At 41.9% G+C, this 72,089-nt stretch overlaps 1 protein-coding gene across 1 annotated transcript; it reads left to right on the top strand.

Moving 5' to 3' along the window:
* The first annotated feature begins 38,950 nt into the window (after positions 1 to 38,950).
* On the top strand, positions 38,951 to 41,380 carry ADRA2C (adrenoceptor alpha 2C). Its single transcript, XM_075188741.1, has one exon. It carries the CDS (start codon positions 39,648 to 39,650, stop codon positions 41,040 to 41,042), a length of 1,395 nt encoding a protein of 464 aa, XP_075044842.1. The 5' UTR covers positions 38,951 to 39,647; the 3' UTR covers positions 41,043 to 41,380.
* The last annotated feature ends 30,709 nt before the right edge of the window (positions 41,381 to 72,089 follow it).

Below are 72,089 nucleotides of genomic sequence, written 5' to 3' on the forward strand. Positions count from 1 at the left end.
TAAGAAGCTGACTAAAAGACATAAAGTTATTGCATGGATGGCTATCCAGGGGTGTTTGCCTCTTAGGATGTTCATCCACTCCCGGAACTTGTGCAGATATGTTCACTGCCCCTTCTGCATAACCAGAAGGGAAAGCGCACAGCACATTTTTGGGGACTGGTCCACTGCGCGGGCACTTTTGGATGCCTTGGAACACGAATTTAAGGGCAGTGTGCCCAGGACTTGCATTTCAGACCATTCAGTATTTTATGGATTATTTCCTGGGACCCACACCATTGGGGCAATCCAGGAGGCCTGGTGCTTTAAGAACTACTTTAAGGATGCTATTTTGCTTGCAAGAAATTGCCTCATTTTGAAGAGGGAGAAGATGACCGTCCAGGACTGTCGCAGTCTCATCCACAGCCTGCTAGGAGACTATAACACCATTAACAGTCCTGAGGAAGTGGAAGATGATTGATTGGTGTCTCCCTCTTCTATATAAATCAATGTTGATGATGATGATGATTGGTGTCTCTCTCTTCTCCTTCTCCCCCCATGAGCCTGTCTTTTCAATAGAGCTTTGGATTTGTGTCACCCGCTCCCCTCCCCTTCCAACCCACTCCCCCATCACTGTTTGAAGTTTTGCTGAAATGTCTTGCCTTAATTTATGCACCCTCCCTATATTTGTGTCTGTCCTCAATAAAGCTTTGGGCTCGTGATCCCCTCCCTACCCCTCTTACCTACCTTCCCCTCACAACCATTGCTAATTTGAAACTGTTGTGTTGTTTAAGTGATGCATTGCTAGTGCAGTACTTGATGTATAGTGTAGGATGTCTTATCTTGTACCTTACGTGATGTATTGTGCTAAAAAGTATGAATGATTATGTTTCACAGTGTATTGTGCTTTCAGCTTCGCTGCGACACAGTACACTTGGATGCAATGTATCGTGTGTTTTCTGTACCTTTATACAAAGTAAAGAAACTTTTTCAATAAATAAAAAAAATTGCTTGATCAGTCCCTCAGCTTATTTGCATTTGCCACGTCAGGCAGTGGTTCACCGGGGTCAACCCCTGAACTTCAAATCCATTACTGGAAGCATCTAAATGCCATTTTGTGTGTAAAACTACAATCAATATTTCACGCCCCAGGGACAGGCCACATTGGGGTTACATAAGCAGAATATCAAAATATACAATGTGACACAAAAATTAAAGGCAGTTCCAATGTTTTCTTACTCTTGTGATTATGAGAAAAATGAAAACACTGTAATGAATGGATTGTTTTAAAATTGATAGTAGACAGAACTTTGAAGCTTTGCTCTTAATTTTGCCAACATGTTCATTCCCATTTGGGTCTTCAGTCATGCAGATGGCCGCACAAAGCGTCTTTGCAAAATCAGCGTAGGCACATGACTGTGTATGTTCATGGTGGTCAATTAGGGGATTTGTGTAAAAAAATATGGCTGCGTGCCTGGTATTTTTGCAGTTTCTTAAATTATATTTTCTGTACACCACAAGGCAGAGGAGAAAAACAAAATGTAATGACATGGCAACTGTTCACCAAAACATAAATTATCAAAAAGGACATAGAATACAAAATATAAAAAACACAGCATCATATTGTTCTACTGCCAATAAATGAACTCATTTGCAAGGCAGCTGTGAGCAAGATGGCTTCTATTGGTTTATTGTTTTTTATTACCTTGTAGTTTCAAACTATTTTACTTTGTTTATTTACTAGTTATGCATTTTTTTTGTTTTAACAAATTGTTTAACGCTTTTAGTGTTTACGCCTGCCACATAGAACTCAAACAACCTTGTGGAGTCAGGAAGTCTGTTGACTGTTTGTCAACTATATTTAAGTGTAAGGAATATTACTCTTGTATCCTGTCTGGATTCAGTGAAACAACCTGGATGGCTAACATTATCTGAGCTAGGAACAAACTCATAGCTAGGATGCTCCAACTCATCTCTCAATTCAACACTTTCTAGCTCACAGGGGAAAAATGTCTCACTATTTAATTCTTAGCTCACTAGGGGAGCTAGACTGAGCTAGTCGCTTGTCATAAGTTGTAGACCTATTTATCACAATCGGGCTTATAAAGAAATTGTACTTTCTCACTTGCTCTTATTTCTATTTAGGCTTTAGAAAACTCTTCTCCGCTGTCCCCTAGAGATGAATGGGTTTGTTCACCCTGGGAGCGCCTCTACATGGTCTGGAATAAGGTCAGCAGCTGGAAAGGAGTTGACAAGCTGGAAAAGTTGGGAATTCTGTTTGATGTGTTTGTGCACTGTCAGGCAGAGGCCAGAGCCCAGCATTTGGTGAAATTGCCTAAGTGGAAGAAGGCACTTGAGTGGACAGCCCATAAAATGTTACAAGTGGGCCAAGAGATTTGAGTGCTTAATCCAGAGGTTTCAATTCAGCAGGGAAAGGAGGCTGAAAAAACTGGGAAATAGCAGGGGCCAATACCACGGGGCCCTGGGAAAACTATTCCTACACCTTTCCCTATACAGAATTAAGAGAGGAGTTTGAGCCTGTGAGGGCACTGGCATAGCAAGAATCACCAGCCCCTTAACCTTTGGAGCATCCTAATTCAGCTTTCAATCTGGCGACCCAGGACCCCATAACAGAGGCCTCCACTGGACCATCCACTCTGGTTTGCTGCGGGAAGGACAAGTCTGAGTCAGTGAGAATTCACGCTAGGGGGAACACCCCCTTCGTCTGCACCACACTCTGTCATAAAGAAGGCAGCATGCAGCAATTTAGTTTAAACAGCACCAATTCCATCTCCACCACTACCTAGGTTGGCAACACAGGCGCTTAGTTTTTCCCCAGCTCACCCCTGACTCCTTCCTCCCCCCATGTTTTGAGTCTAGTCTGTGTCTCTTGCCCCCCTTCCTCTGTTTGTCTGTCTCTATCATCACCTATTTCTGTTCCCCCTTTGTGCTTCTTTCTCCAGTGTTCTATGTGTACCTCTGGCTCCCCATCTTCTCTCTGGCCCCATTGTGTTTGTGTGTCCAAAATATATTTTTTTTATTTAAAAAAGTATATTAAATATATTTAAAAATTATTCGAAAATTCCATCCATTAAAAAAATGTTTACATAATACTAATCGAACACAAAAACCATTGTAACAAACAGTGAAAGCGCCTCTCAAAAATCCTGTGTTATCCCCTGTGCCCCTACTATACAACAGGAATACGCTTGTTTTTGGTTTTTTAAAGGATAATGGTGGCTTCATTTATTCAATTACGGCCATTTTTCAAATTGTCATGATCCCTATGTGATATTAACCTGTGTTGTCACTCATATGATTTAAGGGGCAAATATCTTGATTATTATTATTCATTTCCTAATTGACTTCCAAAAAAGATGTAAAAATATAATACTAAGGGCTAGATTAACTAAGCTGCGGGTTTGAAAAAGTGGGGATGTTGCCTATAGCAACCAATCAGATTCTAGCTGTCAGTTTGTAGAAGGTACTAAATAAATGAAAGCTAGAATCTGTTTGGTTGCTATAGGCAACATCCCCACTTTTTCAAACCCACAGCTTAGTAAATCTAGCCCTAAGGGACATTCTTCCAGGTACTTAAGAACATTTAGTTAAGGTGCTTCCTTACATTCTCACAAATATCAGAAACTTTGCGCCCCCATCAGGCATTATTAAAGTGCTATATTGAATGTATTACAGTGTGAAAGCCGGAATGTCAAACTAATTTCAACCCTGCTGATTCTTAATCCATCTGGTTTCCTTTGACGCTGAATTTGAAAATATAATGAAATATTTTTTTTTATTATGAGTTTCAATCAATGATATTCTAATTTGCACTCATGTGGATTTTATTCTTTTTTCCACGTCCCTGTAATTCGGTTTTACTGGGAGCATTAATGTTCCCCTCTAGTTCTCTCACATAATGATTCAGCGGGAGGTCTAATGAACGTTAAAACAGAATTTTAAAATACAGAGGAAATCAATGGTGTAAATCCGTAGCTCCTGAAAAACTGTTTTACAGCCTCTTCCAGGACATATTACATCAGCTTTATTTTAGGTAGAACAAAATCTTGGCAGCATATTTGTGAAGATTCGAACTTAATAATGTATTAGTAATAAAATTAATAATAAATAACAACATAATTGAATAGAGCAGACTGTAACACTTCTGTAAGTTAGTTTGTAATGGTCTGACGGTTTAATTGATAACAACAGCGCAATACGGTGTTTGACGATTTGGAAACAATGCTGTATTTTGCAGTATTGATTCTTCCACTCACAGAGGTCCTTAGTTATTAAGGAAAGTAAGGCAAAAAAAGGAGCAAATGTTCTCCGGGAAAAACCATGTTGCAATGCAAGGGGTGCAAATTAGTTTATTATTTTGCACATAAGTTAAGTATTGGCTGTTTTTTCATCTAGCACACAAATACTTGATAGCTTTATTTTTATACTGAAATTTAAAGTTGATCTAGATAATGCCCTGCCCCAACTATAAATCTGTCCCCACATTTTAAATCTACCTCCCCTTCCAATGCAACATGGTTTTGCCCAGGTGCAAAGTTACTTCTTTTTTATGCTTTGCTCCCCTTAATGACTCTGACCCATCGAGTGTAATTGACTGGACTTTGCGGGGTCCATTTAACAATAACCACAATAAATAACCACCTGGGGTCTATTTAACAAGCGGTGAAGTGCCAGCATAAACGCCAGCAAAATGCTCTTTTACTGCTAATTAACAAAGGGTTAACAACGGATAAATCAGAGATTTCTCTGGCCTTAACCACATAACCGGAGCTTATTGTTGTTCCCATAGACCTCTATGGGGTCAGCAGCATTAGTCAATTTATAAGTTGCAAAAAGCTTTGCTTTTCACAGCTAAGTAACGTAATCTCAGGACGGCATTACTTATCTTGTGCAATGGAATCCACCTTAGGCCTCTCTCCGGCTTCGCTGGATCTCACTCCGGTGAAAATGCTTTGCACATAGGTCTTCCTCCGTTTTCTGACAGCGTACGGCTGGCGGTGAATAGAAAAAAGACTTTGTGGAGGAGGAGAGTCTCCCAGAGCAGCCCCGGCATGGTAAATTACAGCAGTGTTTCAATATATACATGCACATGTATGTTACTATAATGGTTTAATCAGAACTCAATCTTGTCCAGGAAAGTCATACAAGAAATTAATTTATCACCTTCATTGTTTTAATGGGACTTATTCAAGCAATGGGAGAATATAAATTTTAATGATCAAGATTAAAAAAGTACAAACTGCAGACTTAGGGGGGGAATTAGAGATGAATGTAAAAGATGACAATGTGCTTCTGCATACTTAAGTTTCCTTATCTGTATTTTGAGTTACATGCATCTTAATATAAATGTAACCTAAACATGTAGCGTATTGATGCATGCAAATATATGGCAATGATCGTCATCAACCACAATAGACTGCACCCATCTTGTGTTAGTTCAAAACTGGTGATGGACAAGAAACCCCAAATGCAACTCAAAGGGACGTAGGTACTTTGCATCTGCACCCCCTCACTGTACCTGACTTGCATGTGAACGCCGCTGTTCTGCCTATCCAAGCTCAAGTGTCAGATACGAGCAGCTCAAAATAAGGTTTACACAGGCACAGTGCAACTAATTTTACATGAATCACAAAATTATGTTGTGCAAAGTATCCCGTGTCTGAGGTCAGAAGTTTGCCTATTCATGAATTAGTAATTCTAAACTTGGATCTAGACTTCAGGCTCATACTTCCAGTATTATATGTACTGTATGTGTTAGTATGAACGGATCATTATATTAATTCAAACCAAAGATCAGAAGCACACTATAAATACTACGATCATGCTAAGCACCATAGGAAATACATTTACAATAAATTCTTGAATATTGCTATATATATTATCATGTTTGAAATTACATATTTTAATCAAACAGTGGAATGAATCATGGTGAACAGAGATAAGTTCTTGTCTGCAGCGGATTAGCCAAAGGCCTCATGTCATCGGGCTTATTCATTATTTACTAGGAAGGTGCCATGCTGGTCCTATAGGAGGCTTTGATGTGATGACAGGACCTGCCCCCAGGAACAGCCACAGTATTGTTTATGGGTTTAGATAAACGTGATTCATTCTTCCCTCCGCTCTTTAGCTCTTTATGTATGCAGCCTCCCTCTTATCTCACTATCCTCACCCCTCTATGTATGCAGCCTCCCTCTTATCTCACTATCCTCTCCCCTCTATGTATGCAGCCTCCCTCTTATCTCACTATCCTCTCCCCTCTATGTATGCAGCCTCCTTCTTCTCTCCCCTAATATCTGTTTATGCAGCCTCCCTCTTCTCTCCCCTCATCTCTATGTATGCAGCCTTCCTCTTCTCTCCCCTCATCTCTATGTATGCAGCCTCCCTCTTCTCTCCCCTCATCTCTATGTATGCAGCATCCTTCTTCTCTCCCCTCATCTCTATGTATGCAGCCTCCTTCTTCTCTCCCCTCATCTCTATGTATGCAGCCTCCCTCTTCTCTCCCCTCATCTCTATGTATGCAGCATCCTTCTTCTCTCCCCTCATCTCTATGTATGCAGCCTCCCTCTTCTCTCCCCTCATCTCTATGTATGCAGCATCCTTCTTCTCTCCCCTCATCTCTATGTATGCAGCCTCCTTCTTCTCTCCCCTCATCTTTATGTATGCAGCCTCCTTCTTCTCTCCCCTCATCTCTATGTAGGCAGCTTCGCTCTTCTCTCCCCTCATCTCTATGTATGCAGCCTCCCTCTTTTCTCCCCTCATTTCTCCCCTCATCTCTATGTATGCAGCCTCCCTCTTCTCTATGTATGCAGCCTCCCTCTTCTCTCCCCTCATCTCTATGTATGCAGCCTCCCTCTTCTCTCCCCTCATCTCTTTGTATGCAGCCTCCTTCTTCTCTCCCCTCATCTCTATCTATGCAGCCTCCCTCTTCTCTCCCCTCATCTCTATGTATGCAGCCTCCTTCTTCTCTCCCCTCATCTCTATGTATGCAGCCTCCTTCTTCTCTCCCCTCATCTTTATGTATGCAGCCTCCTTCTTCTCTCCCCTCATCTCTATGTAGGCAGCTTCGCTCTTCTCTCCCCTCATCTCTATGTATGCAGCCTCCCTCTTTTCTCCCCTCATTTCTCCCCTCATCTCTATGTATGCAGCCTCCCTCTTCTCTATGTATGCAGCCTCCTTCTTCTCTCCCCTCATCTCTATGTATGCAGCCTCCTTCTTCTCTCCCCTCATCTCTATGTATGCAGCCTCCTTCTTCTCTCCCCTCATCTCTATGTATGCAGCCTCCTTCTTCTCTCCCCTCATCTCTATGTATGCAGCCTCCTTCTTCTCTCCTCTCAACTCTATGTATGCAGCCTCCTTCTTCTCTCCCCTTATCTCTATGTATGCAGCCTCCTTCTTCTCTCCCCTCCTCTCTATGTATGCAACCTCCTTCTTCTCTCCCCTCCTCACTATGTATGCAGCCTCCTTCTTCTCTCCCCTCATCTCTATGTATGCAGCCTCCTTCTCTCCCCTCATCTCTTTGTATGTAGCCTCCCTCTTCTCTCCCCTTATCTCTATGTATGCAGCCTCCTTCTTCTCTCCCCTCATCTCTATGTATGCAGCCTCCTTCTTCTCTCCCCTCATCTTTATGTATGCAGCCTCCTTCTTCTCTCCCCTCATCTCTATGTAGGCAGCTTCGCTCTTCTCTCCCCTCATCTCTATGTATGCAGCCTCCCTCTTTTCTCCCCTCATTTCTCCCCTCATCTCTATGTATGCAGCCTCCCTCTTCTCTATGTATGCAGCCTCCCTCTTCTCTCCCCTCATCTCTATGTATGCAGCCTCCCTCTTCTCTCCCCTCATCTCTTTGTATGCAGCCTCCCTCTTCTCTCCCCTCATCTCTATGTATGCAGCCTCCCTCTTCTCTCCCCTCATCTCTATGTATGCACCATCCTTCTTCTCTCCCCTCATCTCTATGTATGCACCATCCTTCTTCTCTCCCCTCATCTCTTTGTATGCAGCCTCCCTCTTCTCTCCCCTCATCTCTATGTATGCAGCCTCCCTCTTCTCTCCCCTCATCTCAATGTATGCAGCCTCCCTCTTCCCTAGTCTCTCCCCTCATCTCTATATATGCAGCCTCCCTCTTCCCTAGTCTTTCCCCTCATCTCTATGTATGCAGCCTCCTTCTTCTCTCCCCTCATCTCTATGTATGCAGCCTCCTTCTTCTCTCCCCTCATCTTTATGTATGCAGCCTCCTTCTTCTCTCCCCTCATCTCTATGTAGGCAGCTTCGCTCTTCTCTCCCCTCATCTCTATGTATGCAGCCTCCCTCTTTTCTCCCCTCATTTCTCCCCTCATCTCTATGTATGCAGCCTCCCTCTTCTCTATGTATGCAGCCTACCTCTTCTCTCCCCTCATCTCTATGTATGCAGCCTCCCTCTTCTCTCCCCTCATCTCTTTGTATGCAGCCTCCCTCTTCTCTCCCCTCATCTCTATGTATGCAGCCTCCCTCTTCTCTCCCCTCATCTCTATGTATGCACCATCCTTCTTCTCTCCCCTCATCTCTATGTATGCACCATCCTTCTTCTCTCCCCTCATCTCTTTGTATGCAGCCTCCCTCTTCTCTCCCCTCATCTCTATGTATGCAGCCTCCCTCTTCTCTCCCCTCATCTCAATGTATGCAGCCTCCCTCTTCCCTAGTCTCTCCCCTCATCTCTATGTATGCAGCCTCCCTTTTCTCTTCCCTCATCTCTATGTATGCACCATCCTTCTTCTCTCCCCTCATCTCTATGTATGCAGCCTCCCTCTTCTCTCCCCTCATCTCTATGTATGCAGCCTCCCTCTTCTCTCCCCTCATCTCTTTGTATGCAGCCTCCCTCTTCTCTCCCCTCATATCTATGTATGCAGCCTCCCTCTTCTCTCCCCTCATCTCTATGTATGCAGCCTCCTTCTTCTCTCCCTCATCTCTATGTATGCAGCCTCGCTCTTCTCTCCCCTCATCTCTATGTATGCAGCCTCGCTCTTCTCTCCCCTCATCTCTATGTATGCAGCCTCCTTCTTCTCTCCCCTCATCTCTATGTATGCAGCCTCCTTTTTCTCTCCCCTCATCTCTATGTATGCAGCCTCCTTATTCTCTCCCCTCATCTCTATGTATGCAGCCTCCTTCTTCTCTCCCATCATCTCTAAGTATGCAGCCTCCTTCCTCTCTCCCCTCAACTCTATGTATGCAGCCTCCTTCTTCTCTCCCCTTATCTCTATGTATGCAGCCTCCTTCTTCTCTCCCCTCCTCTCTATGTATGCAGCCTCCCTCTTCTCTCCCCTCATCTCTATGTATGCAGCCTCCTTCTTCTCTCCCCTCATCTCTATGTATGTAGCCTCCCTCTTCTCTCCCCTCATCTCTATGTATGCAGCCTCCCTCTTATCTCACTATCCTCTCCCCTCTTTGTATGCAGCCTCCTTCTTCTCTCCCCTCATATCTGTGAATGCAGCCTCCCTCTTCTCCCACTATTCTCTCTCCTCATCTCTATGTATGCAGCCTCCCTCTTCTCTCCCCTCATCTCTATGTATGCAGCCTCCCTCTTCTCTCCCCTCATCTCTATGTATGCACCATCCTTCTTCTCTCCCCTCATCTCTATGTATGCAGCCTCCCTCTTCTCTCCCCTCATCTCTATGTATGCAGCCTCCCTCTTCTCTCCCCTCATCTCTTTGTATGCAGCCTTCCTCTTCTCTCCCCTCATCTCTATGTATGCAGCCTCCCTCTTCTCTCCCCTCATCTCTATGTATGCAGCCTCCTTCTTCTCTCCCTTATCTCTATGTATGCAGCCTCGCTCTTCTCTCCCCTCATCTCTATGTATGCAGCCTCGCTCTTCTCTCCCCTCATCTCTATGTATGCAGCCTCCCTCTTCTCTCCCCTCATCTCTATGTATGCAGCCTCCTTCTTCTCTCCCCTCATCTCTATGTATGCAGCCTCCTTCTTCTCTCCCCTCATCTCTATGTATGCAGCCTCCTTCTTCTCTCCCCTCATCTCTATGTATGCAGCCTCCTTCTTCTCTCCCCTCATCTCTATGTATGCAGCCTCCTTCTTCTCTCCTCTCAACTCTATGTATGCAGCCTCCTTCTTCTCTCCCCTTATCTCTATGTATGCAGCCTCCTTCTTCTCTCCCCTCCTCTCTATGTATGCAACCTCCTTCTTCTCTCCCCTCCTCACTATGTATGCAGCCTCCTTCTTCTCTCCCCTCATCTCTATGTATGCAGCCTCCTTCTCTCCCCTCATCTCTTTGTATGTAGCCTCCCTCTTCTCTCCCCTTATCTCTATGTATGCAGCCTCCTTCTTCTCTCCCCTCATCTCTATGTATGCAGCCTCCTTCTTCTCTCCCCTCATCTTTATGTATGCAGCCTCCTTCTTCTCTCCCCTCATCTCTATGTAGGCAGCTTCGCTCTTCTCTCCCCTCATCTCTATGTATGCAGCCTCCCTCTTTTCTCCCCTCATTTCTCCCCTCATCTCTATGTATGCAGCCTCCCTCTTCTCTATGTATGCAGCCTCCCTCTTCTCTCCCCTCATCTCTATGTATGCAGCCTCCCTCTTCTCTCCCCTCATCTCTTTGTATGCAGCCTCCCTCTTCTCTCCCCTCATCTCTATGTATGCAGCCTCCCTCTTCTCTCCCCTCATCTCTATGTATGCACCATCCTTCTTCTCTCCCCTCATCTCTATGTATGCACCATCCTTCTTCTCTCCCCTCATCTCTTTGTATGCAGCCTCCCTCTTCTCTCCCCTCATCTCTATGTATGCAGCCTCCCTCTTCTCTCCCCTCATCTCAATGTATGCAGCCTCCCTCTTCCCTAGTCTCTCCCCTCATCTCTATATATGCAGCCTCCCTCTTCCCTAGTCTTTCCCCTCATCTCTATGTATGCAGCCTCCCTTTTCTCTTCCCTCATCTCTATGTATGCACCATCCTTCTTCTCTCCCCTCATCTCTATGTATGCAGCATCCCTCTTCTCTCCCCTCATCTCTATGTATGCAGCCTCCCTCTTCTCTCCCCTCATCTCTTTGTATGCAGCCTCCCTCTTCTCTCCCCTCATCTCTATGTATGCAGCCTCCCTCTTCTCTCCCCTCATCTCTATGTATGCAGCCTCCTTCTTCTCTCCCTCATCTCTATGTATGCAGCCTCGCTCTTCTCTCCCCTCATCTCTATGTATGCAGCCTCGCTCTTCTCTCCCCTCATCTCTATGTATGCAGCCTCCTTCTTCTCTCCCCTCATCTCTATGTATGCAGCCTCCTTTTTCTCTCCCCTCATCTCTATGTATGCAGCCTCCTTATTCTCTCCCCTCATCTCTATGTATGCAGCCTCCTTCTTCTCTCCCCTCATCTCTATGTATGCAGCCTCCTTCCTCTCTCCCCTCAACTCTATGTATGCAGCCTCCTTCTTCTCTCCCCTTATCTCTATGTTTGCAGCCTCCTTCTTCTCTCCCCTCCTCTCTATGTATGCAGCCTCCCTCTTCTCTCCCCTCATCTCTATGTATGCAGCCTCCTTCTTCTCTCCCCTCATCTCTATGTATGTAGCCTCCCTCTTCTCTCCCCTTATCTCTATGTATGCAGCCTCCTTCTTCTCTCCCCTCATCTCTATGTATGCAGCCTCCCTCTTATCTCACTATCCTCTCCCCTCTTTGTATGCAGCCTCCTTCTTCTCTCCCCTCATATCTGTGAATGCAGCCTCCCTCTTCTCTCACTATTCTCTCTCCTCATCTCTATGTATGCAGCCTCCCTCTTCTCTCCCCTCATCTCTATGTATGCAGCCTCCCTCTTCTCTCCCCTCATCTCTATGTATGCACCATCCTTCTTCTCTCACCTCATCTCTATGTATGCAGCCTCCCTCTTCTCTCCCCTCATCTCTATGTATGCAGCCTCCCTCTTCTCTCCCCTCATCTCTTTGTATGCAGCCTTCCTCTTCTCTCCCCTCATCTCTATGTATGCAGCCTCCCTCTTCTCTCCCCTCATCTCTATGTATGCACCATCCTTCTTCTCTCCCCTCATCTCTATGTATGCAGCCTCCCTCTTCTCTCCCCTCATCTCTATGTATGCAGCCTCCCTCTTCTCTCCCCTCATCTCTTTATATGCAGCCTTCCTCTTCTCTCCCCTCATCTCTATGTATGCAGCATCCTTCTTCTCTCCCCTCATCTCTATGTATGCAGCCTCCTTCTTCTCTCCCCTCATCTCTATGTATGCAGCCTCCTTCTTCTCTCCCCTCATCTCTATGTATGCAGCCTCCTTCTTCTCTCCCCTCATCTCTATGTATGCAGCCTCCTTCTTCTCTCCCCTCATCTCTATGTATGCAGTCTCCTTCTTCTCTCCCCTCAACTCTATGTATGCAGCCTCCTTCTTCTCTCCCCTTATCTCTATGTATGCAGCCTCCTTCTTCTCTCCCCTCCTCTCTATGTATGCAGCCTCCTTCTTCTCTCCCCTCCTCACTATGTATGCAGCCTCCTTCTTCTCTCCCCTCATCTCTATGTATGCAGCCTCCTTCTCTCCCCTCATCTCTTTGTATGTAGCCTCCCTCTTCTCTCCCCTTATCTCTATGTATGCAGCCTCCTTCTTCTCTCCCCTCATCTCTATGTATGCAGCCTCCCTCTTATCTCACTATCCTCTCCCCTCTTTGTATGCAGCCTCCTTCTTCTCTCCCCTCATATCTGTGAATGCAGCCTCCCTCTTCTCTCACTATTCTCTCTCCTCATCTCTATGTATGCAGCCTCCCTCTTCTCTCCCCTCATCTCTATGTATGCAGCCTCCCTCTTCTCTCCCCTCATCTCTATGTATGCAGCCTCCTTCTTCTCTCCCCTCATCTCTATTTATGCAGCCTCCCTCTTCTCTCCCCTCATCTCTTTGTATGCAGCCTCATTCTTCTCTCCCCTCATCTCTATTTATGCAGCCTCCCTCTTCTCTCACTATTCTCTCCCCTCATCTCCATGTATGCAGCCTCCTTCTTCTCTCCCCTCATCTCTATTTATGCAGCCTCCCTCTTCTCTCCCCTCATCTCTATGTATGCAGCCTCCTTTTTCTCTCCCCTCATCTCTATTTTTGCAGCTTCCCTCTTCTCTCCCCTGATCTATATGTATGCAGCCTCCTTCTTCTCTCCCCTCATATCTGTGAATACAGCCTCCCTCTTATCTCACTATTCTCTCCCCTCTGTGTATGCAGCCTTCCTCTTCTCTCACTATTCCCTCCCCTCTGTGTATGCAGCCTTCCTCATCTCTCATTATTCTTTCCCCTCACCTCTATGTATGTAGCCTTCCTTTTCTCTCATTATTCTCTCCCCTCATCTCTATGTATGAAGCCTCCCTCTTCTCTCACTATTCCCTCCCCTCTGTGTATGCAGCCTTCCACATCTCTCACTATTCTCTCCCCTCACCTCTATGTAAGTAGCCTTCCTCTTCTCTCATTATTCTCTCCCCTCACCTCCATGTATGTAGCCTTCCTTTTCTCTCATTATTCTCTCCCCTCATCTCTATGTATGCAGCCTCCCTCTTCTCTCACTATTCCCTCCCCTCTGTGTATGCAGCCTTCCACATCTCTCACTATTCTCTCCCCTCACCTCTATGTATGTAGCCTTCCTTTTCTCTCATTATTCTCTCCCCTCATCTCTATGTATGAAGCCTCCCTCTTCTCTCACTATTCCCTCCCCTCTGTGTATGCAGCCTTCCACATCTCTCACTATTCTCTCCCCTCACCTCTATGTAAGTAGCCTTCCTCTTCTCTCATTATTCTCTCCCCTCACCTCTATGTATGTAGCCTTCCTTTTCTCTCATTATTCTCTCCCCTCATCTCTATGTATGCAGCCTCCCTCTTCTCTCACTATTCCCTCCCCTCTGTGTATGCAGCCTTCCACATCTCTCACTATTCTCTCCCCTCACCTCTATGTAAGTAGCCTCCCTCTTCTCTCACTATTCTCTCCCCTCGGTGTATGCAGCCTCCCTCTTCTCTCACTATTCTCTCCCCTCGGTGTATGCAGCCTTCCTCTTCTCTCACTATTCTCTTTTCTCTATGTATGCTCATTCCTCGTCTCTAGGTATGCAGCCAGTGGCGCACGCAGGGGGGGTTTCTGGGTCTCCAGGAACCCCTCTTCTTCGCTAACTAAGTGCCCCACATAGCGGCACTATACTATACAGCAGCCACGCCGCTGTCAAAGAAGCGTCCGCGGCGGTGCTGGCTGTGTTGTATACAGCACCGCCGCGGACAATTCTTTGACAGCGCCGCAGCTGCTGTATAGTACAGTGCTGCCGAAACTGAGCTGCTGTGCCCATAATTTATGACCATTTTGCTTTCAAGCTATCCTCTTCCATGAATGGTAACATAGGAGGTGTTGACGACAGCTGGTCGCGATGACGTGTTTCCAGCTAATGACTCATGATGCAGTCTTATTACAGAATTATATCTCCTGAATTACATAGCCCAATGTTTGGATTATGGGCAACTTTTAGCAACGCTTCTTATGCTTTCAGCTACCACACTACGGTGACTGTAGAAAGGAGTGCATGTGAAAACCTCTCCCATTGGTAATGGAAATCTAGAACTTTGTCAAATACTCTAATTGTCAAATTGGTGAATTTTTCTTTACGCATGGATAGTATTGAATTATCCATTGAATGATGGACAATCAAAGCAGTAAATATATTTTGCTTTGGGTTCTACTGTTAGGATTGTCAATACATGGGTTGTCATTTTAATAAAGCTTGATATCCTTGAAATTGAATAATAAAATAAAAAAAAACATTTTAGAAAACCTATATATTGTGATCATTGCATTGCAGCCTGTTCATGCCCTGGAGTTTGAGATCCACCCCAACAGGACTGAAAATCTGAAGTTCAGTGAAGAGCTCAGGAGCCAGCCAAGTAGGGGAATTGTGGTGGGTCCTGGAGGAGGCAGGCTCGAGAAGATACAGACAAGGGGCCTGATTCATTAAGGATCTTAAATGAAGAGGTATCTTATTTCAGTCTCCTGGACAATACCATGTTTCAATGCAAGGGGTGCAAACTAGTTTTCTATTTTGCACATAAGTTAAATACTGACTGTTTTTTCATGTAGCACGCAAATAACAACTTTAAATTTCAGCGTACAAATAAGCCATCAAGTATGTGTGTGCTACATGAAAAAACAGTCAGTGTTTAACTTAAGTGCAAAACAGAAAACTAGTTTGCACCCCTTGCATTGTAACATGGTTTTGTCCAGGAGACTGAAATAAGATACCTCTTCTTTTAACATCCATAATGAATCAGGCCCCCACACCTGAGACAAGTTGGAAGCAGGCAGGTCGTCTGTTGGATTGTGACAGACAGGAGCTCCTGACAGTCCTGGAATACAGAGAAGTAAGACTGTTATAGTGGCTAGTTGCAGAAAACATGCTGAGCCGTTATAGCAACTGGCTGATTAGAAACTTCAACAGTGCAATGTCTGTGAACTTTGTATTAGAGCAAGAAGTGGCTTAGCTTCCCATTTGATAGAGAATGGCCAGGAAGTGAGGTAGTGCACTGAAAGGGTTCTGATGTGACTTCATATTGCATAAAGCAAATAACGTAGAGCCAGAGCGTACTTATACCCATATTCAATCAGAGAATAAAACCACAACTGGAACTGAAGGTTAATGCAAATAGACCAGTTTAAACTAGCAAAGCCTACGGATTTCGGTTCCTCAACAAAGGGTGGAGACCCGTCATAATCGGGTAAGAACGCAATGTGTTCAAGGCTTGTTCATCATTCTGTGTTGTGAAACCAAATATCCGTTTTGTGTAATCCAAGGAGCGCTGGTTAGAACCTAGGGACATTGTGCGATGTAATGTGATTTATATTGCATAGCGTATGCATAAATTTCCTGTATTTTTGCCATGTGTTTAATGAGTTGTTTAGATAGATAGTCCTGTTTTATTTATAGTGTAATCAATTGTTAAAGCCTCTGAAAAGTTATTACAATCATTTGGGAAAGTATATTTCTGTGCAGAAAGCAAAGGTGTATATGTATTAGAGATGGTCACTGACCCCCGTGTTTTGGTTTTGGATTCGGTTTTGGATCTGGATTACCGTCGTGTTTTGGTTTTGGTTTTGCAAAACCGCCATTGCGTGTTTTGGTTTTGGTTTTGGTTTTGTTTGGTTTTGTTTTGCAATTTGGTATAAAAATTACATTTATTGGTGCTAAAATAACATAATTTAGGTATTATTTTGTAGCTACATTATTATTAACCTCAGTAACACTAATTTCCAGTCATTTTTTATTCAATTTTGAACACCTCCTATGTCACAATATGATTTTCATACACTTGAAAAGAAAAATTGCTGCAGTTCTTCCCAGTGATAACAAAAAGGCCATTGTCATGCCTGGGCATAAGACCAAAAATCCACCTCTTAAGTGTGGAATTATTTTTACACGAATCCTGGCAAGAGTTGTCTATCCATTTGTAGCATTTTGAAAGCCACACTCAGTAGAGGTAGGGACCTTAACCATCTGGGATCCTCATCCATGTTTCGTCATTTTTCAGCGAGTTCTTGGAAAACTGTTGGGAAAATCAGAAACTTCGGTTAAAAAAAAATTAACAACGAGCATTCCAGCATAATCTACCTCCCTTCTCTCATCTACATCCCAGCACCTGCAATCTTCCCCCCCAACAATTGGCAGTTAAACAATCCTCTGCAAGAGGAAGCAAGAATGAAACCTGTCACCCAGTCGCAAAGCGGATCACAGACGCCCTGGGTACTATGCTAGTGTTAGATCTGTGTCCAATGTCCACTATTAATACAGTTGGTTTAAGACATTTAATTGAGGTGTTATGTCCCTGTTAGCAAATGTCATCACAATACCATTTTACTAGAAAAGCTTATTCCCTCCTGTATCGGAAAGTTCCTAAAAATGTCATTATTGGGTGACAAAATGGTATTCTACCCACTGTACACTTAACCACAGATATGTGTACAAGCGTAACTGGGCAAACAAAAGATTATATGACTGTGAAAGCCCACTGGGTTGGTCTTTCGCCTTCCCCAGCATGGACAGCAGCAGCATATACATCACATTTTTGAGAAGTAGGCTACTCTGTGTATCAGCAGCTTCACTAAGAGGCATACAGCTGACAAACTGTTCCAAAAACTAAGGGATGTCATTGAAAGATGGCTAATCTTGCTTGGAGTCTCCTGAGGATATGTAATTTCTGATTACGACCCCAATATTGGTCCAGCATTACAGCGGGGTTGAATTCCATCACATTTCCTGTTGTGCACACACTATCAACTTGGTGTTACAGAACTTTTGAAAAATGACATGCAGGAGATGCTGTTTGTGTCCATAAACATTTAGGGTCAATTTCTGGTTTCTGCAACAGCATGTAGGAGAATGCAGCAGCTGCAAGAAGACTAGCATTTGAGGGGAATATACTTTAGTCCAGCGAAGTAGTTACCTGTGAAGAAAGTGCAGACACGGTTAGCTTGAGTCAAGTGATTGCCTTAATAATAGATTTTGAAAAGGTGCTACACAAAATTATAGTGTGCAATAAAACAAAGTAAATGTGCTAACTATATTTTAATTGTAGATTAAATACTTTATTTTCTTTGCAAGGATCCCAGACTTATCAACATCTTGTTGGGATTTCTTCTCCTTCAGTTTCTCTGGCAACTGCTTGTTGTAAAAGAAATTGCTTTCCCAAGACACCCAGTGGTGATGCAGATGAGTCCGCTCAACATTTTGATATTTACTGTGCTGTAAAAGAATTGCCCAAAAATTGTGACAGCTCTGCCCTAAAATCAACTAGTCATTCCCTTTGGAAGGCCATTATCAGCAATTACATCATACTACACAAACTTCTATGATATTGGGATGAATTAGTATTGTTGGAGGAAGATTATCCCTAAACCCTGCCACCTCTCCAGTTTCGCAGTGAGCTATGGTACAATAAAATGTAACTGCAGATTTAGACCAAGACTGTCAGCCCTATTATTTCTATTTCAGCAATTACAATTAGCAATGGAGCAATGGAGCTCTTCTCTTTGGGTGTTACCTATATAACGCAGCACAATTTGCCTGCAAATTCTACAGACAAGCCTGCTTGTCTTCCTCTCCATCAATGACTCTTAGCAATTGAGCACTCGTCTTTGGGTGTATATTACACCCAAACATTATTAGTGAAAATTATGAAAAATACAGTTTAATCCCTGATAGGCCCTCCACCATCCTTTGCATGACAGATATGACTTTTGACAGCCAGAAATATTAATGCACAATTAGGGAGGACACCCCAAAAGCACTGAGGAGTGCTAAAAATTATTTAGTAGATACTGCTGACAGATATGACTTTTGACAGCCAGAAATATTAATGCACAATTAGGGAGGACACCCCAAAAGCACTGAGAAGTGCTAAAAATTATTTAGTAGATACTGCTGACAGATATGACTTTTGACAGCCAGAAATATTAATGCACAATTAGGGAGGACACCCCAAAAGCACTGAGGAGTGCTAAAAATTATTTAGTAGATACTGCTGACAGATAGGACTTTTGACAGCCAGAAATATTAATGCACAATTAGGGAGAACACCCCAAAAGCACTGAGGAGTGCTAAAAATTATTTAGTAGATACTGCTGACAGATATGACTTTTGACAGACAGAAATATTAATGCACAATTAGGGAGGACACCCCAAAAGCACTGAGGAGTGCTAAAAATTATTTGGTCGATACTGCTGACAGATATGACTTTTGACAGCCAGAAATATTTATGCACAATTATGGGGGACACCCCAAAAGCGCTGGGGAGTGCCAAATATTAAGAAAAAATAATAAACCTCTATCCTCCTCTCTGCACTAGCGATTTTGGTTAGAGCAATTGCAAGAACAATATTGTATTCTCTGTCCCTGCTCTAATCAGCCTATGACTACACCCTGCTCTCTCCCTCTGTCAAATGGCGATGGATTGCTCTGGAAGCGTGTATTTATAAAGTTGAAGTATCGCGAGAACCGAGCCCCGAAATCCGACGACGTCACTATGACGTTCGGCCTCGATTTGGATTCGGAACGGGCGGGAGAGTACCGAGCTGCTCAGCTCGGTACTCAGATACCCAAAGTTCGGGTGGGTTCGGTTCTCGGAGTACCGGACCCGCCCATCTCTAATATGTATGTGAATTGTGTGATTGTGAGGATAAATTTGAGGAACCAGGTTACTTATGAAACAAACAGGATATAAAGATAACCTGAGGGATAGAATATAAAGAGACTTTTGTGGCGTTGTGTTTGAAAAAAGAACAGGATATAAAGAGACGAAGGAGTATACGTGGTATACTGTGAAACGAAAACGAGGGTTTTTCGTGGCAATTCCAATGGTAATTGTAAAGTTTATTGATAGGTAGTATCTGTACGCAGTGCGATTGGCCCGCACATATTGTAAATGCAACTGTGATTGTGACTTGGGAGTTGTCGGAAGAAATATGCTGGCAAAGCTGGTATTAGTAAGTACTTAGTGCTTCCAGTGGTATAGTACTTAGTAGGAACCTCTCTGAAAAGGCGGGATATTGTTTAATGCTGTAAAGTGTTAATATTTTCATCTGTTCAGTAGGCAGTAGGAAGGGCCTGTGTTAGAGGTCCTTGCTGACAATCGCATGTGTTGTTTAGTGGTACACAGTGGAGAAGAAGAGAGTGGACACAGGTTGTGTAATTCGTCCACGGCCAATAAAAAAATCTTGTTGCGAAGCGTTAGAATGTTCGGTTCCTACATGGGTGCTAAGCAAACGCTAGAGATGGTCGATGAGGTACTGGTTCAGGACGGGCCAATAGGTTTGGCAAGGGACATTATGCGTGTGAAATATGGTGCGTACGTGACGGAGTACTGTAATAAATGGGTCAATATGACCAATGTGTGTGTGAAACTTTTTCCCAAGGCTGGTATTTTCGATTCAGAGGTATTAAATACTGTTAGAGATAAAATATGTATGATTACATCACTAAAAAAACGAATTAAGAACAATGACTGTTTAAAACTGTGGTAACATGAAGGGAACATGTGGCAGGGTAGCGCGTGCATACCGGAAGGAAGCATTGCAAAGTGAGGAGAAGCGAGCACCAGCGCAAGCGCACCCCCACCGCCATATGCAGTTGGGGGGAAAAGTACAGCCGATTCCAAAAATGATATAAATGGAACAAGTAATTTATATCCCAGTATTAAGTAATTTCAAAGTTAATGTTTCTGAAGAAGATGATGAACCCACTGTTATTTCAGCCATTGCCCATGCTATTAACATGCTAGAAGTACAGCGCAGACAAGGGAAGGGAGCGGTCCCAGCAGCAGGGGCAGAAGCTGAAATTGGTGAGAATAGTGGATAAATCAATAGACAGGGGAACATTCATTGTACTGAAACAGCAAATTCCAGCAATTAGTCCAGAGTGCAGTGATTTGGTAGGTTTACATCCAAGTTTGCCTTTACAAACCATCGCCCCTTTAAATTTTAGCTGCGAAGACGCGGATCTCCCGCGAGATGAAAAAACCAGGGTATGATACATTTACCCCCTGAGCTGCATTCAATTCCCAGATCCTAGGAAAGAGTTGACCAAATGTAAGAAATGTGTTAAAGAGCTAGGTAATGCACATGAGCCAACTAATAAAGATTGGCGAGTGGTGTTCCTCCCAATATTGATATACAAAAGTTTATTAAGGATTGTATATTGGAGGAGGATAAGTCCTTAACAGATGATGGTAATCAGGAAAATATTAAACATACAATCTCACAGTTGGCCATATACTTTCCAGTGGTAGTGAACGGAAGCAAAAATTTTACTATCAAACAAAAAGATAGTGAGAATGTGAGATTATATTGCCACAGCTCTGATAGCAATGACCCAGTACACAGGTGTATCAGACATAAAGGATAATGTGCATCACAGGGAGGTGGCTATTACAGTATTAATGGATGGTCTCAAGGAAAATCTGAAGACCAGAGTACAAACCTCTTTACCCAATTGGAGGGGAATCACAGTAGATGCACTTAGAGAGTGTGCTGTGGAGCATGACAAAAACTTAGGTAAGAGGAAAGAGGCACAAAGTGATAGACTAATGACAGTAAGTATCCAGGCACTGGAAGGAATATATACACAATCACAGACTCATAACACATATTAGAAAGAAAGAAAGAGACATACGTCAGTGAAGAGTTTTCACTGCCATAAAGAGGGACACATAATAAAGTACTGTAGAGAGAGAAGATCGGGGGCACCTAGGAGGGAATCACATAGATACCCACGAAGGAGACATACACAAGTTTCAGAAAATTCCCAACAGTTACCCGCACACATCATAGCAGCAAATGCTGATTCGTTTATGTCATGTTTACATGATACTCAATTGTTGTTGCTTCATCTTTCACAAGCAGGACACAAGGTTGCAAAGGATAAATTACAGCCATTGGTATATCAAAACAAAAAGGGTCACCGCACCAGGCATTCCATGATATCTCTCAACAGATATATATCCAACTATATTTAACATAAGAATAATGTATATCTGTGAAAGAGATGCTCCCAATCATTAACAGTAACCTCAGACACAAAATCCACCAAAGGGGCAAGAAATGATTATATGGGGCACTCAAATGGACTAAGAGATCAAATAACTAACTGATCTAAAAAATATCTGTTAAATTCAACTTTATTTATTTTCATAATAAAAAGTATCTAATAGCGAAATATTTAAAAGATGAGTATATAGTGAATAACCATAGGGTACAATAATAACTGATAAAAATGGACAAAAAGAAGGGATTCTTAGTGTCCAACCGCGTTGCTACTCAAGACTGATTCTTTGGGAAATTAATTAGGGATGAGCGCGCTCGGATTTCTGAAATCCGAGCCCACCCGAACGTTGCGGATCCGAGTCGGATCCGAGACAGATCCGGGTATTGGCGCCAAATTCAAAAGTGAAACTGAGGCTCTGACTCATAATCCCGTTGTCGGATCTCGCGATACTCGGATCCTATAAATTCCCCGCTAGTCGCCGCCATCTTCACTCGGGCATTGATCAGGGTAGAGGGAGGGTGTGTTAGGTGGTCCTCTGTGCTGTTTAGTTCTGTGCTGTTTAGTTCTGTGCTGTTTAGTGCTGTGCTGTTTAGTGCTGTGCTGTGCTGTGCTGTGCTGTGTTCTGCAGTATCAGTCCAGTGGTGCTGTGTGCTGTGCTCTGTCCTTCTGAGGTCAGTGGTGCTGCTGGGTCCTGTGCTGTGTCCTGTTCAGTCCAGTGGTGCTGTGTCCTGTGCTCTGTGCTTCTAAGGGCATAGTTATTTCCCCAATATTCCCCTGTGTTTAAAAAAATAAAAAAAAGTTTTTTTTATAAAATACCAAAAACTACTTTAATATTTTTTAATTACCACAAAATTTTCACAACCAATCCTGCAGTATAAGCCCATTGGTACTGCAATATTACCAAGTTCACACATTCAGCAGTAAAAGTCCAGTGGTACTGCAATATTACAAAGTTTACACATTCTGCAGTATCAGTCCAGTGGTGCTGTGTCCTGTGCTCTGTCCTGCTGAGTTCCGTAGTGCTGCTGGGTCCTGTGCCGTGTCCTGTTCAGTCCAGTGGTGCTGTGTCCTGTGCTCTGTGCTTCTAAGGGCATAGTTATTTCCCCATTATTCCCAAGTTTGTAAAAAATAAAAAAAAAGTAAAAAAAAATAAAAAAATTAAAAAAAAAAAAAAATATATAATAATTATAACCAAATTTGCAAAACCAATCCAGCATTATAAGTCCATTGGTACTGCAATATTACCAAGTTCACACATTCAGCAGTAAAAGTCCAGTGGTACTGCAATATTACAAAGTTTACACATTCTGCAGTATCAGTCCAGTGGTGCTGTGTCCTGTGCTCTGTCCTGCTGAGTTCCGTAGTGCTGCTGGGTCCTGTGCCGTGTCCTGTTCAGTCCAGTGGTGCTGTGTCCTGTGCTCTGTGCTTCTAAGGGCATAGTTATTTCCCCATTATTCCCAAGTTTGTAAAAAATAAAAAAAAAGTAAAAAAAAATAAAAAATTAAAAAAAAAAAAAATATATATAATAATTATAACCAAATTTGCAAAACCAATCCAGCATTATAAGTCCATTGGTACTGCAATATTACCAAGTTCACACATTCAGCAGTAAAAGTCCAGTGGTACTGCAATATTACAAAGTTTACACATTCTGCAGTATCAGTCCAGTGGTGCTGTGTCCTGTGCTCTGTCCTGCTGAGTTCCGTAGTGCTGCTGGGTCCTGTGCCGTGTCCTGTTCAGTCCAGTGGTGCTGTGTCCTGTGCTCTGTGCTTCTAAGGGCATAGTTATTTCCCCATTATTCCCAAGTTTGTAAAAAATAAAAAAAAAGTAAAAAAAAATAAAAAATTAAAAAAAAAAAAAATATATATAATAATTATAACCAAATTTGCAAAACCAATCCAGCATTATAAGTCCATTGGTACTGCAATATTACCAAGTTCACACATTCTGCAGTATCTTGTGCTACATATAATGGAGACCAAAAATTTGGAGGATAAAGTAGGGAAAGATCAAGACCCACTTCCTCCTAATGCTGAAGCTGCTGCCACTAGTCATGACATAGACGATGAAATGCCATCAACGTCGTCTTCCAAGCCCGATGCCCAATCTCGTAGTACCGGGCATGTAAAATCCAAAAAGCCCAAGTTAAGAAAAAGTAGCAAAAAGAGAAACTTAAAATCATCTGAGGAGAAACGTAAAGTTGCCAATATGCCATTTACGACACGGAGTGGCAAGGAACGGCTTAGGCCCTGGCCCGTGTTCATGACTAGTGGTTCAGCTTCACCCACGGATCTTAGCCCTCCTCCTCCTCCCCCCCCCTACAAAAAATTGAAGAGAGTTATGCTGTCAGCAACAAAACAGCAAACAACTCTGCCTTCTAAAGAGAAATTATCACAAATCCCCAAGGCGAGTCCAAGCGTGTTGGTGGTTGTCAAGCCTGACCTTCCCATCACTGTACGGGAAGAGGTGGCTCGGGAGGAGGCTATTGATGATGTAGCTGGCGCTGTGGAGGAACTTGATGATGAGGATGGTGATGTGGTTATTGTAAATGAGGCACCAGGGGGGGAAACAGCTGATGTCCATGGGATGAAAAAGCCCATCGTCATGCCTGGTCAGAAGACCAAAAAATGCACCTCTTCGGTCTGGAGTTATTTTTATCCAAATCCAGACAACCAATGTATGGCAATATGTAGCTTATGTAAAGCTCAAATAAGCAGGGGTAAGGATCTTGCCCACCTAGGAACATCCTCCCTTATACGTCACCTGAATAACCTTCATAGTTCAGTGGTTAGTTCAGGAACTGGGGCTAGGACCCTCATCGGTACAGGGACACCTAAATCCCGTGGTCCAGTTGGATACACACCAGCAACACCCTCCTCGTCAACTTCCTCCACAATCTCCATCAGATTCAGTCCTGCAGCCCAAGTCACCAGCCAGACTGAGTCCTCCTCAATACGGGATTCATCCGAGGAATCCTGCAGCGGTACGCCTACTACTGCCACTGCTGCTGTTGCTGCTGTTAGTCGGTCATCTTCCCAGAGGGGAAGTCGTAAGACCGCTAAGTCTTTCACCAAACAATTGACCGTCCAACAGTCGTTTGCCATGACCACCAAATACGATAGTAGTCACCCTATTGCAAAGCGTATAACTGCGGCTGTAACTGCAATGTTGGTGTTAGACGTGCGCCCGGTGTCCGCCATCAGTGGAGTGGGATTTAGAGGGTTGATGGAGGTATTGTGTCCCCGGTACCAAATCCCCTCGAGATTCCACTTCACTAGGCAGGCGATACCAAAAATGTACAGAGAAGTACGATCAAGTGTCCTCAGTGCTCTTAAAAATGCGGTTGTACCCACTGTCCACTTAACCACGGACATGTGGACAAGTGGTTCTGGGCAAACGAAGGACTATATGACTGTGACAGCCCACTGGGTAGATGCATCCCCTTCCGCAGCAACAGCAACAGCTGCATCAGTAGCAGCATCTACAAAATGGCTGCTCATGCAAAGGCAGGCAACATTGTGCATTACAGGCTTTAATAAGAGGCACAACGCTGCCAACATATTAGAGAAAATGAGGGAAATTATCTCCCAGTGGCTTACCCCACTTAGACTCTCATGGGGATTTGTGGTGTCAGACAATGCCAGTAACATTGTGCGGGCATTAAATATGGGCAATTTCCAGCACGTCCCATGTTTTGCCCACACCATTAATTTGGTGGTGCAGCATTACCTCAAGAGTGACAGGGGTGTGCAGGAGATGCTTGCGGTGGCCCGCAAAATTGCTGGACACTTTCGGCATTCAGCCAGTGCCTACCGCAGACTAGAGGCACATCAGAAAAGCTTGAACCTGCCCTGCCATCACCTCAAACAAGAGGTTGTGACGCGCTGGAACTCCACCCTCTATATGCTGCAGAGGATGGAGGAGCAGCAAAAGGCCATTCAGGCCTACACAGCCACCTACGACATAGGCAAAGGAGTGGGGATGCGCCTGAGTCAAGCGCAGTGGAGACTGATTTCCGTGTTGTGCAAGGTTCTGCAGCCATTTGAACTTGCCACACGAGAAGTCAGTTCCGACACTGCCAGCTTGAGTCAGGTCATTCCCCTGATCAGGCTGTTGCAGAAGCAGCTGGAGAAAGTGAGGGAGGAGCTGGTAAGCCATTGCGATTACAGCAAGCATGTAGCTCTTGTGGATGTAGCCCTTCGTACGCTTTGCCAGGATCCGAGGGTGGTCACTCTTTTAAAGTCAGAGGAATACATTCTGGCCACCGTGCTCGATCCTCGGTTTAAAGCGTATGTTGTGTCTCTGTTTCCGGCGGACACAAATCTACAGCGGTGCAAAGACCTGCTGGTCAGGAGATTGTCCTCTGAAGAGGACCGTGACATGCCAACAGCTCCACCCTCATTTTCTTCCACATCTATGGCTGCGAGGAAAAAGCTCAGTTTTCCCAAAAGAGGCACTGGCGGGGATGCTGATAACATCTGGTCCGGACTGAAGGACCTGCCAACCATTGCAGACATGTCTACTCTCGCTGCATTGGATGCTGTCACAATAGAAAAAATTGTGGATGATTACTTTGCTGACACCATCCAAGTAGACATGTCAGACAGTCCATATTGTTACTGGCAGGAAAAAAAGGCAGTTTGGAAGCCCCTGTACAAACTGGCTCTATTTTACCTGAGTTGTCCCCCCTCCAGTGTGTACTCGGAAAGAGTTTTTAGTGCAGCGGGGAACCTGGTCAGTGAGCGGCGAAGGAGGTTGCTTCCTCACAACGTTGAAAAAATGATGTTTATAAAAATGAATAATCAATTCCTCAATGAAGTACAGCACTGCCCTCCAGATACTACAGAGGGACCTGTGGTTGTGGAGTCCAGCGGGGACGAATTGATAATGTGTGATGAGGAGGAAGTAGACACTGTAGGGGGAGAGGAATCAGAGGTTGAGGATGAGGACGACATCTTGCCTCAGTAGAGCCTGTTTAGTCTGTACAGGGAGAGATGAATAGCTTTTTTGGTGTGGGGGCCCAAACAAACCAATCATTTCAGTCAAAGTTGTTTGGTAGGCCCTGTCGCTGAAATGATTGGTTTGTTAAAGTGTGCATGTCCTATTTCAACAGCAGACCTCTCAACTGCAGCTCATCCCTCCTCTGCGGGGATAATGTCTCCTGTGCTCTGACACGTCACTCTGTGTACTCTCAGCCTCAGGATCTGACACTACAGCTACCATGCCTCTTGTAGCAGCCCTCACTCCAGGGCCTCTTCCATGTGCAGTGTCCCCCTCTCTCTTGGGTTCACTATAGTGGCATGGAGTTCTCCCCCTCATCCAGGGCACACATTCCTTGCCCTGGCTCAGTCACCACGCTCAGACTTCCAGGCAATGCTGGGGGAGCCTGGGAGCTTCCACCCCAGGTCCCCAGCTACAACTCTCCTCTCCTGTGTCTTCTCTCTCTTTCTGACACTTGAAAGATCGTGCCTTTAAATGAAAAAGTCAGTCTTGATTGCACGACTATGTGCAAGTGCAACAGGGACATTTTTTTGGGTTTACAAAGTCAAACAGTAACACTACGACCCTGTCTGTCTGGGGTCTGTCAATGACGAATTGTCTGGAGCATGTTTTGAGGAGGTATTGTGGCCCCGGTATCAAATTGGGTACCGGGGCCACCCCACTATGCAGTCCAGATACTTGTTTGGTGGAATTCCGACACGTGGAGGGTTTTTTAATTATATTGTGGCCTCGGTACCAAATTGTGTACCGGGGCCACCACACTACGCAGTCAAGATACTTGTTTGGTGGAATTCAGACCAGTTGAGGGTTTTATTATTATATTGTGTGGACCACTCTATCTATACCACACTACAACTCTATACCACTCTATTTCCTACTTTAATTCTATTTAATTCTATTTCCTACTTTAATTCTATTACTAATTAATTAACATAAAGAGGAACCAAAAAAACCAATTTTACCAAAAGTATAATATGACTTAGACTTACAAACACTACACTTGAAAGATCGTGCCTTTAAATGAAAAAGTAAGTCTTCATTGCACGACTATGTGCAACAGGGACAGTTTTTTTCTTTACAAAGTCAACTAATAACACTTGGACCCTGTCTGTCTTTAACATACTTAATGGGATCTCAATGACGAATTGTCTGTAGCATGTTTGGAGGAGGTATTGTGGCCCCGGTATCAAGTTGGGTACCGGGGCCACCCCACTACGCAGTCCAGATACTTGTTTGGTGGAATTCTGACACGTGGAGGGTGTATTTATTTTATTGTGGCCCCGGTATCAAGTTGGGTACCGGGGCCACCCCACTACGCAGTCCAGATACTTGTTTGGTGGAATTCTGACACGTGGAGGGTGTATTTATTTTATTGTGGCCCCGGTATCAAGTTGGGTACCGGGGCCACCCCACTACGCAGTCCAGATACTTGTTTGGTGGAATTCTGACACGTGGAGGGTGTATTTATTTTATTGTGGCCCCGGTATCAAGTTGGGTACCGGGGCCACCCCACTACGCAGTCCAGATACTTGTTTGGTGGAATTCTGACACGTGGAGGGTGTATTTATTTTATTGTGGCCCCGGTATCAAGTTGGGTACCGGGGCCACCCCACTACGCAGTCCAGATACTTGTTTGGTGGAATTCTGACACGTGGAGGGTGTTTTTATTTTATTGTGGCCCCGGTACCAAATTGTGTACCGGGGCCACCACACTACGCAGTCAAGATAGATAGATGCGTATCATAGATAAAGTACATTCAGTGGTGTGGGGCAAATTGAAAAATATTCAAAATGCACTGACATTATCAAAAACAAGAGGTTGTCACATGCTAAAACTCCAACATGTATATGATGGAGAGGATGGAGGAGCAGCCGTATGTGTAGTGTAATGCAGACCTGTTGAAGGTTTTTTATATATTTTATTGTGGTGCCCAGTGCCCACTCCTCTACGCAGTCCAGGTACATTTATTGGTGCGAATCAAACAAGTTGATGGTTTTCTTATTATATATATTGTGGTGACCCACTCCTCTACGCAGTCCAGGTACATTTATTGGTGCGAATCAAACAAGTTGATGGTTTTCTTATTATATATATTGTGGTGACCCACTCCTCTACGCAGTCCAGGTACATTTATTGGTGCGATTCATAAAAGTTCAGGGTTTTTAAGATATTGTGGTGACCCACTCCTCTACGCAGTCCAGGTACATTTATTGGTGCGATTCATAAAAGTTCAGGGTTTTTAATATATTGTGGTGACCCACTCCTCTACGCAGTCCAGGTACATTTATTGGTGCGAATCAAACAAGTTGATGGTTTTCTTATTATATATATTGTGGTGACCCACTCCTCTACGCAGTCCAGGTACATTTATTGGTGCGATTCATAAAAGTTCAGGGTTTTTAAGATATTGTGGTGACCCACTCCTCTACGCAGTCCAGGTACATTTATTGGTGCGAATCAAACAAGTTGATGGTTTTCTTATTATATATATTGTGGTGACCCACTCCTCTACGCAGTCCAGGTACATTTATTGGTGCGATTCATAAAAGTTCAGGGTTTTTAATATATTGTGGTGACCCACTCCTCTACGCAGTCCAGGTACATTTATTGGTGCGAATCAAACCAGTTGATGGTTTTCTTATTATATATATTGTGGTGACCCACTCCTCTACGCAGTCCAGGTACATTTATTGGTGCGATTCATAAAAGTTCAGGGTTTTTAATATATTGTGGTGACCCACTCCTCTACGCAGTCCAGGTACATTTATTGGTGCGAATCAAACAAGTTGATGGTTTTCTTATTATATATATTGTGGTGACCCACTCCTCTACGCAGTCCAGGTACATTTATTGGTGCGATTCATAAAAGTTCAGGGTTTTTAAGATATTGTGGTGACCCACTCCTCTACGCAGTCCAGGTACATTTATTGGTGCGAATCAAACAAGTTGATGGTTTTCTTATTATATATATTGTGGTGACCCACTCCTCTACGCAGTCCAGGTACATTTATTGGTGCGATTCATAAAAGTTCAGGGTTTTTAATATATTGTGGTGACCCACTCCTCTACGCAGTCCAGGTACATTTATTGGTGCGAATCAAACCAGTTGATGGTTTTCTTATTATATATATTGTGGTGACCCACTCCTCTACGCAGTCCAGGTACATTTATTGGTGCGATTCATAAAAGTTCAGGGTTTTTAATATATTGTGGTGACCCACTCCTCTACGCAGTCCAGGTACAATTATTGGTGCGAATCATAAAAGTTCAGGGTTTTTAATATATATTGTGGTGACCCACTCCTCTACGCAGTCCAGAAAGATACCTTGTTGCAACGTTTTGGACTAATAACTATATTGTGAGGTGTTCAGAATACACTGTAAATTAGTGGAAATGCTTGTTATTGAATGTTATTGAGGTTAATAATAGCCTAGGAGTGAAAATAAGCCCAAAAACTTGATTTTTAAACTTTTTATGTTTTTTTCAAAAAAAATCCGAATCCAATACCTTAAATCCGAACCGAGACCTTTCGTCAAGTGTTTTGCGAGACAAATCCGAACCTCAAAAATAACGAAAATCCGGATCCAAAACACAAAACACGAGACCTCAAAAGTCGCCGGTGCACATCCCTAAAATTAATTTAACAACATATGTATATGACAAAAGAATCAGTGCATGTTGCTTTGAATGAACACCCTTTAAAAAGAATGGTATCCTGAAATCCTACCACTCGATCCTCTTAGGACATAGGGCTAGGAGGAGCTCTAAATGTTTGGCTCCCTTTCTAATCTCATTACAGCGCTGTTGGATTTAAAAGGCTATACCCAAACGGCCCGAATGGTGATTGATAGAGTAACCAGTATATGACAGTCTTACAAATGTATGCAGTGGAATCTATCAGCGGTCACCCGCATAACTAAAGAGCCGACTATCTTTAGTGAAATCACACAATCCCTCTAAGGGAACTACTTCTTAAATAACAAATAGACGGCATTTAATGTTGATTACGGGACGCTATCATATGGTAACAATATATTGTCTGGTGATTCTCATTTGATATCCACCATAAAGATGCTACTATAAGGTCCTCTTTTGATATAAGATTGGGGGATAAACAGATTGTTTCCCTTCCTATTGCCTTAACATTGTAGCACTATCTGATTGCTTTGCCATGTGGGGGCAGTGTGGACTAGTCGCTCTATCATGTAAAAACAACGTAAATGATAATGTTTGGTGCACACATTATATCATTGTTAAAACAGCATGTTGCCTGAAGTGCTATATATCTATAATCATTTCAGCACTTGAGATGTGTTTGCCACCTAATATTATCTCACATTTCCCCAAGAGACTTAGTATCTACGTTGATCATGTATATATTGCAGTCAGAATATTGCCGCTAGATAGCAGTATATTTGCCACCAATTGTGTTTCACATTTCCCCAAGAAACTTGGTTTACTCTTATTAAGCTAATCGTATATAAATTGCAGCCGGATTAATACCATTAACTAACAATATATGATAGTACTTTCTACCTAGTAAGATATGTCTGGGTGTTCATTCCTAAATGTTATAGTGAAGAGTAGCAAACGCGGCGTCCTCCAACGCGCGTTTCGCTACAAGCTTTTTCTAGGCCTAGAAAAAGCTTGTAGCGAAACGCACGTTCACTTCCCACAGAACCAACAGCAGATCCGTACCTTCTTGGAGATGTGTGGATATTGTAGATCATGGATCCCAGGTTTTTCTATTCTGGCATTACCATTGCAGGTGTTAGTCTCATCCTCAAAACCTGAGCGTGTTATACACACAGAGGAGTCAGAGCAGACATTCTTTAACCTTAAAGATAGTCTGACTAAAGCACCTGCTTTGGGAATAACTGATTATTAAAAACCCCTTGAGTTATATTGTCCGGAAGCTGATGGTTGAGTAGCAGGTGTCCTGACACAGAAACATGGTGACACTAGCAGACCTGTAGCATACTACAGTGCACAATTGGACACTGTGGCAACATCACTCCCAACCCGTTTAAGAAGTGTAGCAGCAACTGCTCTTCTGGTAAGTAAGATTGAGGACATAGTATTAGGACATGAATCATCTGTCTATACACCACATGCAGTATCTGCTCTGTTAAATTCAGCTCAAACCAGTCATGTCTCTTCAGCAAGGTTCACAAAGTGGGAAATAGCTCTGATGGCACCTGCAAACATAACCATCAAACGGTGCAATACTTTAAATCACGCTACATATCTACCATATGTCTCTCGAGATGCACAAAGGGTGGAAGGAGAAGAGACTCTGGTTGGGGGTGAGTTTTGTAGGTATACTGATACACGATTGTATGGAATATCAGAACCAGACTTTTACTGCAAGACCTGACATACGTGACACACCCTTAGAAAATGTAGATTTTACGTTTTACACGGATGGGAGTTGTCATAGACAGACAGACACATTAGAACTATATACCGGTTACGCTGTTGTAGATGACGAGGATGTTATAGAAGCTGAACCCCTTGGCCCACCTCACTCAGCCCAAGTGGCTGAACTAGTGTTACTAAGGAGAGCATGTGAGTTGGCAGAGGGTAAATCAGCTAATATATACACTGACTCTAGATACGCCTTTGGAGTAGTGCATGATTTCGGGGGCCCATGGGCGTCTTAGGAACGTTATGACAGCACCAGGCACACCAGTAGCACATTTACATAACATAAAAGGATTTTTGACAGCGATACAGTTACCTAAGGCAGTAGCCATCATCAAATGCAAAGCCCACACATACGAAGAAGACCCGGTGTCAGTGGGCAATAGCAGGGCGGATGAAGCTGCTAAATGGGCAGCAGGGTTACCTGTAAATGTATCAACTGACAAAATGATGGTTTTTCAGACAACAAACACACAGAAATTAATTGAAATGCAAGATTTCTATTCCCTACAGGAAAAGGCGGTCTGGAAGACGAAGGGATGTTGTCAAGAGTCCTCTGGACTCTGGAGAGATGGACAAGGTAAGCCTGTAGCTCCCAGAGCATATTACCCAGGTCTGGCTGAGGCAGCACATGATCTGACTCATCTGGGTAAAGAAGGTATGTGTAAGCTGGTTAGAGCATACTAGTGTGCACCAAGCTTTTACTTCTCAAGCCGGTAAGAAGGCAATGTCTTGTCTTACTTGTTTAAGGAAACATGTCGGGAAGTCATTACCAACTGAGCCATCCCGTATCCCCCCTACAGACGGACCTTTTCAGGTAATACAATTTGACTTCATCCAATTACCACCTTGCAGGAATCTCAAATATGTATTAGTTTGTACTGATGTGTTTTCTAATTGGGTAGAGGCATTTCCTGCTGCCACTAATACTGCTGTTTTTACTGCTAAGAAAATTGTTTAGGAATTTGTATGCAGATATGGTATCCCTTGAATTATAGAAAGTGATAGGGGTACTCATTTTACTGATGATATCTTTCAGAACATGTATAAACTTATTGGAATTGATAGCAGACTCCAGAGCATCAGAACCACTCCCAGACCTCTTTTTAATCTGTCCCCCTTTTGAAATACTATTTGGCAGATATTTGATCATAGGTCCAAAGGATGATTTAAAGTGAAATAAGGAAGTGACTGTGAAATATCTCATAAAAATGAGCAAACAGCTAAAACAACAGCAACAGAAACTCAAAATGTTGTCACCTGATATGCCAGAAACAAACTGTCATGATGTTGAACCTGGGGAATATGTTATGATTCACAATTTCTTTCACTCAGGTTGTTTATCAGACCGTTGGGAAGGCCCGTACCAAGTGTTGATGACCAGTACCACATCTCTGAAGGTAGCAGAAAAAGACACTTGGGTCCATTCTACTCACTGCAGGAAAGTCAACAATCCGGAGAAGGTACAAAACAAAGCCGAGACTGACAACACAGACCTGTCACTTGTGAACCTGTTCCGGGAGACCTAAAGACTGCAGCTACTGACACCTGAGCCAAGGACGTTGTACAGACTAATTATCCCAGCAATGGAGTGGCGGGTTTTATATTCTTTTTGTTCCAGTATTTTTATTATTATTATTACCATTTATTTATATAGCGCCACTAATTCCGCAGCGCTGTACAGAGAACTCACTCACATCAGTGCCTGCCCCATTGGGGCTTACAGTCTAAATTCCCTAACACACACGCACACAAACAGGGACAGACAGACAGAAACAAACACACACAGATCAATTTGTTAGCAGCCAATTAATCTACCAGTATGTTTTTGGAGTGTGGGAGGAAACCAGAGCTCAGGCATATAAAAAGGAGTTAGTGCAATATAGACTGGTGTTAAATTATCTCACATCTATTGCTGGTGATTATTGTGTGACTTTAGCCACCCAGTTTGGTGTCAAATGTTGCACATACATTACCAATAATACAGACGGTCCCAAAGAAATTATTGACCGGAAAATGAATGAAATCTTGCAATTTATATGGGAATTTCGGAAGAACCATAATTCTTCACTGCATGAGATAGGGGAAAAGGTAGCAGGATGGTTTTCCTGAATCTCAGGTCTAGGGGAATGAGTACAGGAAATGGTTGCTAGTATAGGTAAGCTCCTTATTCTTATATTTGGTGTCATCTTGCTAATTGGCTTATGTGTCAAATGTGTTCCTACTGTGTTGAAGTTTGGAACACGTTCTACTGAGGTAAACACTGAAAATGATGAGAAGTACAGGTATCATGGTTAACAAAGAACTGCACTCTAATCCTGAAATAGAAAGCATAATTAGGTGATAGTTTTGTGTACTATCAAAGGGTGGAGCCGTCAAAGTCAAATAATTGGATGAAGTTTTTTCAAATTAATATCCATCAATTTGGTTGTCTTTGTCTGAAAATATGCGAATAGCACGCTACAGCGTGGAAGGGCGTATTTAACCACAAATATGCGAACACTTCTACCCACATTTACACTTACGCATTCACTTCTAAATAGTTCACCTTAAAATAGTCCCAACACACAGTTCTTTATAATTAAATGTAATAGAGTTAATAGTTAAATATAATAATGTTAAAACCACTTTGAGGATATCTAAGGTTTGGGATTTAGTAAACATATCATGTTTAGTGTCTTTCTAATCCACTTTTTCCCATCAGACATCCGCTACTATCGGCTAAGCAGTCGCATCTTGCGTATGCAAGTTATGGATGATAGAGCAATAATGATCAGAATGACATTGAGTGTGTAATGCATATAGACCAGTTTAAACTAGCTTTTCAGCGGGAAGACATGTATACAGCTGTTGGAGAGTTGACCCCCACCCTTGGAGGACATTGCTTGAACCGACCTATGACCTGCATTATACTAGACTGTCCTGAATCCTGAACCTATGGAAACACACCAAAACATCACTACTGTTTATTATGTATCACAAACTGTATATAAAACAGGCTCTGGGACCACTATACAGTCTACTTGACCACAGACTTCAGGATTGAATGACTGTATGCTGGATTCAGAGCGCAGTGTATGTATCGGCTGTACTTTGCTATTGAATTGTTATCTTTTGCATTTTGCTATTAAATCACTTTTGTGCGTTGGAACCACACCAAATCGCAGCGGTCAATTTTCATTGATAGCGTTTAAAGGAACATAACATTTGCTTATTCAGTTGACTGTGACTACATGTGTGTAAATACCCAAAGATGGCCTACGGTTCTTAAAAAAATGCAAATGACTAAGAGGATGCAAAATACTGTGAGACAAAAAGAAATGGCAAAAAAGTAAGTACTACAGCAAGGGGCTTAATGGTGATAATACTATCTGAGGCTCATAGTCATTTTAATCTGTCACTGTAATCATGTAAAAATTATATTACTTTATAACCACTTGGACTGAAAGACCTTTAGTATTGAGACCATTCAGTATTATTTTCGGATCTAAAGTGAAAATGTAATTTCCCATACATTTATTGCATAATCTACTCTCTGTCTCACTCATCTAACTCCCACTGTCTCTTTTCATTGCATTCATTTTTAACTATTTATCTGTAGTAGTTGCTTAGCAACTATTAACATTACCTTTATCCTTATGAGTACAACTGTTTAGTTTGATTTTTTTTTTTGGGGTGGGGGGTTATTTTGTGTTATTTTCATGTTAAGCCTAGAAAAAGTGACATGGTGATGACATTCTGTAGGCTCCATGAATATTCATTATTTTAATATATACTTGGTCATAGATTACAAAATCAATGCAAAACAAGTTGCGTTTTTTAAATATATTTAGCAAAAATAAACCTGTATACAGTCAACACATGCATATAAATCAACACTGTCCCAAAGGCTATTCTGGACAAATTTAGAGTGCTGCGGTGCATATGCAAAAGGTCACACCACGTTGGGGGCGTTCCCAGTGCCCTCAAACCCCACCTCTCCTGTCTCCTGACCTTTAAATTGGTCAGCTGTTGGCACCTGGTTACTACACTTATGTCCCCACAGATCAGGGTGAGCGTGAACCTACCTCTCAGCTTCCTGTGAGTCATGACAAACGTGCTGAATCGTGGGATGGAGGGACAACTCTCGGTAGGGTCTTTTCAACCACCGCCCCAAAAAACTAGATGCATCCAATATGTTCCTAAAAGTATGTGAACCAATCACAGTAGCTACGCATTTGGTTGTTTGTCTATTAGGATAAGCAAGAAGGCAATGTAGGAAGAGTCAGTGAGCTGGTACACATCAATCTTTCCTATGAGGGAGCTGGGGAGTTTTTCAAACAGGGTCATATTAAAATGTTCACACATATTAAATAACATACAGTACGCTATAATTGCAGATTAAAAATGTGACAGTACATAATTATGTTGCTGACTTCAATCAGTATAAAATGATTTGGATCACTACAGTCGTGCAATAATCTCTCATTCTACTACATAAATCATTGGGAGTGCATCAAGTAGCTTTCTGAAAAGTCATAAACAATTATTTATGCTGTGTCTTGCAAACTGCAGCTTGTGTTTTGTAAGAGGGAGAAAACAACCAACCAAAAACAACTAACATTAGGTGCCATGAACAACAACAAGAAAAGACAACATTGGCATTGGCATTAAGGTTAATTTACGAACCTGCAGACATTCAGAGATGCAGCTCAAATTCAATTTTTGCTATTTTGAGACACCAGTAATCTGTTTTAGTGTTACTGTAACTATTTTGATTGGTTAACGAATGGCTTCCTGTGTAAAAACAGTGTTGACTGCAGGGGAGTCAACATTTTGCTTCTTCTAATGAGAGCAGCTAGTGGGATTGGGCATTCCTTGCTGAATGCTGCCCCCCAGTATTTCTCCTGCTATTGCACCCAAAATCAAAAACAATACTTAATTTTGTAGGACAAGATATTACAGTGAGCTTCGCTGGGTGGAGTGTTTGCACTTATAGAGTCATTACCTGTTTAGCGACTTTTCTACACTGCAAAATGACTTGAATCTGCACGCCATTGTTGCCCATTGCTTTCAATGAAGTTCACTTTGCATCATTCAGTTACGCATTCTACAGAAAAGTACATCAACCAATGCCGTCAAAACATTAAACTTTTGAAGCATAATAAAGACAGTCGTGACATTACCTTATTTTTATCATTTAAGACATAAATGAGAACCCAATGAGCAGTATGTCAGAAGAAAAGTGAAAAGTAGTAATTAATTAAGAAGTTAATTGAAAAGTGATAATGGGCAGGAGTAAGGTTTTTACGTTTTTCCAGCTTGTGCCATCCTATAATTGATCCTTAAGTGGTTAGCACTTCTGCCTCACAGCACTGGGGTCATGAGTTCAATTCCTAACTATGGCCTTATCTGTGTGGAGCTTGTATGTTCTCCCAGTGTTTGAGTGGGTTTCCTCCGGGTGCTCCGGTTTCCTCCCACACGCCAAAAACCTACTGGTAGGTTAATTGGCTGCTATCAAAATTGACCCTAGTCTCTCTCTCTCTCTGTCTGTCTGTCTGTCTGTGTGTGTATGTTAGTGAATTTAGATTGTAAGCTCCAATGGGTCAGGGGCTGATGTGAATGAGTTCTCTGTACAGCGCTGCGGAATCAGAGGCGCTATATAAATAAATGGTGATGGTGATGATATAAATGGTTACATAGATATTCATGTGAATGGGGGCGTGTGCCTGTGTATACAATTTGCGCAAAAAAAAAAGTGTTGCGCTCTACACTTGTGTGTGCATTTTTGTGCAGGCGCTCACTGCACTGAGAACAAAATTATTTATTCAACATAATGTGGATGAATATTAATCCTGTTACACAGTGACGTACAAATCATTCTTCATTTGAATGGCGCTCTCTCCCAAAATCATTCGTAATGATCAAACCAATAGCCCTGGGCCAATCTTTTCATGGTGGATTCTTCACTCCATATCAAATCAAATAAATGCATTGGACCTGAGCTCCATGCATTCTCAATACAGTAAAATGTTTGGATGCAACACAAGTAAATCATCATAATAAAGAAATAATGCATTATCAGCATTAATGGATGAGATTGTGTACTTTGCTTAGTACTAGATTAGGATAAGCACAGAATCATTGGCAATTTGATTCTGAAACATTTTGTATTTGATTATATGGGTGTTATATAAGATATATTTCTATGGATTCTTTTATATGATTATACATAACATGCAATGTGTCCTGATCCCATGGCTTTGTGATTGACACTAGCTGTTACTGAGAAAGGTTAATGTATATGGCTTTGGAAATGGTTGTAAGATATAACATTTAAATGGCACCTTCGGTGTTTGCCTTACCTCTCTGTCTCCACTGTTTGTAACCTGCGAGGTAACACTGACCTCTAGCGAGCAATCGCGGAATAACACACAGTTTTAGAATAGCTAGGGATACATACAATACTTGTATGTGTTATGCATTTCATAGATCGATCCACAGATGCTAACAGACATGAAATAATAACAGCAACAATAATAATAATAGTCACCCATCCGTGTCTGTCTGTATTGACAGTTTATAGGTTGGAAATTCGTCTTCCATGCTAACTCATGCTAAGGAAACCAGTATATTTTCAGTTGTTATGGGACTACGAGTCCTTGGGTTCCCTGCCAACCTGTGATTGGCAGGCTGAAACTTATAGTTCCACAAAAGCTGGATGTGAATGGGTTACCTATTTTTTATCATTTTTCTATCTTTATTGCATGTTCAGTGAGAATTCTCTTTGTACAGCCATACTCAGGATGTATAACTTTGCTGTAAGATGCGGATATTTCATATAAATTTAACACTGTAATGAACTTTATGTGCATTACAAGCAGGCACTCCAGGTGTTAAGTTACCAGTTACCCATCTTCTGTATGTTTAAATGCTGATTTTATGTAACCATTCTGGGGATAAAAATCGTTCAGGGGGCTCAATGGATCAGTACATAAAAGCCTTTGTGGTTACTCTACATAGTCAGTGCTCATGACAAATTGCGCTCCTCATACTGCTGATTGGGAATATATGGTCATCTGCTATCGTGCGCACGGAGATCAATTGCCACCAACATTGGAGAGTGCGTACAGGGCGCAGCCTACTTAACACCAGCTCCTTCTTGTCACTTCACATTGGAAACGTGACTTATCAGGAGAAGGGAAGAGACAGACTTACCAGGAATTCAGTCATTGGTCCTTAGCAGATAAGTACCATGCATTGAGTGCATTTAAATCTCTCCAAAATTCAAAGCATCGTGTTTTATTGGTTCTGTAAAAAGAAAAAGAAAAATCCAAGGACTTCCCTGCAGTAAATAGCAGGAGATCACAGGATTTTGCCATCACACTAGAATCAGAGCTGATTTTGGCAGAGAAGCTGTTAACAGCTCAGAGCTGTGGCTCAGAAGTCAGGTTTGATATAACACCAGATGCTTCGGATACACATCACCTAAGGATCTCATTGTACTTACCCAGTTCCACCTCCTCTTTAGTGTACTTTGAACACTGCCCCTGCTGGATCATTGTGTCCAAGGCAAGACAGGCGACCAGAATGAGAGAACACACACAAGCTCCTCCAAGCCTATGCTGTGGGGAACATGGTACCACTTAAAATAAAAGGATGCAGGTCGCCTATGAGAGGACAGTTGTTCTACTACATATTGGGACCCTATGTGGAATGAGAAGACACGGAATAATGACCGGAGATGAGGGCTGAGGAGATACTAACTTGTCAAGGGACTCACAACGGTGAGACTATGGAGCTATGTGGATACCACTTGAACAACAGCATGGATGTTTCTGACAACACCACTGAAAATACTAACAATACTTTTCTACCTTCCTCTGGACCCCAAGGGGCAGGGCAATATTCCGTGATTGCCATTTGGGTCTTGGTAGCGATCGTCGGCTTCCTTATTGTATTCACCATCGTGGGAAATGTCTTTGTAGTTATTGCTGTGTTGACTAGCAGGGCTCTTAAAGCCCCCCAAAACCTTTTCTTGGTGTCGTTAGCTGGGGCAGACATTCTCGTGGCTGCGCTGGTCATCCCATTCTCTTTGGCTAATGAACTGATGGGATATTGGTACTTTGGGGACATCTGGTGTGATATCTATCTAGCTTTAGATGTGCTCTTCTGCACATCGTCTATAGTCCATTTATGTGCCATCAGCTTGGACAGATACTGGTCTGTCACCCAGGCTGTAGAATACAACCTAAAAAGGACCCCCAGGAGGATCAAAGGGATTATTGTCACTGTTTGGCTGATATCAGCTGTCATCTCCTTCCCACCCCTGATATCTATGGACAGGGTCGGGGGGGAAGCCATCCGAAATGACAACTCAACAGACAGGGTAGAGAAATGTGAACTGAATGATGAGACTTGGTACATTCTCTCCTCCTCTATAGGGTCGTTTTTTGCCCCGTGCGTAATAATGATCTTGGTTTACATCCGAATCTACCAGGTGGCTAAACTGAGGACGAGGACTTTGTCCGAGAAGAAGCCAGTGACCGACTGCTCCTCTCACATAGAGAATGGCTTCAGTAAGGGGACTTCTGGTAAATTTCAGGTGGAGAAGGAGAACGGTCATTGCGCATCCCGTCCCCACCCAGCAAAAGCCACCGATGTGGACGAGCTGGACATCGAGGAGAGCAGCATCTCTGAGAGCAAGAGGAGGAAGAGCAGCAGCCGAGAGGACAATACTGACACCAGCAAGGACAGAAAGAGCTTCTCCAAGCAGTCCAGCCGCCTGTCCCGCTCCAGCAACAAATCCATAGACATGTTCTCCTCCAGGAAGAAGAAGAGGAGCAGCATCTCCAGGAGGAAGGTGACACAAGCCAGGGAGAAGAGGTTCACCTTTGTCCTAGCCGTGGTCATGGGGGTCTTTGTCCTGTGCTGGTTCCCCTTCTTCTTCAGCTATTGCCTGTATGGAATCTGCAGGGAAGCCTGTGCCATCCCGGAAACTTTATTCAAGTTCTTCTTTTGGATAGGCTACTGTAACAGCTCTCTGAATCCTGTTATCTACACCATATTCAACCAGGATTTCAGGCGCTCCTTCAAAAAAATTATCTGCTTAAGTCACAGAAAGAAATGTACCCACTGAGATATAGGCAGTATTGGCAGTGCGCTGCCTTAGGGTGCGCAGAGAGGTAGGGAGCGATTGAACTAGACAGTACTCATTCTCAATGACCACAGTGACAATCTGAATGTACAGGCAGGATGCCTCATAGCACTGAGTTCTGTGACACAATGCTATTGTTTATTATTATTATAATAATTATTGTTATTAATATGATATATGTCTCTTATTCAACTATTTTCTACCTTAGAACGCAAGGGCAGGCAAACAGAAAGGTCCCCCCCCCCTTCCCCGGACACACATTTGTTTCTCATCTATTTTCTGTCTTTTTTAGGCAGGTTCTGCTACAGTATATTTTACAGCTGTTCTGAAACAAACAAATATATTTCATAATAAAAGCAGCGTTCTGTTTTTTTTTATTCACTCCCTCTGGGGTCAATGATGGGAAAGTGAAGTGTATACTCATTGCATAGTACATACTGATTTAACCATTTCTTGCAGCACTGATTATTTTGCACACTTACATAGACATAGGGGCATATTGACAAAACTGCGGGTTTGAAAAAGTGGAGATGTTGCCTGTAGCAAGCAATCAGATTCTAGTTAACATTTATTTAGTACATTCTACAAAATGACATCTACAATCTGATTGGTTGCTTTAGGCAACTTCTCCACTTTTTCAAACCCGCAGTTTAGTAAATATACCCCATAGTGCGTCTTGGAATTAACATTTACAGTACAGATCCAGAGTGACAGCTCAGAAATCTAATCTATTAAGCGAAGTGTTTCATTATGGAAACAAAGACTATTAGAAGATTATATTTTATACCTTTTAGAAGAAAATTTTGTGCATATATATATATATATATATATATATATATATATATGGAATTTAAAATTAATTTAATAGTCCATCTAACAATCTATATATATATATGCTAGTTAATTGTCCAAAATGCTTAGGCTTCTGTTTGTATTTCTCTGTCTTTTCACCAGTGACATTGCATTGAATTGAAATTAGGAGACAGATGAAGCAGGTATCCTTGCAGAAAGAAGGTTCCAGTCAATGTAGTGTATTTGAGCTCTTGTATTATCGTCCTTTGTTTAAATAATATTTTCTGCACCTCTGAATTTCTATTATTCAGAAAAGCACTCAAGTCCGCAAGTTCTAATCTAGCTTTTGTGTTCAGTAAATGCAGTTTTGTACAGAGGTTAGTGGGTCACTTCAAAGAACTACTAGTAAGTATTATCCAGCTTTAACACTAATGCTTCATGCATTTTGTGTTGGAATTAACCACTACTTATATGATAGCTATATATAAATGCAGAGTAGACTGAACAATAAAGATCACATTTATTCTTGAACTACTCTGGTAGAAGACTAGTAGACTAAGATGTCATCCACATATGTATTACTGTTTCTAGTGCTCTTCTCCTCCTCATCACATACTTGCTATTTATTTCAGTAACCAATTAAATCCTCATATCTCACCCCTCTGTTCATCCTTCCCATCCTCAAATTCTATCAGCAAGCACATTTAGAAACTACTGGGTACCACACCAAAATTTGTAAGTCGCTTGTGTCCTGTGACACACCCCAGCTCCTCTGCCGAACACATGAAATGACACACAGGGATACAGTAAAGTCAAACTCTTATTTGGGGTCCTAGACCTCAAGACTTCTGACTTAGTATTGTAGTAGTCAATAGTTTGGTGTGAGGCTATAATCATGCACTTGAATATAGCTACATTACATTATTTTTCTATTCAGAATATATTTATACAAATTTTATGTAAGTGATGTTTATATTTTTAATAACTCCTCTAAAAAATAACAATATCAACTGGGAATACTGATGTAATGTCTTATAAACAATGCATTTTGATGTTACTACTTCAGTCTTTAGGAGAGAAAGTTGGTGTATTATAGGGAAAATGTACCCTCTGCTGTAAGTCATGAAGGATATTAAATGTCCCCCTGGGAATTATATGGTCACATAACTTGTAATAACCACATGATGTAGTAAGGAGTGCAGTATCCTCTCTCTCTCTCTCTCTCTCTCTCTGTATATATATATATATATATATATATATATATATATATATATATATATATATATGTAGTGCACACTGGCATATGAATTCTAAACATATGCAAAAACTCTGTAGTAGGATAGACTTCAAGCCAAATTATATAAGATCTATTTTGTGACACCTGGTGGTCACATGCGGTACTGTACCTTTTTCCAAATTCTAGCCAGTATTTACTGATTTGAAGGGTTTGTAGATATATATTATCACCCTTATTTAATTTTGTTTGTTTCCTTCCCTCCTCTCCTCTTCTACTGTCTTTCCTTTAAAAGACAGAGACTACAACATAACATATATTAGTTTCTTTATTCATAATTTCTTCAGTGTCAGTAAAAAACTATTATTATTCTCTAAAGAGATCTGAAAAACATGTCCTGTTGGGGGTATCTGAGGAGAGGGTTAATGATCACAGATGTAATGACTAACTGGATCTTCACTCTACATGTATTTTTCAGGGACATCACTTATTTATTTGAATCATTCATTAACCTTACTTTATATTTTTCCAATACAAGGAGAGGTCATGATCAAAAGTTATTACATTGCAAATTTGCTTTCTTGATTAGTGACCTGAATTCCTTTGTGTGTTTTTATGGAAGTGGTGCTGTTGCTGTTCCTGCTTAGCAACCAGTAACCAAGTAAATTGTACCATGAACAAGAATAACAACACTGCCACAATTAATACAGTGGCCATGTAAGCACTGACAGCAAATAGGATAAGGCAGAGCATGGTGTATAGTATTAGACCTGAGCAATTTGTAGTTCACATTAGCAAACTATTTAGCCACACCCTTCAAAAACATGCACATGAGACAAATATTTGGCTGAATCTATTAACAACATTGATTCTGAATATGTAATGAATAGGGAACAGTTTTTGAACCATTTCTTTTTGACTAAGGAAGAACTTCATGCAAAGAGAGAGATAGAGAGATAGAGAGAGACGGAGGTAGAAGATAGAAAGAGAGAGAGAGAGAGAGAGAGAGAGAGACGGAGGTAGGAGGTAGAAGATAGAAAGAAAGAGAGAGAGAGACGGAGGTAGGAGGTAGAAGATAGAAAGAAAGAGAGAGAGAGAGAGAGAGAAGGAGGGAGGGACATAGAAAGAGAGAGAGAGAGAGAGAGAGGGGGAGGGAGGGAGAAGGAGGGAGGGAGATAGAAAGAGAGAGAGAGAGAGAGAGAGAGAGAGAGAGAGGGAGGGAGACAGAGAGAGAGGCAGAGAGAGAAAATGAGGAATTGAGGGAGGTAGAGAGAGAGGCAGAGAGAGGTAGAGAGAGAGAGTGTGGGAGAGAAACAGAGAGTGAGAGAAGGAGGGAGGGAGAGAAACAGAGAAAGAGAGAGACAGAGAGACAGAGAAAGTAGAGAGACACACACACACACATAGAGTGTAGCAGACAGGGAGACACAGAGTAAGAGAGAGAGAGAGAGAGAGAGAAATTATGGAGAGATAGAGGAAGAGAGTGAAAGAGAAAGTGTGCCAGAGAGGCAAAAACAGAGAAAGAGAGAGAGGGAGAGAGACAGAAACGGAGAGAGTGGAGCAGAGAGGAAATTGGAGAGATAGAACATGATAGTGAGAGTTGTTATTATTGTTTTCCTAGTGTTATATAAGAGATGCTGGCAGAAGACAGTAGGCAGAACAACAATGCTAAATACAACCTCTACTATGTGTCAATAGACTTATGTTAGATCTGTTTTATCAGAGTTCACGGTTGCAGTATGCACAGGTGGGGTTGGAGCCACTTTATAGCTAGAATTAATTGAACCAAAGAGTAAATAAAGTCCCATTAACATTTTTGTGATGAATGGGGATTAGTCATCTCAGAACTGTTTCTACCCAAGCCTAAAATGTTTTTCCACCAGTTAAAGAAATAAGAACGTCATGCCACATGTCATTAACTCTCAATAAGATCTGAGCCAAAAGTCAGTGTGACTGAGTGAGATCTAGATATTCCAGCGTCTGTCTCTCACTGGCCAGTATTGAATTGGAGGGTATTTTATAGATATTACAACTGTGGAGCTCAGAAGTTGTCTTGTTCCACCAGTGGGAATAAGCTGTCATAAGACAGGATAATATATTATGATAGTTATGCCATTGTGGGATGTCAGGTTCACTGTCTGCAAAAAAGTATATTGCTGTCCATAAAATACATATTAAGAAGAATCCAAATATGTGGTTCCATAATAAGATAAAGGGATAAAAGCCAAAATGCTGCAGACCTGCAGCCACACTCATAGCAACAGATGAAGTGAGTGCATCTTTCTCCTAGGAAGCATGATTTGCCTTCCAATTGTAAATAATTAATTCATTTTAATGTCATTTTAATTTAATTGAGATTCAGGATTTGGAGTTAATCTGCATTATGCTTTAAAGTTTCAGATATACACAATCTCCTGATTGATGATTTCTCTAGATTGTTAAACCTTCACTTGTAATACCGATGCGTAAATGTATTAATAAGCCAATGACCATAGAAATATGTTAATGCATAAAAAGGGAATCTGTATATAAGTGGAGGGAGTATTTATAGCGTACACTAGTAGCATCATGTACCTTTTGGGGTTTTTTTTGCTTACCTTACATTTATTGTACCGAATGTTTTATACCTTTATTCTACTGAATGTTTTATGGCTACCTTAGTATTGGGAAACTGACAGACTAACAGAAAAACAAAAATAATCCTGGCTACAAATGACGCATTGATCATCGATCATATAAATTATTACAACCTAGTAACAATGTGTCAGTGTTCTAGAATTATGATAACGTGTTCTCAGTGACTGTCATCCGTGCGCCTTTGAAGGGCATTTCAACTCTTTCTTTAGGACAACATTTTAAAGCACTGCTTCATGGTGTCCAAAATATGGATGACATACTGAGTGACAAATCTAAAACTTTGACACATCATTTCAAAGTAGAATGATGGGTAAGACACATATTTCAAGAGCAAATCATAAGTCCCTCACTCTCTCAAAGGATTTACAGCAAGAAATATGGGAGCAGCAGAGATTCTATCATAGCTGTAATCACTAGACTGTGAAGCTGCTAATCATTAAGTATTTTCCTCCATGATGAATCACAGAACCAATGTGACATAATAATAATAAAACTCATGGAACCAGTTAATTCAGTTAATTCTGACCTCCTTGGTAAGCAGTGACAGACTGACGTATGTAGGGCCCAGTACAGTTCCTGGGACTGTAGAGCAAGCCTGGCCAACCTGTGGCTCTCCATATGTGGCAAAACTACAAGCCCCAGCATGCTTTGCCAGTAGAAGTCAGCCAAAAGCTGTCAGGGTATTCTGGGACTTGTAGTTTCACAACACCTGGAGAGCCACAGGTTGGCCAGATCTGCTGTAGAGTAATATAGGTGAAACATAAGAAATGTAGAACTGAGCTAAGTGAGCTAAGGAAAGGATATTGGAGCTTAATTGGAGATGGAACGGATACTTTGTGGAGCCTTATAAATAAAAATTAATAATAATAATAATAATAATAATAATAATGGAACAGATATGTGCTCACAATGCCCAGTGCAGCAGAGTTTTGTGGCACCTTACAAATAAATGATGATGAGGATTTTACATAGGGAAAACATGCATGCGAAAAAGTGTATTTACCTGCATATATACAGTTGAACGCATCTCAAGATGAGTCCTGCTCAGAACCACTATTGGCACCAGGCGAACGTCAGGCGTAACAAGTTATGTCTACTTACACCCCGTGATAGTGTAGCGATACCATAGAGATGTGGCTTTAAGGTGATGTTAGAGATCCCAGCATCAGACTTCGCTGGAGGGGCTCAGACACAATCCTCATCATCTTTCCATATAGTTGCATCAGTCCTCCAGCGGGCGCAAGAGATACTCTCCTAAATGATGTATCTATGTAGAGGGCCAGATTGAGGGCATGGAGGCCCCAGGACTAAGAGGGCCTCCATTCCCCCGTGAGGCCCCCCTGTGAGCCGCCCGCCACCCATCCCCCCCAAGCGCTTACCTCTCTGTTCTCCTTTCACTGTAGTCCTTCCCCGTCCTTCCGCGGCACGTTGTAAGCTCCTTACTGAAGAGATCTCGCGAGAGTGAGACTCCTCATAGTCTCACTCTCACGAGATCTCCTCAATAAGGAGATTACTAAGCGCCGGGGCAGGATGTGAAAGGACTACAGTGACAGGCTCATTGATCGCCCCCCCCGCACCAATCAATAATGCTGCTGAACACTTTCAAGGGCCCCCTGGATGCCCAAGGCTTCTGGGCTGTAGCCCAGTTAGACCTCGAGTTAATCGGGCCCTGTCTGTGTATGTGTCTAGATGTAATTGGCTCACAATTATGTGAACACACCCTTACTATACTCGCCCAACAGTTGTCTGTCCCAGAATGCACCTCTCCGGGATACGTAAGTCATTGATGTGCAAGAACACTATATACGGACATCAGCAAATGCATTTTTAGGGTACATGCGCAATACGAACATGCAAAGAAACAGATGTATGCCCGATTCTAAATGAGCCCCATTGTGTCCCTGCATTAGAAATGGTTACAAGTATTAGCAGAAGATCCTACAATCCACTCACTATAATATTTCATTTACAATAAGCCAATTAATTGACAATTATGGTTATTTTTCTGTTATGTTTCAAAGTGATAACTTAACCAGATAATATATTGTTCACAGCACAGCACAGAATTAAATTGTATGTCTCTAACCACAGACATCTAATTCTAATTGAAATTTCAGTCAGGCAAGCGCTTGGAGTAAAAGCAGGAACAATACATTTTCATTAACGTAATCTGTCAAATCTTTCTTTTTACATTATCTTATTCAATAGTGCATCATAAACTACATATATTTCATGCTTAGTAGATGATTTCTAACTATTTTATCTGTCTCCTCCATCCTATTTGCAGACAGCCACATCCAAATGCCATAGACATATTACTGAGAGAAAATGAAGGAGAGGGAGAGTCAGCAGGCTTTCTATAAGTTTAAAAACAAGCAAGGTCTCTGCCACTGTAGCTTTAGGGATGGGGATAAAAATAAAAAAAATATACATTTTTTTGTGTTTTAAATAACTCCGTTGTGGAGTTACATCTTTTTCCATTTAATAACAAAAGACTATCATAGAGGATTTCCACCTACAGGGGTTTGAAATATACACCTCTTCTTCATCGAGACAAGTACACTGCTTGGAGACAGCTCCCCCGGACCTCTGCCATCAACTTTCACCAGTCCAATGGCCATGTACAATCACTAATTGATCCAATTCGACTTTGTGCTTTTAAATTTACGGCCCAAGATTGCCGTTCATAATTCGTGTTTTCCATTTGCATTCAAGAGTTTACCATTAATGATTGTTCACGTAAAAATGATTGTTTTAAAATATTTTTTTATGTTTAAACACTATTTAAATAAGATTGTTTAAAACATAAAAAAAGTATTTTAACATTTTTTTAATTCAAATGTGTCCGCCTTTGTGTTTGAGGTTTGTTGTGCTCATATTCAGGGTTCGCTATTTGCGTTAGAGTTTTGCCGTTCGCAATTTAACATCAAAAACAGTTATAATGTATCAATTTAAGCTCAATCGCATTGAAGCCAGTTGGCAGATGTGCAAACTGACTTGACCACAGTCCAACGAGCTCGAATATGTTCAAATCGGCTTCTACTTTCTCGGGTTTGGCTCAGTTTTTGTAATCGATCAGAGATTCAAAATATTCTAGATTTTGATACATCTGTCCCCGTGCTTATATGAAGGGGGAGCTGCCACTTGAGGGATTTGTTGTACTGATCACACTGGACATCTGCAACAACAAGAGCCTGCAATCATTTCTATGAATGAGTATCCTACCACCCAGGGTAGGGACCTCTATACACCCTGAGGTGTAAACCCACTTTAATCACTAAAAACAATATTCACAAAGAGATAAATAAACGTTCTGTGGCCTAAATGTTGGCAATTGGGTTTATTTTAGATTAAAAATGTGATTTCACATAAAATAAGTCAACCTTCCAAATGAAATGGCATAGGAAAGATGATTAAATCTGTAAGTAGGCAGTGTTGAATTTGGCAAACTATTGTATCTTCTGTTTGCTACAATATTATACATTTACATAATTTCTTCACAAAACAAACCTCTGACACATACTGTGACTAAGTGTGTAGAAGGATAACAAACGCAGCCAGTTGTTCAGTTGTGACTCACGTTGATCATTAGCTGGAAGTCTCCTACTGCCATGAATTGTAGACTCATATCAATTACACTCGTGTTGTGATGCGCTAATTTTATCTACAATTACATAACCTTCACGTTCTCTTCTTCGTGCTGAAACAGAACATCGGTACCGAAACAGAAGAAATGTCACAAACAACTCCTTGATTTTAAACGCTAGTTAGATACTCCCAACTAGAAAGTGTATCTAGGCATTTGGTCCTTTGGGACCATTTTACAAAAAAAATAGAATCATGTATGATGGATTTATACCATGACCTATGTCCAGTGCTATTCATTTATTTTAATGCTTGCAATAAGACTTCCATTGGTGCATGTTTTAGTTGCATGCTTTGAATAGGTTTGGCCTGTACAAGTTGACAGCATTGACATATCAGAAACCAACTCTGTACTGTGTCCATTGATTGTACAGGTGACTTTCTAGAAAGCATAAAGAAATATAAAACACAGTTATGATGATTAGCTATAAACATCATATCATCCATTCCTTCCAAATATCTAATCCTTATAGATGTAGGTATTAGGGGAGAAATCAAGGCTGAGATAGGACATGTTGTCGTGCCAATGCTTCCACTGTGCAAGAAATCTGCTCAATATGTCTGTAGAATTTCTTCATAAACATTTCACGGTTGCTATAACAACCACCGTAACACATGGCAGATATGACTGCTGGGATGTGAAACAGAATTATAGATTAAGCACTAGAGTAGGTATAATATTATTAGCCTTAATACGTTGTTGAGATATAGCCTTCCAAGTCAGCTAAATAATTTTTATTTTATTTTATTTTATAATTAAGCTTTCACATGTTCTAGGTATCTATTAAATATTTTGGAGTTGGGACCTTTGCCTCTTAAGTAACTATATTTCTTCCTTTTATTGCAACGTATCAAGTCACAAGTAACATCCTGTTTTTAGTCCAGGATAAATATGTCCATTTTATAAGTATTGTTTATTTGCATTTATTTTTCTACATATGTTCAACAAAATATTTGGGCAAAAGTTTCTCTGCACGGGGAAAACGGAATTTATTTGCATATTTCCAGCTTTGAGCCGATATGGAAGCTATACGTCTTGTTCAACCAAAATACAATAAATGCAGCATCAGTTATAATCACAATATTATAGTGTTCTAGTGACAGTGTAAAATGCTATATATGTTAGACTCTACCAGCAATAACTTTTAAACAAGGCATCTCTAGAGAGCATGCGAACCTATGCTTCATTTTGAAAAATCAGTTTGCAAAATACAAAATGATCTGTAAAGTAATATTTTAATATATTATCTATTTAAATTGTAGAAACTATATCCTCAATTAAAATGAAAATAATGTGCAAGTAGCTGTTATTAACTTTGATGTAGCATTTTAGTAGACAAATAAGCATATGTTAACATAATTTCTAACCTGTCTACTTGTGAGCTGAATATTTCATCCAGCATAGGGTTACACAATAAGCTTTAGTGAATGCCCACTTACCTGCTAGGACGTTCTACTGATAGCAAATTATCAGTCTAAGGTCCTGGCTGAATACTGATAGTGAAGATGTCATCCAGGTAACTATTCACAAGCTTTGCAGAACTATTTACATCTCAGTTTCTTATTATTATTTGACAGCTAATGAGAAAATTGAAAAATTGCTTTACGAACAGAAAACAAAGTCCTTGCTACATTTAAAATACAGCCACTTTTTTCAATGAGGTTGGAGGTCAGTAACCACTCAGCCAATCACAACCGACCAGCATGTAAACATTGCTTGTCATTAGCTGAGTATTTCCTATTCAGTTCCACAGGCAATTCCTTTTAATGGGTTTTTCTGCTCCCACTGAAATGAATTGCCTATTCAAATGAATGGGAAAAACAGTGTTTTCACTCAGCAGAATAAACTGTATTGAAAATAAATTGATTTTAATAGATTGGAGAGTTTTGGGGGATAAATTCAGTTATGGTTATTTTAACAATTGAACAAAAACCTCCCAGTAAGCACCATATCAAAATCCATGCTCCTTCCCCTTTAGCACCACCCCTCTCATTTACATGCATTTTTCAATTTGTCTCTTAAACTACTTATATAAATCATGAGCTTTGAGGGAGATTGGGACTGTTTTTATTACATGTGTAAGTTTTGTGTGTGAAGCTTTTTATTGCCTTGTTTAGGAGTATGCCGAAAGATGCACTTGTCCGAACAACATGGAGGAACACAACGGGTCTCATTAATTTTGCACTAGTCCTGATTTCACAGGGCAAGTGCTGTTTCAAGTAAAACGAAAAAAGTAACAAACAAAGGAACTGGCAGCATTATCTTAACCAGCCTGAGCATTATACAGCCTGGGGGTAAATGTATCAAACTGAGAGTTTTCTGTCGGGTTTGAAAAAAACAATCAGATTTTAGTTATCATTTATTTAGTACATTCTACAAAATGACAGCTGGAATCTGATTGGTTGCTATAGGCAACATCTCCACTTTTCAGACCCGAAGGAAAACTCTCAGCTTGATATATTTACCCCCTGGTCTGGTTTGCTCTATAACAAGATGGGGATGCATGTATGGGGGATGCAAATTACAGCATAGCCCCAACTTCTTGCTGAAAAGATATAGGTGCTCTCTGCTGGCCAGGATAATGAGCAAGATTAGGGTCTTGGAGTGACACCCCTGTGGTCCCAGTATAATGGACAATGGTCTCTTAAATTCCTGCTCATTATATCAGAAAAGTTTTTTTTTAAAAGCCTGCACACAATTTTTAAATAAACTTTAATTAAATTTAAAAAAAAGTCTCAGCTCCCCACTCCCTCGTTCACCACTTAATTAAATGTAAAAAATAGTTTTCTTCATTTCTTTCTTGATCCAAACTGAGAGGTCAGACCAAGCAGCCGGATAGACCTGTGTGTGACGGCTGTACATGACCTGTAGTTGTGGTCGTCACATTGGCTGCTGGGAACTTAAGATTTGTCCTTGTTTTAATTTCATTGACCTGATTTTTCCTTTTACTGATAATTTGTCCTGGATGCAGTTCTGGACCATAGCTCTGTGCTCTAAACTGGACTGTACACTGGGCTATGGTTATCACCAGAACATCTACTGGCAGCAAGTAAAATTTTAACCTGTCAGTAAAAAAAAAAACCAGAAAATATCTGACAGTACTAAATGTAGCATTAATACAGCTTTATGAGACACCTACAGTTAGGAACTCCCTAGCTAGCACAATAAAACTCGGAGTCTACTCCGAAAGCCTGGTGTTCGCTGGAGCCCCTAGTGGTGGGGACAGACTTGGCCGCAGGCTGACAGAGGGTCGAGAATCGTATACCGGCTAAGGAGAACCCAGGAGTGGGGTGATTGGCGGACAGCAGCGTGGGGTTCAGGCAGAGTAAACCAAGGTCAGAGGTCACAAGCACAGGTTCGGAATCCAGGGACAAGCCAAAGGTCAGGGGCACTGGCGGAGGAGCAGAATCCAGTTTTCAGGCAAATGGTCAGGGTCAGAAGCGTCGGTTCAAGGTCCAGGAACAAGCGAGGGTCATACACGGGAAGTCAGTCACAGGTTTTAACACCAAGCAGAGAGAGAACAAGCAGGCAGCAGAACTGTGAACAGGACGCTATAACCGGCAGTGAGGTGCTGATCTCACTGCCTTAAATAGCACTAGGAGCCAATCAGGACAGAGGAGGGTAGGGCTGAGAATCAGCCTCAGGAGGCAGCTAATTAATTACTAGCTAGAACTAGCATAGGAAATAACATAACCAGGAAGCATGTATAAAAATAAAAGTGAACCAGTTTAAATCATATAGGAGCTCCCCCTGGTGTTGGAGGATGTCCCTACACCCTCCTACATCTATGGCACAAGGATAATAACAGAGCACAGAATCTAAAGCACACACCCGGCTGCTAGTTCACGCCAGGATGTGGCATACAGCCGCGGCTCGTGACACCTACGTCCAGTCCCTGTACCCCTTTTATTCTGATGCTAGTAATTTCACTTTTGATATATATTACGACATAAATAATGTTTTAAAAAGAATGTTGTCCATCAGTAAATATTTATTAAATTGTCATTAATTTTTATTTTCAAGGTTATCAACTCAGGACTGGGCCAATTACCTGTTAGATGCTGCTAAAAATCAGTGTATTGTTCAGACATGTTCTATGTTATAAAAGAAGCTTTCATTTATTACAGAGAGAAGAAAACTTTAGGTGATCTTACTAAGTTATTAACTTCCTTGTTTCCAAAATGCTCCTGTTTTTCTGAGGATCCAAAGAACAAATAAAATTATACTTACCAACATTTTACTTTTTCCCTTCGGGAGAACCCGGAGGTGAGGTGAAGTGTGAGGACGGAGAGGGGAAGGGAGCAGAGAAGCGCGCCATTTTGGCCCAGCCCCATTTTGCTGTGGGGGGCATGGCCAATTTGACACGATTCACCACAAATCGCATCATGGAGGCTCTCATCCTGCCAACTTCACAAGGAAGTGGACAGGATGCTGGGGAATAACCTGCTCCAAATATAAAACACTTATATTTGCACCTAGCACCTGTACCATATCCCACATATGTAACATACCTTAAGTCAGAGATGGGGGATCACGTCACATTGGGATTTGCCAGTTCCCCACTGGGTCATGCACAGCGCTTCTGAAATGCTGGCCTGTCCCCAGCCCCTTTCCTCGCCCTAAAATACATGCCTCCAATGCAGCGCGCACCTGCTGCTGTCACTTATGGCACTGCAGGAGCAATTATCAGTAGCGTATCTCCCAACTGTCCTGGAGTCCGGACAAAAGTCTCAATCTGTGGTACGGTGGGACGGCCCCCTCAAATCATGACATTTGGGAGGTACACCTATAGTACATTGGAACTCACAAAGCGGTCTCGACACCATCTGTAACAGGCTGCACAATTTGGAAAACCTCTGGGGGTAAATGTATTAATCTCCGGTTTTGTCAAGTACCGCGAGTTCGGCATCTTCGGCGCTTAAATTTAAAGCGGCGCTGCCTTGTAAAGAGGTTAATACATTTATCCCCTGCACTTAAGTATGTAAATATTGTATATATGTAATGCAAGCACAAAAGCAGACATGTTTTTGTCTTACACTCATTGTAAATGATCATCCAATGGGGTTGATTTAGGACATACTGTAGTTCATACCTCCCAACATTGACCAGTTCCACCCAAACCTCGCCCAGAATATGATGTGGCCATGCCCCTTTCTGAGTTGATCTAGGACATGTCCTACCCCAACTAAAATCTGTCCTCATATTTTAAATTTACCTCCCCCTCCAATACAACAAGGTTTTGCCTAGGTTGTTACTCATTTTTTTTGCTTTCCTTTCCTTAATGAATCAGGTCCATAATGACAAGAATATGATGATGATGATGCGATCGTGTTAAGCAATTCGCTGTATGGTAGGTATCTGACAAAAAAAACACTGATATAATGGAGAGAGAAGAAAAGTTTACTTTTTGAGACAAGCTTTAATCTGTGAGTATAAACAATACTATAAACAATTAAAGGTACCAGAAGTGAGATACTATGAGAATAAGGTAATCCATATAGCAGTTGAATAAAAAAAACGGTATTGAAACGACAAACCACTCCCGAAGACCTTGCGACACAAACTGATTCAATCTCCGGTGAGCCCGGCCTGTTCCTTGCTTATGTTGTGTCGTGCTAGTGGAGAACTGTCTGCAGTAGACAGAGGAGCCAGACATATTAAAGAGAGAAATTTAAAAACGATTTCCAATCCCTGCAAAAACTTTCTGAGTGCAGGTTGTTTTATGAAAGACATCAAAAGCCAGATGAATCAATAGAGGCTCGACTGACTCAGCTAAAACTGATTGCACAGGATGGCATGTTCAAAGACACAGATCATATTTTTAGATATTGCATATTAATCAGGACTAAACACAAGGAGTTGCAGAAAAAAACAACTCCTTGATCTACCTAAAGTAGGTATTAAAAGTTTCCAGAACCTCTGAAGCATCAAAAGTCAATATGAAAGTGCTGGAGGGTGCAACTCAAGAAGTACGTGTTGTTGTAGGATGCACACAGAGAAATGCAGAGGAGAGACAGATATAGAGGGACAAGGAACAATATACACACTGCAGATCGTTAGGTTAGCAGCAGACATGACTAAATGTGACTTAAAATGACAGTCTTTATTTTATAACACAATTGACCAGCAAAAAACAGTATATGCAGAGTATCAGTTGCAGGATATCAGATGTAAGCTATCAGGTTCCAAATAATATGCAGACTCTCAGGTTCTGAATATGCATTCCCCAACACACCAGGTACTCACCCAATCCTGAGGGACCACTTCGACACTACGAGACCTACCATACCTCTACTCTTCTCCTCGAACGGAATCCACCCACTGATACATCCACTGCTGCCCTGGGTCCACTGGAACTCAGCCACTACGCAGGTCTCCGCCCGCGGCCCGAGCCCCGGCTGTTAAGCCCGCCTGGTCTTGGGGCTCAGGACTTTATATGCCCTTTCGGACGGGTAGAGGGGCTTTGTAAGCCACTCTCAGTAACTTATTCCCTTAACTATCAAGGGACCAAGAGTCCCCTATACTACCTAGGGACCTAGCGTCCTGCTAAACCAGAGCCTATCACCTACTACCAACTATAAGGGCCTACTGTCCTGTTAACAACCAGGACCTACTGTCCCTCTAACCCCAAGGACCCAATGTCCTTTTAACAAATACAGGGCTGACGCCCAGCTACTCTGTCAGGAGCCTAGCTTCCCACTAACTTAGAGGCCTGCACCTCTCTACACTGAAGGGGCTTGCACCCTGCTACACTCAAGGGCTTTGTGCTCTGCTAAACTCAAGTACATTGCGCCCTGCTACACTCAAGGGCCTTGAACCCTGCTACAACTACCTATTGGGTCTTGAGCCCAAATGCTACCGCTGGGGCCTTGTGCCCTACTCTCTCAACCTATGGGGCCTTGAGTCCCCTTCTCTCTACCTATGAGACCTTGTGCCCCACTGCTCTAACTATGGTGCTTTGTGCCCAAGAAAACCCTGCCTATGTCCTAACTGCGCCCGGGCCTTGTACCCACTACCTGCGCCACAGGCCTAATGCCCGAATTGCCCACGGGCCTTATGCCCGACCTAACTGAGGGTTTTATACTCACCTGCTCCATGCAGGACTCTCAACTTGCCCCAACGTTGTTATCTCAGGGTCTTCCAGACCCTCCAGCCGGCGGCGCCTCTTCTCCGGTTCGGCGCTCTGCTTTCCGCTGCTTTCTTGGCTCCTAGCCCTTGCAAGGGCTTCCCGCCGATGATTTCCTCGCCGGCTCCTTCTCTTGCCGCGTCATCTTCGCATGGCAGGGTAGCTCGGGGAAGAAAGGAAGTACTCACCGCTGGAACGCAGGACCGGTGAGTAGTTTGCAGTCTCTTCTTTCTTCGCCCTCTTCCTGGGCACGGCAGCTGCAGGACACCTCTTCACACATTACAGCTCAAACTAATTGAAAGCAAGGAGCTCTCACAAACAGGAAAACAGAATCAGATAACAGAAGCAGAATCCTAACAGCACAGAATCCCACAATTCACAGATATTGGGGATATAAAAAAAGCAATAAAAGCAAACAGTAACATTTTGCTAGGGGGCTCAGAGGTTAGAGTTGGAAACAAAGCAAGTGCATGTGATACATTCAAAGGAGACAGATGCTGAGGGTTTCATTTATGAAGGTGCGAAATCTGTACCATGTCTCGACCACCTTCCATACCATGTAAGTAATCCTAAATTTCTTCCTAAGTGCATAGATTAATGGAGCAAGATAGCAGCTTTTTGTTAAGAGCAGAAGTTTGCACCAGCCACTGCACAAAAGGACTCAGCTGCTGGAGATCGGGTCTTATCCTATACTTTTAATGAGACACATTATTCTGCATTTTTTTTAACGCGGACGTAAATCAGGCATACACATGTCCGTATTCAACAAGCATCGGATGTAATGATAAGTCTGTTGATAAATATGGGACAATACACTGCAAGGTATGCCCAATACATAAGTGGAATATAAAGTTCCAAAAGAATGTACAGATAAAATGAATGTATTCTATCAATGTCAACGTTTAATAATATAGTCATCAATGTCAAAATATTCATTAAAAAAAATGAATGGATGTTATGGATGTCTGCTGTATATAAAATTATAGTTGCTCCTAATTGCAAACACATGTTTTAGCATACACATGTGACCGTCATCACTAGGTTTTGGCACTTACACTCAACCTGTAGCTGATGCAAGTGACGCGACAGAAAAACATGTACCTTAGAGATGCTCAAAACTTGAATCAGATGCTGCTGCATGTGCTCGAGCTTGGCACACCCTTACTGTACATTGACTACGTGCATACGCCTACTGTATCAATGCATTCTGCTTTGAGAATAACCACTCCAGAATGTGCTGTGTAAAAGAGATGTGGCTAGTTGATGATATGGGGTATAAGGCATCAATAATCCAGGTTGTGTGTCCCCAACCTGTAATAAGGTAATTCTAGTACAGGTCTTTACACTTTGTAGGGGACACATTTCTTGCATGTTTTATACCTACATACATCTCCTCACTTGTCTCAAAATATCTCCCAACTCGACACCTCCATTCTGCTACAAGATCTGCGTCTCTCTTCCACTCTCATCACATCCTCCCATTCCCGGTTACAGGACTTTTTCGGGCTGCACCCACTTTGTGGAATTCCCTCCCTCGCACAGTAAGACTTTCCTCTGGTCTACAAACCTTCAAGCGTTCTCTGAAAACCCACCTCTTCAGACAAACTTATGATATTCCTCAACCACCCTCTTAATCTCCCTAGGTTACCCTATTACCACACTTTACACAGCTAACACAAGACAACAACCCTCTGACCGCAGACCAACATTGCTGTGTGAATGGTCATATGACCCACTAAGCACTCTATAACTCTGCATTCTGGCTGGACCAATATGCAATGTGTGGATCTTGACCTCATGTGTCAGACTTAAATTATCCTGTAGATTGTAAGCTTGCGAGCAGGTCCTTCTTACCTCTCTGTCTGTATTACCCAGTATTGTTTTATTACTGTGTTTGTTCTGAATAGTAAAGCGCTACGGAAGTTGCTGGCGATATATAAATGTTGATGGTGATGATGATGATGTTTTGTACAAACAAGTTATCACTTTATCCCGCAGCAGAGCTTTCATCCATTACAATAAGACTCCTGTCATTAGGTTCTCAGCCCTCCCAGTTCCTGTAGTGTAAGTTCAGCCATGGATGAGATAATGTTATTTGGGCCTGATTCATTAAGGAACTTAGGCAAGAATTTGAGTAAGTTTTCTTACCTAAGTTTTCTGGACAAAACCATGTTGCAATGGAAGGGGTGTAAATTAGTTTATTATTTTGTACATAAGTTTAATACTGACTGTTTTTTTCAGTAGCACAAATATCAACTTTAAATTTCAGTGTACATAAGCTATCAAGTATTTGTGTGCTACATAAAACACATCCAGTATTTAACTTATGTGAAAAATAATAAACTAATTTACACCTCTTGTATTGCAACATGGTTTTGTCCAGAAAACTTAAGTAAGAAAACTTACTCAAACTCTTGCCTAAGTTCCTTAATGAATCAGACCCATTTGTGTTTAACAATATATTTATCTGTTTCTGAATCAGACATTGTAAATGGGTTTTTTTCTCAACATAGCATATATTTATTAATATTACTTGTGACCAGAGGTTTAAAAGAGGGTTGTATATGTGTGTGTATGAATGACTACAACATACAGCAAAATAAGCAATATCAAAAGGAAAATGATAGAAGCATAAAATTTGAGCTAACTCACTTATTATATAAGTGTCCACCACTTAAAGGAAGTGTTATATATCTGTTTAAGATTTCTGTGTCTGTTGTATATACGATGTGTGGCAATGAATCAGAGTAGATATATATTTTTAGATTTATAAACGTTGAATGCTAGTGACATGGCCCTCAGCTTTGAAATAGACATTTGCAACACACCTTAAACCGTTCCTGACTGTAAAAAGAAAACCTGCAAGAGACAAGTGAATTGCTCTCTCCTGGAGAAATCTGCAGCGTATGATGAAATCATCCTTCTCAGGCAGAACACTGTGATAGGGACTAAAACAATAAAATAGCTGTATAAAGGTTTCACATGAAACAAATCCACTTGCTAGTTTTATTAACCCTTTCCCTGTCAAGCAGAATAAGATTTGTAGAGACAATATTACCGTATATCAATGGTAAATTAAAATCTCCATGGGCCCGAGCACTGCTAAATAACATCTAGGGGTATATTTGCTAAACTGAGGGTTTGAAAAAAGTGGAGATGTTGCCTATAGCAACCAATCAGATTCAAGTAGTCATTTTGTAGAATGTACTAAATCTGATTGGTTGCTATAGGCAACATTTCCACTTTTCAAACCCGCAGCTTAGTAGATATACCCCCTAATGTTTCAGTTTGGACACACATTATGGGTCTGATTCATTAAAGCATGCAAAACAAATGTAATCTGCGCTTTTCAATAAAAAAACAACAACAAAAAACACGTAAAAATACGTAAAAAAAAGCGTATCTAAAGAAACATCTCTTGTTGAATACAGGTCTAGGTACGCTTTGCCATATTGAGACAAACACAACAGACTGTTGGATACGTACAATACATATGTTCAATATAATGTCCCATTGAAACGCAAAGGAAAAAAAAAGTATTCAATTATTGTCACCTGTTATGATAATATAATATGGTCATTAATGAAAAACTATATTAAAAAATCTCTTTTATGCATTATTCCCCCACCCCAAAAAAATATCTTTTTATCATGTTATGAATGTCTACTGCTCATAAAATGCATTTTTACAGTTGCTCTTGATTGCAAACACATGTTATAGCATTCATACATGACTGCAATCACTATCACTCGCCATTTGCACCTGCCCTGTAGCAAGTGATATAGCTAAAAATCACGTAGCTGAGAGATGCCCAGAGCTTGATTTGCATGGATGTGCATGAGCTGAACCTTGACACGCCCTTACTGTACATTGACTTTGTGTATACGCCCCTTCCCTTCCCCCGTTTCGCCAAAGAAATTGCAGGCCGTCGGAAGTGTGCTTTGCGTTCGAAGATGAATTGAATGTACTTGCAATCACTGGAGTATAGTCCATCTCTGGGCATGTGCAGAGCAATTATAGGCAAAATTTTGCACAGTCACTCGCAGCACCTCACGTTGGGTATTTTTATAAATTCATGCTTTAATGTTTTAGGTGTAAGCATATTCACTTATTTTTATAAATTATTAAATAAAAGTGTACCAATATTTGTGCCCTGTATGTATTTTTCTTGTATTGAGAATTAATTTAAACGGGGCGTTCCCTTTATATATCTTGTGAAGAAAAGCGGTCATTACTAAATTACCAAATATCTGATTTTTCTAAACAGTAGAAAAAGGTCAACAATTCAAAAGACTCTGGTGATGCCTTTGATCTATATCTATGACATTTGTGAGGATGTAAGAAAATTTTACACTACTGAAGCATTAGCAACGCTACAGTAGGTGGGCGGCAATGTTTTTTTTTTGAGGGGGGTAACAGTTGCAGTGCCTCTTGTTTAGGCATTCATAACACTGGGGAAGGGTAATTTTCTTACACAGGTACTGATAGGACAAAGTGGCAGAATTTGAACTTTCCCAGCTACCAATAGGGTTTTGGTTTATTTTCAGGCATTATCTCAATTTCCAATTTTTCTTCGCTTTATCTTTTTACCCATGCAATCCACATTATAAATGCATTAATTAATTCAGAATTCAAAGAGTGTGTCATTTTGATTGTCACAGCCCAGCATAAACACTTACACTAATTAAAAGTTTAAGATGAAGAATTTTGAATAATCATTAAAAAAAATAAAAAAATATTAGCCATTAACAGACTAGACGGATGGTGTTGGGTTATGTGAATTAACTAACCAAATCAAATTTCCAAGTAACCTATAGCTTATTGAACATTATGATAATTTTTGAATGATTATCCAAAATTCTCCATCTAAAGCCTAATTATCATTTTTTTTATAGTACTGTACACTGAAATGCTTTTAAACAATTAATGATTCGTTTTGGAGAAACTTTTTTAAATTCAGAGAGGTGATAATTCTTAACCGTGTTTTCTCTCATTGTTTTTTTAGCTTTTCAATCACAACTGTTGCAACACTCAAAGACTGGGAGTTATTTAAGGGTTCAAGGGATGATTGCTAATTGCTGTGCCGACACATTGGCTAGGAAACAGGATTTAGGTGATACCATATCACCGAACTTCATTTAATGAGCAATTCTAAAAAGTAATAGCTGTATTCAGTTTACAAACCTTACTGCATTGTCAAACCTTACTTACAGTCATTGTTTTAAGGAGTAATTCCCTAAAGAGCAATAATCTGACCTGGAAGAAATTTCAAGGGGGATATGAGCTAACGTAACATATTTCTCCCAAGCTTGTATGCTTCGTTTATTTTTTGAGGTATTCTTCATCTTCTACTGAAACAAGAAAAAAAAGAATAAATACTTCTATATAGAATACATATATAAGTATTTGCTATTAGAGAAGAAATAAGCACTCAGTTAATCCCATTTTATACATGGTACCAGCTGCATGGCAATATAAATGCCCTATACCTTATCTGTGTGGAGTTTGTATGTTCTCCTTGCAGGGCCGGACTGGGACTAAAAATGAGCCCTGGCATTTAAAGTACACAGGCCCACCTCAGGTCCAGCAGGAAAAAAAAATGTGCCGAGCAGGGTGTGACCTCATTGTGTTGTGGGTGTGGCCAACATGGGGCATTGATACATACATTATAATAATACATTACATTTATGACGCCCTCCCAGCCACATCATGCCACCCCCCCCCCCAGGCATTATGACAACCCAAGCACATTGTACTTATCTATGCTTCTGGTGCTGCTAATATCCATAAGGGTGGGAACTTCCTGTAGAGTGAGCAGGGAAGCTCTTTGTCTCACGAGATTACCAAATCTTGTGATACTTAGAGCTCCTCGGCTTGCTCTGCAGTCAATGTCCTGTCCGGGAACTGGGAGCAGCTATCAGTTCCCTTCACCTAACCAGTGGTGGATTAAGGCCCAAGGTATTCAAGACAGCAGGGCCCTTAACATGGTTATCATTTTAGACAAATACACAGGCACTACTGTTAGAAGCACACAGCTCTGCCTTCACAAGCAGTACGTTGTGAAGCGGGACATACCTTCCAACTGTCCTTGCAGTCGGACCAAATGCTGACTAAGGGAGACAGTCAACCACATTCAGGACAGCCCCACCAGAATCAGGACAGTTGGCAGACTGTCCTGCTCTCTCCTACCTGTCTTGGTCACTTTCACCACTTGCAGCAGCTGGTTTCTTTAGCTCAGTTCATTCTTGTCTTGATCCTGGAATATTGGATGCCCTATTTTGAAGAAAAAAAATGGATACATGAAATTTAGAAAACTCCAACCAGCCCCGGCGTTAAAACAATAGCACTCACGTTTTATAACTAGGCCTCCCTCCAGTCCCCACAATAATAATATTCACATTTAATGAGTAGACCTATTTCCCTCCAACCAGCCCCAACATTAAATTAACAGTATACCCATTTACTCAAAACATATTTCCCTCCCTCCAAACAGTCCCAGCAATAAATTAAATAGCATTAAAGTTGAATAAATATAGCCAATTTCCACAACCATCCCCGACAATAAATAATTCATATTTACATTTAATAAATAGCCCTCCTCCCCAAAATCAGCCCCATATTGAAATTGATAGCCCAAAACCACCCCAGCATTAAATTAAAGGTTCCTTCACTTCACCTTAAATAATTAGTCCCCACCTACACTCCACCATTAAATAGCCTACCTCCCACACTATATTAAGATCCTCGCTTCCCTCACATATTATATTAAAATACTGCGCGCGCACAAACACACACGCTATATTTAAAATACTGCACGCTTGCACACACATGCACACTATATGAACATGGCCAAACGCACACTATAGCAACATGGGGCCACACAGACACACTATTAGCCACACAGACACACTATTAGCCACACACACTATTTGCCACACAGACACACTATTAGCCACACAGACACACTATTTGCCACACAGCCACACTATTAGCCACACACACACTATTAGCCACACAGACACACTATTAGCCACACACACTATTAGCCACACACACACACACACACACACTATTAGCCCCACAGACACACTATTAGCCACACACACTATTTGCACATAGACACACTATTTGCCACACACACTACTTGCCACACAGCCACACTATTAGCCACACACACACTATTAGCCACACAGACACACTATTAGATACACACACTATTAGCCACACAGACACACTATTAGCCACACAAACTATTTGCCACACAGCCACACTATTAGCCACATACACTATTAGCCACACACACACACTATTAGCCACACAGACACACTATTAGCCACACACACTATTTTCCACACAGCCACACTATTAGCCACACTATTTGCCACACAGCCACACTATTAGCCACACAATTTGCCACACAGACACACTATTAGCCACACACACACTATTAGCCACACAGACACACTATTAGCCACACACACTATTTGCCACACAGCCACACTATTAGCCACACAATTTGCCACACAGCCACACTATGAGCCACACACACTATTTGCCACACAGCCACACTATTAGCCACCTACACTATTAGCCACACACACACACTATTAACCACACAGACACACTATTAGCCACACACACTATTTTCCACACAGCCACACTATTAGCCACACAATTTGCCACACAGCCACACTATGAGCCACACACACTATTTGCCACACAGCCACACTATTAGCCACACACTATTAGCCACACACACACACTATTAGCCACACACTATTAGCCACACAATTTGCCACACAGCCACACTATTAGCCACACACACTATTAGCCACACACACACACTATTAGCCACACAGACACACTATTAGCCACACACACTATTTGCCACACAGCCACACTATTAGCCACACAATTTTCCACACAGACACACTATTAGCCACACACACTATTTTCCACACAGCCACACTATTAGCCACAACACTATTTGCCACACAGCCACACTATTAGCCACACACACTATTTGCCACACAGCCATACTATTAGCCACACACACTCTATTTGCCACACAGCCACACTATTAGCCACAAACACTATTTGCCACACAGCCACACTATTAGCCACACAGACACACTATTACACACACACAGACACTCACACTATTAGACACTTACCTTTTTACATCCAGTAGCAGCACACTGCGCACTGCCCGGCGTACGGAAAATCAGTGACTGCTGCCTATGCGAGCAATCACATGGGACGGCACCACGTGACAGGTGCCGTCCCATGTGATTGCTCGCATAGGCGGCAGTCACTGATTCTCCGTCCGCCGAGCAGCGCTCAGAGTGCTGCTGCTCGACAGGCATGCGGACCGGCCCATCTGGCCATCAGCTCTTCTGGCATTTGCCAGAAGTGCCAGATAGCCAGTCCGGCACTGTCTCCTTGTGTTTCCCACGCTCCAAAAACATACTGGTAGGTTAATTGGCTGCTATTAAATCGCCCTTAGTCTCTCTCGGTCTGTGTGTGTGTGTAAGTTAGGGGATTTAGATTGTAAGCTCTAATGGGGCAGGGATTGATGTGAATGAGTTCTCTATACTGCGCTGTAGAATTAGTGGCGTTATATAAATAAATAAATAAATAAATAAATGATGATGATGATGTTGATATATACAAAACAAAAAAACAATTGTTGTTAGCGCTTATCCTTAACACTGGATATCTGTCTATCTAGCAAAATGAAAACATGAGGTATTGGTTTATATTTTGATCAAATTTTTTAAGCCTGCATCCCAGAGACAAGGGTAACTCATTATATGCAGGTCCTACACTGACCTATATGCTTCAAACACCAATAAAATACAGTTAAAATCAGATACACTCACCTTCCAAATATTTGGTATTATTAAGGTGTATTTGACTGCTGTCTGACCACCTTTTTATTATCAATCTTCATCGCATGCTGATCTGTACTTACCTAGTTTGGCCAGAGATAGAACAAACTACAGCCACCTGAAGCAGCACAGAGTATGTCAAGAGATTGGTGTGGTAACCTTATCGTAAGCATCCGGAGAGTATTAGCCCCATGTTGGGTGACAATTTCTTGATACTAAATTAGTGGTAGAACAGCTGGAAAAGAGAAGAACTAAAACATTTGGACCTTCTTTAGTCAACGTAAGATAAGAGAGAGATTTTTCTTTATATTTTGCTTAAGGCTGCCCTTTTGTCCCCTTGGTTGCCCCACCTAACTGTAACTAACATAAGTAAATTCAGATTTATAAAATTGTTTATTGCTATACCATCCGGCGATATTATTTTGATATTGAATATTATAGGTATTTTTATATCAGTCATGAAGGAGTAGTTACATTTCTTTTTGCCTAGAGAAGAAATTAATTAACATTACACATTGGTATAATGAATGATTGATGCATGGGTTTCCTCTGGGTGCTCCGTTTCCTCCCACACTACAAAAACATACTAGTAGGTTAATTGGCTGCTATCAAATTGACCTTAGTCTCTCTCAGTCTGTGTGTGTATATTAGGGAATTTAGACTGAAAGCATCAATGGGGCAGGGACTGATGTGAGTGAGTTCTCTGTACAGCGCTGCGGAATTAGTGGCGCTATATAAATAAATGATGATGATGATGATGTCAGAAAAAGTGTGGTAGCCAGGTCTGAGATTATATGTGGGCTTGAACATGTAGACACTCATGACCCACCGGAAGTGCAGGGTATCTTTCTTTCTATGTGAATTGGTCTATCAGTTGCCTGAATGACATAAGTCTACCAGTGCCTGAGTGACATAAAGCTACCAGTACCTGACTGACATAAGGCTACCAGTACCTGAGTGACATAAAGCTACCAGTACCTGAGTGACATAAGGCTACCAGTATCTGAGTGACATAAGGCTACAAGTGCCTGTGGGACATGAGGCTACCAGTACCTGACTGACATAAGGCTACCAGTACCTGAGTGACATAAAGCTACCAGTACCTGAGTGACATAAGGCTACCAGTGCCTGAGTGACATAAGGCTACAAGTGCCTGTGGGACATGAGGCTACCAGTAACTGAGTGACATGAGGATACCAGTGCCTGAGTGACATAAGGCTACCAGTGCCTGAGTGACATAAGGCTACCAGTGCCTGAGTGACATGAGGCTACCAGTGCCTGAGTGACATAAAGCTACCAGTACCTGAGTGACATAAGGCTACAAGTGCCTGTGGGACATGAGGCTACCAGTAATTGAGTGACATGAGGCTACCAGTGCCTGAGTGATATAAGGCTACAAGTGCCTGTGGGACATGAGGCTACCAGTAACTGAGTGACATGAGGATACCAGTGTCTGAGTGACATGAGGCTACCAGTGCCTGAGTGACATAAGGCTACCAGTACCTGTGTGACATAAGGCTACCAGTACCTGAGTGACATGAGGCTACCAGTGCCTGAGTGACATAAGGCTACCAGTGTCTGAGTGACATAAGGCTACCAGTACCTGAGTGACATAAGGCTACCAGTAACTGAGTGACATGAGGCTACCAGTGCCTGAGTGACATAAGGCTACCAGTGTCTGAGTGACATAAGGCTACCAGTACCTGAGTGACATGAGGATACCAGTGCCTGAGTGACATAAGGCTACCAGTGCCTGTGGGACATGAGGCTACCAGTGCCTGAGGGACATAAGGCTACCAGTGTCTGAGTGACATAAGGCTACCAGTGCCTGAGTGACATAAAGCTACCAGTACCTGAGTGACATAAGGCTACCAGTGCCTGAGTGACATAAAGCTACCAGTGCCCGAGTGACATGAGGCTACCAGTGCCTGAGTGACATAAAGCTACCAGTGTCTGAGTGACATGAGGCTACCAGTGCCTGAGTGACATAAAGCTACCAGTGCCTGAGTGACATGAGGCTACCAGTGCCTGAGTGACATAAAGCTACCAGTGCCTGAGTGACATAAGGCTACCAGTGCCTGAGTGACATAAGGCTACCAGTGCCTGTGGGACATGAGGCTACCAGTAACTGAGTGACATAAAGCTACCAGTGCCTGAGTGACATAAGGCTACCAGGATATGTCATGGAGCATGAGTTGTCTGGACAGGTGCTGTGGAATTATTTTATAACTTTATCATGATACAAGTCTAAGATTCTAAGAGCTTTTCTCTATAGCTTTATATTAATTTATCAGTCAGAAGACATTATGCATTCTGGTTGCTTGTCTGGAACATGTATTATTTGCATTCAGAAATCCTCCTACTTTCACTTTTGTTTCTTACAAAGGGGTAGATTTATCAAACCTTCTAAAAAGGAAAACTGGAGGTGTTGCCCATAGCAACCAAACAGATACAAGCTATAATTTTTATAGACTGTACTAGATATATGATAGCTAGAATATGATTGGATGTTATGGGCAACACCTCCACTTTTCCTTTCAAGTAGGTTTGATAAATTTACCCCTTATTCTAGTGCGGGTGTATTGACTACACAGATACAATGTGCATACATAAAGACTGAAAAGTGTATAGGTGTACATACTATCTGTTGGGTACAGTGCATGCTTTTGTTCTGTATGTCCGTAGTATCTAGGAGCAGGCAAAAAATATTTTCAGTTTAGAATAATTAGAAAGACACAAAAGGCCAATTGTAAAGCGCTACGGAATATGTTGGCGCTATATAAATAAATGATGATGATGATGATGATGATGATGAAAAGGCCTATTCATTAAGGAGCGTAAATGCCAATACGTGATGTATTTTGAGAAAAATCGCTCTGCACATGCCCAGAACCAGAGCATACACCAGTGAGAGCAGCAACGTCCAATTAATCTTAGGGCACAAAGGACCCCGTCAGCCTATGATTCAGGGGGCGGAAAGGGGTGGGGAAGGGGCGTAATGCACATAGGAAATGTACAGTAAGGGCTGTCAGCGATATTTCTTGAGTGGTCAGTGATCAGATAAGGTGTATCAGATTAAGACGGCCGGCCGGAGAGTCAATGAAACACACACAGGTCTGGGATTGCAAAAACTCTGATTTACTAGAACAAAGACATCAGTTTATGTACAGATTACTTAGGCATATCACAATCGCACAAGCGTATAATATATGTCATTATGCCAACGAATAGTAAAGTACATATCTCAAGGTTAAGCAGTTAAGCAGACTAGAGAAAAAATACATTAGATGTGGGTATAATAATATTTCAATGTATTTCTATAAATATCGCTAATAAGCAGGTGCATTATCTATGCACATCATAAGACCTTGGGTTCAGTAAGTAACAGAATACAGCTTTAGGCTACACCAGATAAGTAAGGTTTTTTAATAAACTGAAACTGCTTATTGTTTCGTCCTCACATTCCTTCTGAACAAAGACATTCTAACCATTACCTCTTTCAGGGCGTTCCCTGGCAGATACGTGCAATATAAGATCCAGCGCACCCAGAAGTACGCTATTTTTCAGACATAAGGTTTGCACCTGCTCAGGATCAAGTCTAACTCACGGTTGGTAATGATGACCAAACACAACCATTCACTAATGGTAGAATTTGACTATTCCCTTGCATACCTGCCACCACTCATCTTGTTACGTAGCACTATAGAAGACCGACAGAGGGTGATTACTTTAGGGAAGCTGTGTGCTGACATTTAGCATATTATAGGGTTCTTCAACCACAGAGGTAGGTGCATTATTTTATGCTTTACAGGCACTGCATACTTGTGCGAATGTTTGAAATTGTCTCTGCTTTTCAAATAATTTTCATACATTTTTAACGTAGTAATGTCACACATTGTTTGTCTGTTTTAAAATGTTATGTGTGTGTTGCCAATTCCTAGAGCCTTGCACACATTTGCATTGTGCTTGTGTGCTTTAAAAGCTTTTAAAAATCTTGTTTATGTAATCTGCTATGCATGGCTATGTAGTTGCATACATTTGTAATGTGGTTCTCTCTCTTTTTATTATTTATAATTTATTGAACGTGCCATGTTTCATAGATTTTATGTCATGCTTACTTTTATGTTTTTGGGGGGTATTCTAGTGATCTGGATTCCCAACACTATTCCAGCTATAAAGAACATGAGATTTAATCATACTTTACATGTAAGTACCTGTTGGTCTTTGCTTCCAATGTAATGTTTAAGGTAAAAGGACAAAAAAAAAAGGAAGCCAATTGTCTTCAAATATGTGTGTTATGTGAAACAATAGTAATCAAAAAGTGACAAATAAAACCAACACATGAAAATATACATCTGAAAAAAAATATTTTGATTTGAAGCCACGTTTACCCCCTGGGCCAACATTTTTCATGGTTTACTTTTTTTACTACAGGTTACCAGTGATGTTGATTTCACCAGTGGTGGAGAAGCAGGTGCTGCATCAGGTGGCGGAGGGGCATAAGAGGGTGGAGGGTCAGCAGAGGGTGATGGGGCAACAGAATGTGGAGGAGAAACACGAGGGTGGAGGCACAACAGAGGGCTTAGGGGCAGGAGAGCGCAATGGGGCTGGAGATGGCAGCAGTGTAAACGTGGGGAGGATAATGATGGTAAACTCTGGGCTATAAATGAGGGTAATCTTGGGGCATAGGAGCATGAGGGGAGAAATGTTGCATCGAGGAAGGAGTGGAAACATGTGTCATAGGAGAAGGAGAGGAAACGCCGCATGGGGAGGGAGTGATATAATGTGGCATAGAGGCAGGAAGGAAAACAGGTGACATAATGGAGGGAGTGGTATAATGTGACGTAGAGGCAGGAGGGGAAACATGGCATAGAGGCAGGAGGGGAAACATGTGGCATAGGGGAAGAAGTGATATAATGGGGAATAGAGGAAGGAGTGGAAACATGTGTCATAGCGGAGGGAGTGATATAACGGGGCATAGAGGCAGGAGGGGAAACATGTGGCATAGGGGAAGAAGTGATATAATGGGGCATAGAGGAAGGAGTGGAAACATGTGTCATAGGAGAAGGAGAGGAAACGTGGCATGGGGAGGGAGTGATATAATGTGGCATAGAGGCAGGAAGGAAAACAGGTGACATAATGGAGGGAGTGGTATAATGTGACGTGGAGGCAGGAGGGGAAACTTGGCATAGAGGCAGGAGGGGAAACATGTGGCATAGGGGAAGAAGTGATATAATGGGGCATAGAGGAAGGAGAGGAAATATGTGGCATAGGGGAGGGAGTGGTATAATGGGGTATAAAGGCAGGAGGGGAAACATGTGGCATAGGGGAGGGAGTGGTATAATGGGGTATAAAGGCAGGAGGGGAAACATGTGGCATAGGGGAGGGAGTGGTATAATGGGGTATAAAGGCAGGAGGGGAAACATGTGGCATAGGGGAGGGAGTGGTATAATGGGGTATAAAGGCAGGAGGGGAAACATGTGGCATAGGGGAGGGAGTGGTTTAATGGGGAGTTAATAATCACTTGCAAACATGCAGACTGCGAGCTTCACCCATCATAGGCTGCAGGCCCTGGCCTGCACAATGGACAGGTACCTGCACCCATATATGTCCCTAATGACCAAATGCTGCATGTGTAGAGCTGCGAGGAACTATTTGTGGCGACACTTCGGCTGCAGATGCAGCATTATGTAGCTCCAGAGCCAATGGATTAACCTCAGGAAGAGGCAACCCCAGCTACTAGTGGAATTAAGGAATGACATTGGAAGACGTAAGTTCACAATTAATAATACATACATATTATTACATTTACATCTGGCCCATTTAGTTATATACAAAGCTATATGGCTTGTAATAAACTTCATTGGACAAAGTACAAGGCCTACTATGTAATAGTGATATTTCTGAATCAGTGTGTTATTATTATAAACCCCCAATGTCACGTCCATATGAAAGCGGTGTAGAGGTATGTTTATTTTGCTAATGATGGAGTAATGGTTCATGTGTGGTATTAGATATTTCCCATTTAAACCTAACATTATATGTATGTATCTGTGTATGTGTGAGACACAGATAAAGTTTATTAAAAAAAATAATGTGTCATATTTATTCCAACAGAACGCCTATGCCACCGAAATCAGGGGGCTAGGGAGGAGCCCCTGGAGGAGGCCCAGGAGGAAGCTCTGGAGTTGGATCATTAGGAGACCCTGGAGGAGGCCTGTTTCCCTAATGTCCATTTCCCCAACCCCCCGAGGATTACCTTTCCCCAATAGACCACCAATCCCATTCTCAGGCTCTTGTATACTGGAGGAGGCAGGGAGCCAATCCCAGGGCCCTGCAGAAGAATGTAAGTATCTTGATTAATTAATCTAGTCTAGTATCAATAAGCCTACACAAAAGTGTGAGCTTCGGAAAGCCTTTCTTTAATAAATGTGTCCTAGTCTAGGCCTAGGAAAAGTTTGCCATTCGATAGGTGTCTGACATAATGGGCCTAATAAGTGTTTGTTGTCAAGCAATCCCCACCAAATGTGCCTCCAAAATGCAGTCCTCTGGCTATCAGGGCCATCATAACATCATGGGCCCCTGGGCAAAGCAGGGCACTGGGGCCCCTACCTACACAACCACTCACAGGGTACTGCTGTATCCAGCAAAGGAGAGTTCAAAGGGCTACAGATAGTCTCTTCACAGTACTTCACAATCGCTGTCG

The sequence above is a fragment of the Mixophyes fleayi genome, chromosome 1 (genome assembly GCF_038048845.1).
Source record: "Mixophyes fleayi isolate aMixFle1 chromosome 1, aMixFle1.hap1, whole genome shotgun sequence".
Taxonomy (NCBI): Eukaryota; Metazoa; Chordata; class Amphibia; order Anura; family Limnodynastidae; genus Mixophyes; species Mixophyes fleayi.

What these genes read in the sequence shown, in the direction of transcription:
- ADRA2C (XM_075188741.1), top strand. Translation starts at nt 39,648, where the DNA reads ATGAGGGCTGAGGAGATACTAACTTGTCAAGGGACTCACAACGGTGAG.